General features: G+C 45.1%; 1 protein-coding gene across 1 annotated transcript; it reads right to left on the bottom strand.

Moving 5' to 3' along the window:
• Positions 1-20700: 20700 nt before the first annotated feature.
• Gm40853 (predicted gene, 40853) lies at positions 20701-56106 on the bottom strand. The gene is made up of 5 exons (XM_017315275.1): positions 56066-56106; positions 55803-55863; positions 26679-26880; positions 25179-25284; positions 20701-21534 (listed from the first exon to the last, which is right to left on the bottom strand). The coding sequence occupies exons 1-5, from the start codon at positions 56097-56099 to the stop codon at positions 21437-21439; spliced, it is 501 nt and encodes a 166-aa protein (XP_017170764.1). The 5' UTR covers positions 56100-56106; the 3' UTR covers positions 20701-21436.
• Positions 56107-72089: the final 15983 nt, after the last annotated feature.

Genomic DNA, 72089 nt, shown 5'->3' with positions numbered 1-72089 from the left:
CACCATCCTGACATCTGCATCTGCTGGGGGCTCCAAAAGCTGCACCTTCACATAGCCTCCTGGTCTCTCTTCAGAGACCCTGACACTGACATATGGTGCCAAGCCTCAGACTCCCTCCATGGCTCCTTCAGTCTTTGGGTTCCCACCATAGCTGAGGCTGCACTTTCACAGATGACCTCTGCTGGCCTCTCAGAGTGCCAAGCTTCAGCTGTTCTCCATGACCCCACTGTGTCTTCAAAAACAGTTAGATGTGACACATTACTGAGTTTGGCTACCAGCATGGCCTATGGGCTTGGCTCCCTTTGAACAACAGCTTTAGTGTGCTTACTCTAATGAAACACTCCCAAACCTCACCTCACCGATGATGGTCTCTTCTTAATCACCACTAATTTCTCAGTTCCAGCTACTTTTGATCAGTTCTCTATTTTCCCATTAAAGTAAAGGTTTCAGTTTAGTTTTACTGGTTTCTTATTAATCACACCAGATTTTTCAGCTCAAATTGACAAGACCCACATATTCATAATTCAAATATATCATATACACTGCCCTGATAAAATCTTCAAGGGATTCTCAAATATCCCTCTGAAACCCCACTTGCCAGTCCTCCATTGTCTGCATTGCTCTCAATATTCCCTTCCAAGTTCACAAAAGACAGCTCACTAAGTCCCTACTACTTTATGGCTCTATTAAAAATACATTTTATACATTTATTATTATTGCAAGATGTGTGAAAGAATCCCTGTCTGCTGTGTTTGTTTGTTGTCTTTTGAGACAGAGTCTTATGCATCCCAGGCTGGCCTGATATAAAGATAATCTTGAGCTGGACAGTGATGGTGCAGGACTTTAATCCCAACACTCAGGAGGCAGAGTCAGCCGAATCTCTGATTTGGAGGCCAGCCTGGTCTACAGAGTGAGTTCCAGGATAGCCAGTGCTACACAGAGAAACCCTGTCTGGAAAAACAAACAATAACAAACTGCTTGCAAGTGCTAGTATCACAGGCATGTACTTCAAACCCATTTTATATGGTGCTGGAACCCAGGGCAAAGCAAGAAGGACAGCAGAGTCTGGCTTTTTTTCACAAGTGTGCCTACCACCAAGGCCATTGCAAGAACAAGGTCCCTTGACTCCACATCCAGTGCTCCCACTAATGAGGATCACCACCTACTCACTGGTAGCTCTGTGAGGGTGGATAATGATTGTCAGATTGATGGAATCTAGAATTACCTAGATGATAAACCTGTGGACACATCTGCAGGGGAATTTCTAGGTAGCACCATATAAAAGGAAAGACTCACCCTAAGTGTTGGTAGCACCCTTCTGTAGGTTGGGATCCTGGGCTGAATTAAATGGAGAAAGCAACTGAGCACCAGGATCCATCTCTCTCTGCTACTGACTACAGATGTGTTTAGGTTTGGCAGCCATGGTCAAGATTCAGCCCATGGTCGACCCATCCTTGTCTCTTCTCAGCACACAACCCTTCCCCATATCTGTCCTGCAGGCTGTCAGCACTGGAGACAGACTCCTGCTCTGGCTAGTGTCAGGATCCCAGCACTTTCCCAATTTCAGCTTGAAATTCCTGGTGAAAATTCCAGTTCCTTGGGGTCCATTGTCACAGTCCTCAGAAAACTGAAGGGAGGGCACAAGTGTGTCTTTAGAACAACCTTGGTCTTGCCACTGAAAGAGCCTAATGGGGAAACCCTCACTGACTTCCCCATTCAGCGTGCACCAAAGGAATCATGAGAGACCGTCTTGATGCAAACACATGAGGTAGTTTAATGTGGGTGCTCTGGGCAAACAGGTATCTCACACAGGTGACAGCAGTTGTTGGCCATGAGACTCGAAAGCTAGGGGTTTTTAAAGAAAAGGGTCTGGGGCTGGGGGTAGGAATTTGAGCAGTTTTACACGATTGGTTCATTTAAACTTCAGCAGAATGATTACACTACAGAAAAAGAGTATGTGCAGGTCAGGGCGTCAGGAATTCTGAGAGCCGGGTGCTTATCGAAGTCAGCAGAGCATCTGGTTAACATTTAACCCAGGTCAGAAGGGAGGGAGATAGGGAGGCGCCAGGCCAGTCAGGACATTCTTTTATGTCTTCCCTATCTTTATGGCTATTTGGTTCCTGGGATGACTTTACAGCCTTTGTTCTTTGCTCTAAGCCCAAAAAGCCCTCCTAACTAGCAAGCCGCATGAGTCATGGACCTTGAATTTTAATTTTCTTTCACCATGACAGTCACAGTTTATTCCTGCTTTCCAATCTGATAACTCCAACAGAGTTTGCATCTCCAAGCTGACCTATCTACACAATGAACTTTGTGCTTTTCTAGTGGGGTGCAATCTAGAGTGATTGCTGTGGGCTCCCTCTTCTCAGAACAATGCTCCTGTCTTCTAGTATCCCATGGTCTACACTCCCATTCTCATAAACCAATGGCTCTTGAATAAGCCACTTGGCTCCCAGCTTCAGTTTTCTCATTGAAAAATGAAGGTTTTTATGTTGGGAGAATTCAGTCTCTTTCCATTAGGAGAGCCCTGCCTTCTCAAGGGCTGCTCCAGGCTTGCATTGAAGGCTAAGACCAGGACTCTCAACCTTCACCTCCCAAAGGAATTGCCTCAGGAGAGGTGTAGGAATCGAGGTGCCACACTCCAGTACTGTGATGCTGTGGCCTGGGGCCAGGCCCAAGGAGCTGCATTCCAGGAGACCCAACCTCAGGCACATTGCTGCCTCTCTGGCTAATGAAGACTGACAAGCCTACAGGCCAGGAGATGGCTTGAAGAACACCCAGAACCCTCCCTAGATCTGAGCAAGCTCTTCAGACTGACTGGTCCCATGAAGAACAAGTTTTTTGTTTTGCTTTGTTTTTTCTTTTTTGCTCCTTCCTCTGACTTCACAGCCAATGAGCTCTTTTTTCCAAGGAAGCAGCATCCTAATTTGGCTAATGGAAGTAGTAAGGGAGTTTATTTGTGAGATCTGGGTGACTCCCAGATCTCCAGAGGGGCCCAGACTAGGTCAGGCACTATGCAGCCAGAACCACGTGTCAACTGTGTACAGTGGTGTTTGTCCTGTCAGGATCCTGCTGCCAGCTGTGGCTTCTGAACATTCTCTGATGATAGAGGGGGGTAGTTAGATCTTTCTGCTGATGTCTTCCACCCCAGGGAGGATTCTTGCCTCCTTTTCACAATAAAATCCCAGTTCAGGACCAGGGTCAGGACCTAGGCACTGTACAACGTGGCTGGGACAGTAGTTCTGGGATTTCAGTTTCTAAAAACAGAAGGGTTTTTGCTTAAAGGAAGAGTCCGTGTCAGACAGATACAGGTACAGAAACTTCTGCTCTATAGGGCAGAAGAAAGCTTGTCACTAGCCCTACTGCCTCCCTTGACAGCAGAATCTACGTTTCAGAGTTCAGGCCCCCATGCTCAGGGGGAAGACATGAGCACACCATCCAAGAACAGACTTAGGGTCTCTAGCAAACCAGGGAGGAGTGTTGTTCAGTGCCTGTGGCTGATCCCAGCTTTCACAGCATCCCTCAGTACTTATGGTTTCTCCCAGCTCTCCCAGCATCCTTCAGTATCTATAGCTCCTCCTAGCACTTCTCACCTCATCCCCTACCCTAAACTTCTCTTTCCCGGGAGCTAGACTTTAGAATCCCTTCCCCAAGCCTGATCCCTGTATAACTCAGCCATTTGGGTTATGCTGTTCTCTTGGCCCTGGCCACCTCTCTTAGTCAGTGATTCTCTCTCTCTCTCTCTCTCTCTCTCTCTCTCTCTCTCTTCCTCTCCCTCTCCCTCTCCCTCTCTCCCTCCCTCCCTCTCTTCTCTCATGGTTTAGTCTGCCGGCAAGTTCAGTCTGGCCTCTTTCCTCTGTCTGCCTTCTTCCTTATAGCTACAATAAAAACCTTCCCCGTGTTTTAGGAGTAGTTATGCCTGCCCCCTCTACTATTTAATTTTTCGTTCAATATGTGAAGTTGATTTTCATCCTTGAAGCCATACTAGAATCACCCAGATGATTTAAACATATCCAGCAGACGTGGATTGGACCATAATCTGCCCATGGTTATCTCTCTCTCTCTCTCAAACATTTTGTTTATGTATTTGTATACATGGGTGGTGTGCATGGTCAGAGGACAACTTGCTAGAGTCCATTCTCTCCTTCCACCACATTTTTCCACAGGATCAATTAAGCTTGGTAATAAGCTCCTTTGCCCACTAAAGCCATCTTGCCAGGCCTCATGAATATTCTTCAACATTCTACTCAACTGATCTTAACTTGCATCAGGGCTGGTAGTCATGAGTCTTATTGTGAAAATCTATGTTGACTGTGTTCACTCAGGAAGGAGGATTAGAAAAGTAAGGGACTGGGGAGCAGTGCTCCTGAGTTAGAGGGAAGGAAACAGCCAGGTAGGGCACCTGAGAAGGGACATGGGGGTGGGCCTCTCTTTGCATTCCTGTGCCTGAGCCCCAGGTCCAAACAGGAGTCAGGGAGAGCTATTTAGTTTCCCACTAGGTTGATCTGACTCGGCTTACAGAGTTTATTACATCCTCAGGCACAGGGAACAGTCAACAGTTTTTCCTTGTTTGACAGAGACAGATTCAGTCTAGATACTCAAATCAGTGATCAGAGAGAGTCCTTGTAGCCTGGAAGAAACTTGTGATAATGGACCTTAGAAAGGGTGGCCAGATAGACCAGATAGACAACTGGACAGATAGAAGATGTTACCTGTACCACAGACACACATTCTGGGATTCTGACATGCTACATCCACTCAAGTAGTGACAAGCATCCCCAAAAACCTGGGTACTGTCCTGAGGCAAAAAGTTCACGGAAACTTGGTCTGCTGGAACTGTGGCATCCTATATAAAGAATGCTCCAATGTCCTTGCTTTAGTTGGTAAACTGATCTCTGTGCTCTCCCTTAATATTGCTTTATTACAAGTACTCCTTAGGATTGATATTTTGACATATAGCTAAGTTAGATTCTAGGCAGTCCTTGATCCAACCTTGCTAAGTCACTGCCCTTCTCAGAAATTTACCATTATCTAGGAAGAACGAAGTTTGTGACCTAAAGAGGAACCAGAGTAGATACTTAGAACTATAGGTAACTGAGTTACACCCATACACAAACAAGTATTTACAATGGCCTAGGGGGAAGGTGGACTACACGATAGACTAGAGTAGGAACTATGGCAAGGGCAGGAAGCCCTTGCCCCTGACTTCTAAGATTAAGTGGACCTTAGGTGGAGCTCTTTTTGATCCCAGTTGTTAACATTGAGTTTTACCCCAGTTGGTTCCTGCCAGTTCTTCCGTGTTTGTGTTCCTCTGTTTTGTGTAAGAATCCAGTAACCTCTTTGTACCTTGCTGGTGTGTCACCCAACTCCCCTATTTTCTTCTGTATAAAAAGTTTGATGCTTGATTTGACAAATTACATTCAGATCCACACTCCCTTGTGTTGAGTCTGTCTGTCAATTCCCGCCGACTCCTTGCCCACCTGTATCAGAGACTCATTCTACACAGATAAGGGACCAAGAGGGTCTGAGGCACTGACATCCATCGATATTTAGTCTGTGGTGAGTTGCTGGGTGAGTTGCAACATCCTGTAGGAGTTCCAGCTTGCTTACCTGTAAAACAAGATGGATTCTATTAGGTGTTTGATAGGGGGTGTGCTAGTTAGTGGTTTTGTCAGCTTAACAGGAATTAGAGTCATCTAAGAAGTGAAATCTTGAATTGAGAAAATGCCTCTATCAGATTGCCTGTAGGCAAGTCTTTGAGACATTGTATTGATTAATGATTGATGTGTGGGAAGGCCCAGCCACTGTGATTAGTGGGACTGGTGTGTATAAAAAATGCTATCTGAGAAGATGGAGAGATGGCTCAGTGGTTAACACTGGCTGCTCTTCTAGAGGACCTGGTTTCAACTTCCAAAATCCACATGGTGGCACATGACCATTTGTTGTTCCAGTTTCAGGGGTTCTGGAGCTCTCGTGGCTGCTTTGGACATAGCATGTACATCTTATGCAGAAAAGCAATAAGTAAATAAATATATACATAGATACATACGCTAAAAATAAATAAGTCTCTTTAAAAAATAAAAAGCAAGCCGAGCACATTGTGAGGAGCAAGACCATAAGCAGCCCTCCTCCATGGTCTCTGCTTCAGTTCCTGCTTCTTGGTACCTGCCTTGTTTGAGTTTCTGCCTTCTTTTCCTTCATAATGGACTCTGAATTGCCAAGTGAAATGAAATCATTCCTCCCCAAGTTGCTCCTGATCATAGCGTTTAACGCAGCAATAGGAAGCAAAGTAGTTCAGTGAGTTAGGTGTTGCTTTTATTGGCATTTGGGGACCATGAAGAGCTGTGTTCAGTTAATACTGGAGGGAGGTTATCCTCCGTGGATCCACACATGACTGTGTGGGTGTCAGGCAGATCAGCAATGACTCGAGGAGGTGGGGAGCAGATGAACAGAGATGGTTTAGTTTTATCATGAATCAACTGAAAGATGTCTTGCATTGGCAGATCTAAAGACTCCTGGCACCTCAGGGGACTGGGCCCTAAAGACAGAAAGTTAAGTCTAACCTGAAAACGAAAGAACCTAAAGAAAACTAAATAAACTAAGAAAACTAAAGAATATACCTGAGCATGCAGATAAAAGACAAGCTTTTACAGCCATGCTGTGGTGATGGTGGTGGCTGCCCTCTCACCTTTATTCCCAGTACTTGGAGTGTGGGGAAGAGGCCGACAGATCTCTGAGTTCAAGACCAGCCTGGTCTACAGAACAAGTTTCAAGACAGCCAGGGCTACACAGAAAAACCCTGTCCTGAAAAACCAAAATCCAACCAACTAACCAAACACACAACCAAAAAACAAACACAAAAACTACAACAAAAAATCCAGACAAACATACAAAAACCAACAAGTTCTCCAGGACAAGAGAGATGGATCAATAAAAGACCTTGTTTTTCTTTCAGAGGACCCAGGTTTGATTCTCAGCACCTGCTCACAACCATGACTCCAATTCCAGATGAGCGGGGTGGGGTTTATGCTCTCTTCTGACCTCCTCAGGCAGCAGACACACATGCACTGTACACCTCTAGCATGAATGCATAAAAACTGTTTCCCTGGACATTTTACATCAGTGAATGTTTTATTTAAAATTTCCTCAATATTTAATTATGTAGAGATTTGTGTGTGTGTGTGTGTGTGTGTGTGTGTGTGTGTGTGTGTGTGTGTGAATAGACACATGCATGCATTTGAGTGCAGTGCCCATGGAAGTTAAAGAGTTGGTTGGTTTCCTGAAGCTGGCCTCACACTTGGTTGGGAGCTGCCTGATGGAGGTGTTGGGAACTGAACTCTCATCCTCTGGAAGAGCATCAAATGCTGTAACTACTGAGTCATCTTTCTATCCCCTTCTCTTTGTTTTTAGTCAAATAAACCCCATAGTGAACTATCATTGCTTATCTGTCAAAATGGTTAAAATAAAAAGGGTGACACACCAAACACTGACAAAAGTTCACAGTGACTGAATTTCTCATAAATTGTGGGTGGGGATATACAATGTCCCAGCCACCTGTACTGGCAACTTTTGGTTGTCAACTTGACTGCATCTGGACTGAAGTAAAACCCAAGCTGCTGGGAACACCTGTGAGAACTTTTTTTCTTTTGAAGTGGGAAGTCCCACTTTTAATCCAGGTTTTCTGAGGTTGGAAGACCAACCTATAATCTAGATCCTTTGAGGTGGGAAGGTCCACCTTTAATCTGGCTACACCTTCCCGTGGCAGCCTATAGAAAGAACACAGAAAAGGGAAGCTTTTGCTCTTTGCCTGCTTGCCCTTGCTCTCACTGGCAAGCTCATTCCTTCACTGGATTTCTATGTTTTTGGGATTCCAGTGTCTATTGAAGACCAGCCGAGATGCTCATCTTCATGAACTGAAAAACTACTAGATTCCTGGACCAAAAAACAGCCATTGTTGGACTAACTAGACCACAGCCTGGAAGACACTCTAATAAATCCCCCTTTTATGTCTCTGTATAGGTTTGCTATCTGTTCAGGTCTCCTAATTCACCTTCCTAGGAAACAGTTCAGCTGTTTTGTAAGAAACAAAACATAGCACACTGTGGGTACTGAAAGAACCTAGTGGGGAAACCCCCACTCAATACCTGATTCGTCGTGCACCCAAGAATCACGAACAGAACAGAATGCCTTGATGTAAAAACACGAGGTAGTTTAATGGCAGAGCTTCGTGTTGAAACGTATCTCACGCAGTAGACAGTGGATTGGACCACGAGGCTTGGAAGCTAGGGGTTTTTTTTTTATAGAAAAGGGGCTGGAACTGGGGCTGGGGGAGGAATTGGAGCAGTTTCACATGATTGGTTCATTTAAACATTAGCAGACTATACATGCAGATAGCATTTAACTTAGGTCAGAAGGGCGGGAGATAGGGAGGCGCTGGGCCAGTCTGGCATGTCATTCTCTTTATCTTTATGGCTAAGCAGCCTCAGGAATGTCTTTTTTTTTTTTTTTTTGAGACAGGGTTTCTCTGTGTAGCCCTGGCTGTTCTGGAACTCACTTTGTAGACCAGGCTGGACTCGAACTCAGAAATCTGCCTGCCTCTGCCTCCCGAGTGCTAGGATTAAAGGCATGCGCCACCACGCCCAGCCACAGGGATGTCTTAAAAACGGGCCTGCCCGGGAATGTCCTGGCCTGTTCTGCTATGTTCTCTGTCCCAGGTTTCAAAGCTCATAAACAACTCTTTGGGCTGTTTGACATAAATTACATGAATCACATGTCTCAAGTTTCATTTTCTTTCAGGTACTAAAGAGGGGCAAGGGCAGGAGGGAGAATGGAGGATAGCCCACGTCTGGCCAGAGTTCCTCCTATGCTCTGGGCAGGCAGACCTAGGAGGGCTGCCAGACGCTTTCCACTCGGACCCGGGTGGGAATCATGTCCAGGAGACATGAGAGAACTTCCGTCTCATGTAGGTGAATTATCACCACTGGGTCCCAGGGTTACACCTCAGCTTGACTGGAGACCAGACTGTCTGTGTATAGCCCATTGACCAACAGCACACAGGCTGGTAAGATGGCTAAGTGGGTAATGGTGCTTGATAACCCGAGGCTAAAACTCAGGATCAATGTAGCAAAATTGACTCCTTCAATTTGTCTTCTGACCTCCACATTCACACACTCCACATATGAAAGAAGTAAATGAATAAAATTTTAAAGCAAACAATTGAGCTGAGCATACAGTTGCTGTGAGGTCCAACCATTGTGCTCCCGGGCAGTTATCCCAGAGACATGGAAACTCGTGTTCACAGATACACCTTTTTGTAAGTTTTCACAATGATTGTGTGTAATGGCCATAAGCGCTGTCCAGATGTCCTTCAATAGTGACTTGGTAATTCAGCTGCCATGCACTGGTGCTGTGGAATGCAGCTTAGACATAAAGAGTCTCTAGGGAATTCTATGGAGTGAAAAAATATCCCAAAAAGGAAGAGAGGAAGACACACACACACACACACACACACACACACACACACACACACAGAGAGAGAGAGAGAGAGAGAGAGAGAGAGAGAGAGAAAGTATATGATTATTAAAAGGCAATGGGAGGGCTGGAACCATCTGGAGAATTTTTTGGCGTGGGGGGAGGGTGGAGTTGAGACAGGGTTTCTCTGTATAGCCCTGGCTATCCTGGAACTCACTCTGAAGACCAGGCTGGCCTCCAACTCAGAAATCCACCTGCCTATGCCTCCCAAGTGCTGAGATTAAAGGTGTGCACCACTGCTGCCTAGCTTATTTGAAGTTTTACAAGTGTCATTTATTTGTTTGTTTGTTTGTTTCCAGTATAGGATGTATATAGCCCAAAGTGGACCCAAACTTCATGCTTGCTGTTCAGATGATGACGATGACCTTAAATTTATGATCCTCCTGCCTCCACCTCTGAGTTCTGGGACTATAGATGTCTGCAACCATGCCTAGTTTTATGTAGCACTGAGTACCCCACCCAGGGTGTAATGAAAGTTAGGCAAGCCCTCAACCACCAACTTTGCTACATGCCAGCCTGAATATGATTTATTTTGTAACTACAAGGGAGATTTTGCTTTAAAAATAAACCTCTTCATATTAGTAGCAGTTGCTTAAACCTTGCTAAGCTGGAGCCTGAAGTACTTTCTTGGGCTGCTGTGGGATGGTGAGAAGGCAGACACTTCTACTGAAAATGAGGACTTCTAAATTTCTACCCAACAACTTCCATCTCCACCTGGGTTGGTGACACAGGTTTCTGAGAGTCACCTGCAACCTCAAAAGCCACAAGGATGCCTGTAGCTCACGAACCATAGGCACGGGTTCTTGTTCTTTGCCCTCGCCTCTCTCTGAAATCCCTAGCTGCTGGAAGATGATGTATCAGTTGCTGGAAGATGTATCTGCTGCTGGTGTACCTGTTCATACCCATCTACAGGTCTCTTCTCTGTCCCTCTCCTACTCCAAACATCCTCTTTGGCTCTATCAGGGCCAGTTCTCTCCTTGCTGCATAAGCATGCCATGTTTGTTCTTCAGAGGTTACCTTACCTGAATATTGTAACCAGCTCCCTCAGGAAGGATAGGACCCATCTCACTGCTAACAGTTTTCCCTTCTGAATTCCCATGAGCATGTTTGCTCTGCCCATGACTGAGCTGTATCTGTGAGTAAGGAAGAGAGTTAGTTAATACTTAGTTGTACTCGGGCTCTTGGGTGAGGCACTGTGGGGCTTGTGTCTTCTGGAGCAAAGTCAAGAAGCAGCCCCACATGTCAGTGTCCACACATGCTGCAATGAGTGTGCTGAGAAAGCCTATTCATCAGTCTAGTCTAGACTGACAGCACCTCCTCTCCTGCCTCCTCATTTGGAAAATGTCACTGAGCTTGCTTTGTGGAGAAAGCGGGAGCTGGGAATTTCCTAGGTCTGTGCCACTTTGTGCGTTGGAAGGGGGCCTGGCTCTTTTCTGATGATGGAAATAAGGGCATGTTGCTGTCTTGGATTACCCACTTCTGGGTCCTGTTACTATGGAAGAAAGGTTCTTTCTCAGCTGCAAGTCAGTAGCTCAAAAGAGAAAATCGTGTCCAACAGAAACCCCCAAAGGAGGAAGGACAGGGCAGTTAGGACTTAATAGAGAGGCACAAATTGTGCTGTGGAAGGCAGGTGATGAAATTGCTTCACATCAATTCTGGTTTCTGTTTTAAAACATTTGGTTTGTTTCTATGAAAACAAATATATGGAAAGAATGCAGGTCGGTGACACGAAAGGCATTTCTTCTTCCTAATTTTAGATGCTGTTTCCCTCTACCCTTTGACAAGTCGCTGCCCAGTAGAGGAGACAGATGTGGGAGGGGAGCCAATGCTCTTTCTGGAGATGTGGCCTCATCCCAAGCTCACAAGGTGTGTATGGGTGGTTCGGGTGCAATTTTAAACTAATTGATGAACTGCTGTGGGGAGTCTATTCATTAAAACACACTCTTGGTACTGATGAAACCCTAAGCTACAGGGGCCAGGAGGAGGCATGGAGATCCTAGCCAAGGGGACAGTCTTCATGGTTCTCTGTGACTCACCAGGCTGTCTTCTGGAGACAGGGAACAGCACAGTCTTGGTGGCAGGGAGAGTCTCACTGTGACTGGCCGTCTATTTAAAGCTCATGAGGAAACATAAAGAGGAAACAATTGTCCCATACCATAGTCTTCTGTAATGTCACTGCTACAGACCCTTCTACATGGGACTCATTAAAGGTCTGGCTCTGAGGACCAAAATGGGGCAAGGGGGTCTGGGATGGAGTAGAAGTGCAGGAACAGTGTGGCCCCTCTAAGTCCCTCCCTTGGTAAAGAGAAGGTTTAACTTACATTGATATATTAGGTTTATATTTTGCTGTGAGAAAAGATATCCCATACAAATCAGAGACATTTGAAAGCTGGTGAACTGTGGGTTAGACTCTCCTAGGTTCCAAACTGGCCTCAGATCACACAGCAGAGGGACAACTGCAGTCCCAGGTGAGCTCCCTAAGGGGCCTCTCCCTCACCTGAGGGAGGTGACTTTCTCATAGTCCCTGCCAGGATGGGAGCCCATTCCACCCTGGTACTCCTAGCAATGCCATCCTTTCTGAGACCAAATGTTTCTCTTTTCTCATACAAACCCATAGACAGTGTGCTTCCTCTACTGATTCCAGCTCTCAGATGGGCAGGCCCACCTCACTAACAACTCTGGAGTAGGCGAGTGGGCAGAGGAGGCAGTGAGATGGACTCGAGTGTTTGTGTGTGTGTGTGTGTGTGAGAGAGAGAGAGACAGAGAGAGAGAGAAACAGAGAGAGAGAGACAGAGACAGAGAGAGAGACAGAGACAGACAGACAGACACAGACAGACAGACAGACAGAAGGTGAGAGCACTGAGCACCTATCTCAGTGTGTCTTGAGAAACTCTTGGGACTGATTCTCCCTCCGTTACTTGCTGGCCAGTCTGTGTTGGAGACGAGCAGTTGGCATGGTGGGAAATAGGATGGGATGAGTGGGCCATTTCTTTACTTTAGCCCAATGTTCTCTCTCTCTCTCTCTCTCTCTCTCTCTCTCTCTCTCTCTCTCTCTCTCTCTCTCTCTCTCTCTCTCTCTCTCTCTCTCCCTCTCTCTTAATGCAGACCAGGACTGTCTATAATGTAACTTTGGCTCTCTTAGAACTCGCTATGTAGATACAGGCTGTAGATCAGGCTGTATCTTTGTGTGCTGGGATTAAAGGTATATGCCTACTTGCCTGGCTTCTGCTTTTTTTTTTTAAGGGGTTGTTTAATTTTATGTGTATAAGCATTGGTCCCCATGTTTGTAGCTGTGCCACATGAGTGCAGTACCTTTGAAAGACAGAAGAGGGAGTCACTGAAGAAACTGACAGTTGTAAGATGCTGTGTGAGTGCTGGGAACCAAATGGGTTGTCTGCAAGAGCAGCCAGTGCTCTGAATCACTGAGCCATCTCTCCAGCCGGTTTTATTTTGGTTTTAAATGTTGTCTGTGACTGTTGAAGAGCTTTTAGTGACTGTCAGCAGCCCAGGACTTCTAAGGAAGCAGTCATATTCTCGACAGGTCCCCACGGGTGTGCCTTCAGACAGTGGACTTCCTCCCAAGGTTACCCTTAAAGTCATGTTGCTCTTCCAGCATTACTATCCCTCAGGAATGCAGTAGCTCAGCTGGCCCAGAATCTGGGCTGTGGCCAGGGCAGCTTTCTCTCTGTGTGTTTTCAGGTAGCAACTGGCAGGCCCTGGTTCCTGTGTGCTGTTGCTACCTGGGCCTCTCTATAGGGCTACTAACACTGGCAGGTAGCCTCCCTCCTCATAATGAGTGGACAATAAGTTGATAGAGACCAACGCAGGGGCCTGTTTTATCACCAGATCTTAGAAGTCACCAGTTGCTTGAGGTTGGAACCCTTGGGGGTCCCTAAGAAGGTTGCCTCTCATCCCTCTCCTTTATGTTATTTATTTATTTATTTATTTATTTATTTATTTATTTATTTATTTATTTATTTATTTGAGATAGGGTTTCTCTGGGTAGCCTTGGCTGTTTGGGAACTCAGTCTGTAGCCAGGCTGGCCTCGAACTCAGAGATTCACCTATTGCTGCCTCCTGTTAGGATCAAAGCCATGCTCCACCACTGCCTGGTGCCTTATTCTTATATACAGAAGCATGCCAAGCTTTTTCATGTGGCTGTTTAGATATATCTTAGTCTTGTGAATATGTGTACCTATGTCTGTGTATCACACATCCTGCATACTGCATTCCATATCCCAAAATTGCTTGACTGCATCTCTCGGGATTGATGTTCAGTTCTTATGACAAAGAATGCTCTAGTGAGAGTTTGCCAGTCCTGTCTGTGTGGATGAGGAAGAAAGCTCTGATGTCTGTCTAGTCTCCTTCCGTCCTCGCTCTGACCTCTAACTGACCTGAACCCTGGCTCATCTCATAGCTTCTTAACAAGTACCAGCAAGGCCCAGGCAGTTGTCTCTCCTTCCCTCTCCTCTCATCCCCTCCTCTCTCCTCCCTTCCCTTCTCCCTCCCCCTCCCTCCCCTCCCCTCCCCTCCCTTCCCACTGATCATCTTGCCTCTATCTTATGCTTCTTGTTCTTCCCCAGATGGCCCTGTTTGCAGCCTAAGCTCCATAACTCCCCTTACCAGCTTCAGGCAACCTGTATGAACATTCCAGGTCAGACTGGGCATCTCTCTTCCAGGTCCCACAGTGACCTGAGCAGGGTTCCATTCAGAACTTGGAGGCTAACTCAGGACTATCTTCCATGTCTGTCTTTCTGGGCCTGGGAGATCTCCACTAGCAGGTATCAGCTGAAACTCCAAATGGAAGCCTTGTACAGTCCTGGCCTTAGCTGCCATGCTCTGACAGCTAGTGCAGGAATAATGGATTAACCACACCTTGAACATGAACACCATTGTTAAGAGAGTTGCCGTTCAAGGCTGGAGACAAACATAGGGAACAGTCAGTTCTAAGTACTTGTGCAGTGTAATTGCATCTCTGGACTGTGGCTCTCTGACCTCCATTCCTTTTCCATGCAGCCCTGAGCACGATAGAATTTTCTTCTTCCTTTGGTCTTCTCACATTGATTTCTGCTCAGCCCCAAGACCTGAAAGGGCCATCATCTCCTCGATGAGTTACAGTGCCTAATGTTGGTCTTCCTCACTCCAAGGCCCCTGACAAGCCATGCTCACAGTGATTGCTGGAGGTCAGGAAAGGCATTTATCTCCCTGTTGTTAGTCTGTGCCTACTGGGGAGACACATTGGTGGCAATTTTTCTTCTACCCAAATTATAAGAATCAGCTCAGTGAGACTCAGTGGGCCAGGTATGGATGGAGATCCATTGGAAGAGATTTGTGATTGACCCTCTGTGGTTGCTTAATATTAGTTGTTAATTTGACAGGATCTAGAGTAGCGATTCTCAGCCTTCCTAACGATGCAACACTTGTGTTAGGAAGTTCTTGGTTCCTTGTGCTTTGCTGACCCCGAACCACAAAGTTATTTGTTGCTACTTCAAAACTTTATGTTTCTACTGTTACAAATCGGATTGAAAATATCTGATATGTGACCCCCTACCCCCAAAGGGGTTGAGACCCAAAGGTCGAGACCCACTGATCTAGAATCACCATAGAGATGTGACACAGGGTATGTCTTCGGGGGATTGTCTGTTAGGTTAATTGAAATGGGAAGAGCCACCCACCTTAAATATGGGCAGCAGTATTTCCGTAGCTAGCGTTCCAGAGAGCATAAACAGGACAAAGCCAGCTGAGCCCCAGTACTCATCTCTCTGTGCTTGCTGCTGCCATGATAGACTGCATCCTTTTAAACCATCTGCCATAGAAACCCTTTCTCCCATGAGTTGCTTTTTGAAGATATTTGGTCATAGACACCAAAGAAACCAACACACCCTGCCAGCTCTGCCTGCGTTGCTCAGCCACTCTGAGCTGAGGAACTGTCTCTAAGAGATCTGCCCTAGGGGACGTCAGAAGTGGCTCAGTGAAGGACTGAGTGTGGAGTCTCCATTAAAGTGAGGGGCCCTCTCCCAAGCATCATTCCTCAAGTCGTCACTCTACCACTTCAGAGACCACATTCCTGCAGGCTATAGTTTCATATTACAGCCGACCCCCAATGTCCATTTCCACAGTGGAGCCTGAACTCCTGACAAGAGCCACCATTGTGGCACGGCTCTGGCCCTTGAGCACAGTGTCTGTTGAATGGACTGACTGTCTTCACTGCTGACCTCCTATCCAATCTCCCTGCCACAGTTAATCCTCACTTTGCACCTCTTCCATGCCACTACTGTTCCAGGCTTAACAAAATCCATCTTAGTTAGTAACCAACTGGCCCCAGTGAAGAAAGTGCTGCCCAGCCTCTCTTTACCCCCATAACCACTGATCTTGACCAGTTATCTTGACTACATCTGGCAGCAACTAAAATCCAAACTTGTTGGCTATGTCTGTACACCAGTAGATTATACAACTGCAAACACAGATGAGAGAGTTAGGGTGTGGTTGGTCCCTGCTTGCTCTTTATCTCCTGCATCCCAGCCTGCACATCTGTGGGTTTGAGGAAGACTGCCCCACCCTGGCTTAAATAAACACCCTCCAAATAGCCAGGACATCTGGGAAGACTAGGGGTGGGGCTCAGTCATCCATATGGCTATGGAGAAGAACTGGTCCCTGCAGGATAAAGGCTTTCATATGAGCAGCCTTTTGGTGAGGAGCACCCACACTACTGCAAACACCTCCCCCTTATGTTCTCTATGGAAGCTCAATAAACTCATTGGCTTTACAGAATGAACTTTGGCAAATCTTGTTTCTGTATGACATTGAGACCTTAGAGGGAACTGTACCATTTTGTCTCCTCAGAGGAGGGATTTTAGTACTGCATGTGTTTAGTTAGTCTCACTTCACAAAGGAAGGAGCACAGGTTTGGGATGTTGTGTGACTTGTGGGCTCACACATATGTCACATGGGTCCTAGTTGTGGGTGAGAAGAGCAGCTGAGGTACAAAATGTCCTTAAACTCCAAACTCCCCTATCACATAGCCACCTGCTCCCTTGGAAGTTGCTCCAGGCCTCTTATCTGATGCCTAAAGCCTGAGAGGTGCTGAGTGGACTTTTGGAGCCAGCCCTGGCTCTGGAACCAGAGGATCGGATTTGGCTAGTTGGTTCTGACCAGACAGAACCTGGTCTCTCTAGAGACTGCTTGTCTGTCATTCTGAAGCTCTCCTTAAATCTTCATGTCTTCAGACACTGAGTTTATCTAAAATTTCCACAAAAGAGGAGGACATTACCTACGAAGACAAACCCTGTATCCACCATAGGGCTACCCTGTAAGGCAGGTGCCCAGCACACAGGGGGCAATGCCAGGTGATTTTTCTGCCAGGAAAGGCTCCTGGCCAGGATGATGGGTCTGGATTTGGGTCTATTCTCAGTGTCAATTACTCAAGATGACAATTGTCAAGAGCCTGAACTCTTGACAGGTCTAAAGATGGAGAAACAAGCCCCAACCGGAGCAAGGCAGATTTATCAGTTCTCAACCTGAGGGTTATGACCTTTTTGGCACACCTCTATCTCCAAAAATATTTATATTAGAATTCATAATAGCAGCAAAATTACAGTTATGAAGTAGCAAGTTAAATATTTTTTGGTTGTAGGTTACCACAACATGAGGAACTGTATTAAAGGGTGGCAGCATTAGGAAGGTTGAGAATCATTGTTTTAAGTGGACATAGAGGGAGATGCTAAGGAGGACCCCAGTTTCTAGCATGGAGTGGCCCTGAAATTCAGGACCACGGCAGTGATGGGTTTCCTTCAGGACAAGCTAGTTTGAGAAATCTGGGGGATATGTAGAGAGGAAAGGGCCGGATTTACAAACTCAGCTGAGGTCAGAAGAATGGACTGGTCACACACACCCGGGCCTACAGATTTCTTTACATTTCTGATTTTAATGTTTTTGCATGTGTATGCATATGCCCTGTGCATGTGTGTTTCCATATGTATGGGCACATGTGCATGTGTGGACAGCTCAAGGTAGACATTGGGTGTCTCCCTACCCCACTCTCCACTGTATTTATTGAGGCCAGGTCTCCTGAACTGTAGCTTGCTGATTCCAGCTAAGCTAGCCAGGCAGCTGGCCCTGAGGATGTCCTGTCTGTCTCTCAGATGCTGGGATTACAGGTAACTGCCATATCTGCCCAGCTATTACATGGTTCTAGAGATCTGATTTCTGGTCTTCATGCTTACATCGAACATTTTTTTATGCACTAAGCCATTGTCTCCCCACAGCCCTGTTTTAAAAAATTAAATAAAATTTAATTTGGTGTTTAAATAATGACAGACCCAAGGGAAGCTGCAGCTGGGTCCATGCATCTGTCCTTCAGGTTCAGCCCTGGTCCTGTCCTGCACAGCTACAGTGATATTGAAGTCAGGGATAGGGACACTGCTACCATCCACACATCTTTGTCATATCATGATTGTGTTCTTGCACAGACACATGCATGCTGTGTGCATGGTATCTGATGCAGTTTCAGAGCTTGTGTAGATCTGCGTTGTTACTGTCACTGATGGCTCTTCCTATGGTTAGAAAATTGCAGAGAAGATTCTGTGGGGAGGCGACCGTAGGGTCTCTTAATAATGAACCTTCCTGCCCCATCCTCGGCTCTGTACCCTTCTTTCCTGCCCCATCCTCGGCTCTGCACCCTTCCTTCCTACCCCATCCTCGGCTCTGCACCCTTCCTTCCTGCCCCATCCTCCTCTCTGTACCCTTTGTGCAGGCGGCTTTCTGCTCAGGCTCACTTCTGAGTACCCTTCCCCTGTGGTCCATCCTGTGGTAAATAACCAGCTTAGAAATCACAATGGACTAGTTTCTTTTACCAGAAAAGGCTACATGTCTAGAAGGCTTTGCAGGGCCATGTGCTAATTTTAGCTTGGATCAAAGAAAATGCACTTTCATGATTTGTCGATTATATTTAACAGCTGCAGCTGATGCTGGAGTGACTCTGAAGTCCGTGTCATGAGCTTACAGCATAGCTCTGAGCACAAGTGACACCATTGGTGGTGCTTCTGGTTTTTTGGCTAAATTCTACACTTTGAGGGGTCTTTCCTTACTGAGACAGTCTCTGAGAAACCTAGTAAGTGAACTCCCACGAAAGCAAGGGGGAGGGAAACACACTATCTTCTTGATATCAATTTTCTGATCCACAAATTTTCAGTCACTCACTAGCATATTGATTCTTCCATCCATGAATTCTGATGTTGGAGGTCTGTAAACAGAAGCCCCAGACTCAACCAGTGGAAAAACAGTCCTGCAGGCTGCAGAAGCAGCAATTGAGTAGTGCACCAGTGCCATCTAAGGCTCACATTTAGTGTTGCACCATAGGGTGGCTCTTGAATATCTTTGAATCGAGACTTGTTAGACTGTTCCTTGGCCTTTCAATGAGAACAATTTAGTCAACGTCAATGGCTCCCAGAAAAAGGAAGTCCCATGGACAAGGCTAGCTCAAGGTTTGGCCACAAAACAGCTTCTTCCTTGAATAAGTTCTTCCTTTTCTTTTTAAAGGTTTATCTAAATTTATTTCAAATGCATTTTTGCTTGTATGTATGTCTGTGTGAGGGTGCCACATCACCTGGAACAGGTGTTAAAGACAGTTGTGAGCTGATATATGGGTGCTAGGGAATTGAACTCAGGGCCTCTGGAAGTGCCACCAGTGCTCTTAACCACCAAGTCCTAATTAGTACTTTCTATGACAGTTGTCACGTTTTGTTTTTGAGGCGTGGTCTCACTATGGAACCCTGACTGGCCTCAAACTCAGTATATAGCTAGGAATGGCCTTGGACTCCTGATGCAATTGTCAGGTCCCCAGACTGCTGGGGTTGTAAGCCCAGGTGGAAGCCAAAGGACAACTTATGGGAGTCGGTTCTTCCCTTTCACCATGCGGGTCTGGGAGATCAGACTTGGTCTCTGATCTTGTATTTTTGAGCTTAGGTCTCCCTATGGAGTCCAGGTTGTCCTAGAACTCATGACTTTCCTGCCTCAGCCTACCCTTTCTGTGCTCTTATTTCTGCCCCTCACTGTACTCTCACCTCTTGTGTGTCTTTAAGTTCTCCATTTGAGAAGACTCCCAAGGCTGGAGAGATGGCTCAGTTATTAAGAGCACTGACTGGTCTACCTAAGGTCCTGAGTTCCAATCCCAGCAATCAGATGGTGGCAGAAAGAGAGAGAGAGAGAGAGAGAGAGAGAGAGAGAGAGAGAAGTCTTCATAACTGGGCAGACACATCCATCCATCCTCTTATTCCCCATTATTTGAATAAGTGATCCTGAACTTGCTGTGTAACCTTCCCTCAGCCTGAAGCTGGCTGAGCCAGACCTTGACCTTGCTGCCACTAAGGAGATAACCTAGGGTGGAGCCTTCCTCCCTAGATCACTCAATTGTTCAGAAACTGTCTCTGTTCCTCTTCAAGAAACTGCTACCTGCTGAGAGGCCGCAGAGCTATTCCGGAGAGTATGCCCTATCCTGCACATCATCATCTGCAGCTGGTTCCAAGCTCCAAGGATGAATTGGTGGGAATGGGCCTCCCCGCCTTCCTGCCCTTTATAAGTGCATTTGTCATTAAACATTTGAACCCTGATCAGAACATTGTCTTGGCTCCATTTCTCTCTCGTCCTCCTAGTTTCCCTTTCTTTAAGTGCCAGCCAGCCACTCAGGTGTACCCCGTCCATGTGAGCCGCTGGACGGCTTGCAAGATTGGTGGGTGACATTAGGCAAGGCATATATTTGGCCCTGAGGGACTGCTTCTGTCCAATATCTAAAACACCTTCTAGCCAACAGCACCTTTCTCCTTGAGGTGAGGTGGGAGCAAGGACAATGTCTGACCAATCTCAGAGTCTCCAGTGCTCACCCAGGACAGGTGCTCAGTGGGTGCTTCCTGAACATCTTCAGACGGTCTGGGGCTCAGTCTACGGGTTCTGTGGCTTTAAGCAGGAGGGCCAATGGCCTTGCTGTGTGTGGAGCCCACTGAGTGGGGAAAGGCTGACATGGACTCCTCTCTGACTAAATTCTCGGCTGTTCTAGACATCCAAGAACTTTCCCCGTATCTACCACTTATCTCCTTCATCCCCACACTCACTGGAGAGTGAACCATGAACAGGGTGCTTGCGGCAACACAGGAAACTCACAGACCTTGGTTTATTTGATCATTTTAATATGCCAGATCAATGGAAAGGAAGGATGGAGCACACAGGAACACCTGTGTTTGCAGGACGGAGGGCAGATGTCCACAGCCTTGGGCATGCATGTATCTCCTGTGTAATTAGGCAAATGAATACTTAAATACCACAGCACAGCCAGACTTGGGGGTGGGGAGAATCACAGGCCATAGGGGACCATGCTTTAAAGGCAGTCAGAGGCTTTAAATACAGGGGCTGAACCTTCTCACTTTATACAAAACTTATATATTAAAAGAAAGGATACTGCAGTATATACATGCAAGCAGCTTTGGTCGGAGAAAATGAAGAAGGGAGGTGAAGCCATGCACAGGAAGTGCTTGCCTATTTACTGTCCATCTTCTTCATCCTCACAAAGTCAGCTGGGATCATAGAATAAATCAGCTGGTCTCGGTAAGATACTGAAAAGTCCTGTCTGGTGTCCTTAAGGGCCTCCAGGCCCTCTGTGGGCAGGGAAGGAGCCCTACAGCGGAGAACACTTGAAACCTTGGAAGGAACCAGCCTGGACTGGATGGGGAGGGACATCTATTGGATCAGACAGAGGAGGGAGCTGCATCCAGCCAGACCAGGAGAGTGTGATGTGCTGTCTGGACCCAGGTCCCTAGAGAGCAGGAGAAATCACAGAGAAAACCACTTTTGCAAGCAAAGCTGAAGATGGCAGGTCAAGCCTGTGTTTTCACAAGTGTGTAAAAGCCCATTCCCCTCAGAACTGGCTAGCACTGCTGGGGTCACACTGCAGCAACCGGACAATGGATGGGTCGCTCTTGGCACCTTTGTTGAATTTATCCAGGGACATTTTGCCTGAGGAATGGAAGAGGGAGACTTAGGATTAGCCAGTTCTCTGGTTAAAGTCTGGAACCCTCTGGAAAATGGACAATGTCCAGTCTCCTCTCTCTCTCTCTCTCTCTCTCTCTCTCTCTTTCTCTCTTTCTCTCTCTCTCTCTCTCTCTCTCTCTCTCTCTCTCTCTCTCTCTCTCTCTCTCTCTCTCTCTCTCACACACACACACACACACATACACACACATATGTGGACCTATGCCATTTTGAGTCACACAAGTGGTCAGAGGAAAACTTATAAGAGCTGGTTCTCCTTTCAAGGTGTACGTCCTGAGGATTGAGCACTAGTCATGAGGTTAGGTTTGGTAATGAACTCTATGGCCTGAAGTAAGCTGATAGCCCCACCTAGAGGCCTGGAGAGCCACCACGATCTGGGGCAACTGGGGAGAAAGGACAAATTATGACTGCAGGTCAAATTGCATTTCTGTTACTGTGATAAAAATCCCCTGACTAAAAGCAACTTGAGGGAGGAAGTTTTCTTTGGTTTACTTCTAGGTTACAATTCATCACTTCAGGAAGTCAAGGCTTTAAAACCTCACAGGGCAGGGAGAATAGAGGTATGAGCACCTGGCTCATAATGAGACTCTGCACTTTTTTCTGATACTCTTCTTTTCCCTTTATTACACTGTTCAGGCCCCCTGTCTAGACAGTAGTAATGGGGTTTCCCACATCAATTAACCACCAGCACAACCCCCAACAGGCATGCTCATAGGCTGCCATGATCTAGATGGATGGTTCTCAGCCTTCCTAATGCTGTGACCCTTTAATGCAGTTCCTTGTGTTGTAGTGACCCTCAACCATAAGATTATTTTCACTGCTACTTCATAACGGTAATTACACTATTGTTATGAATCTGAATATGAATATCTGTGTATTCTGTTGGTCTTATGCCACCTCTGTGAAAAGTTCATTTGATCCCCCAAAGGGGTTGGAACCCATAGGTTGAGAACCACTGAGTTTGATAATTCTTCATTAAGATTCTTCTGAGCTGAGCAGTGGTGGCACACATCTTTAATCCCAGTACTCAGGAGGCAGACTGGTGGATCTCTGAGTTTGAAGCCAACATGCTCTAAACAGCAAGTTCTAGGACAGCCAGGGCTACACGGAGAATCCTTGTCTCTAAAAAACAAACCAACAAGCAAAAAAAAGACTCTCCTTTATGGCTGGTGAGATGGCTCAGCAGTTAAGAGCAGTTGCTGCTTTTTCAGAGGGTCCTGGATAAAGTTCCCAGCATCCATAGGGCGGTTCCCAATCATTTGTAACTCCAGTTCCAGGGCGACCCAGTGCACTTTTCTGGCCTCTAACATATTACACAAACATACATTCAGTTAAACACTCATGTAGAAAATAAATACTAAATCTAAATTAAAATAAAAATTAAAATAATTTAAAAAAAGAATTCTGAGGTGATCCTAAACTGAGTCAAGTTGACAGTTAAAACTATCACAGTGCCCCCTAGTGTAGACTCTTGCCAGCTTCGGGTGTTGAGAGCTATCCACCTTTGCTGTCCTATTCTGGTCCTATTCTGTACCAGTTTCTCTGACAGCCCAGACTTCTCATCTCTTGAGTGCTAGCAAGTGGCCCCTGGCTTACAGGGCAGAGTATGCGCTCAATGGCCTCCATAGTGAGACACAAACAATTGGACAAGTGCACAGTGGGAGCACGGTCTACACTCTGAAACTGCTAAAGCTCCTGGCTTTGACAATCAGAAACAATGGCCCTCCATGTTAAGTGTGCCACCAACATAGTGCTACTTTAGCCTCACAACCACGCCACTGGGCTTATCCCCATTTCACAGAGAAGAAAGCCAAGCCTGGGAAGTGGGCAAGCCTCAGTATGGTCTGTTGGAACACAAGCCTCCGTGTCAGAGTACACAAGAGAGTAAAGAACACTTTAGAAAATGGCTGAAAGGCAGCACCAGGCAAGAGGCTGCATTGCTTTGAGTGCATTGAAAAGCATTACCTTGGTGTCTGGAAAGCTTTTGCTGTCTACAGTTCCATGGAGCCTTGAGTCCCGCTGAGCACGGTCCTCAGCTCATCTGCACAGAGCACTGGAGGCTGTTCAGTGCTCTTTCCTGTGCAATAGCTTACATTCAATCTAAGTGCGACCTGGGGAGCCTTTCACGCCTTAATGCTGCATTTCCTGTTGGAACAAAACCCAACCAGTCTTGGCTCTACAAAGCCACAGAATGGCAGAATCAACTCACCATGCAGCTACCTCACCCTTGCTGAGGTCCTGTGAGAAACTCAGCCAAGGCACAGCAGGACCTCTCACCACCTCACCTCCTCCTGAGACCTGCCTTTTTGCATCTGTGGTAGAACCTCTGACTCCTAGTACGATGAGGCTCAGTGGCTTCTATGTTTGATGAGCCCCATGAGAATCCGCAGTGCCTCACATCACAGGATGATGGCCTGGTTCAGATTCTCAAGACTCAAAGCCCCTTGATTCAGTGTGTCACCTCTCAGCCACCAGTATGACCTTCCTCCCCTCTGCATATATAACTGTGGAAGTAGTAAGACCACTGTTTCTCTCAAAATGTGTGCTAGCTAATTTTATGTCAGCTTGATACAAGTTTTAGTTATCAGGAAAGAGGGAGCCTCAGTTGCGAAAATGTCTGTATAAAATGTCTGCCGGAAAACTTGTAGGGCGTTTTCTCTCTCTCTCTCTCTCTCTCTCTCTCTCTCTCTCTCTCTCTCTCTCTCTCTCTCTCTCTCTCTCCCTCTCCCTCTCCATCTCCCTCTCTCTCTCTCTCTCTCTCTCTCTCTCTCTCTCTCTCTCTCTCTCTGTGTGTGTATGTGTGTGTGTGTGTACCTCCCTCCCTCTCTCCCTCCTTTCCCCTCTTTTGTTTTGTTTTTTTTATTGAAACAGGGTTTCTCTATGTAACAGCCCTGACTGTCCTAGAACTCACCTTTTAGACCAGGTTAGCCTTGAGCTCACAGACAGCCTCCTGTCTCCTATGAGCTCCGATTAAAGACATGTGCCACCATGCCTGACCAGAGGGTATTTTCTTAATTAGTAATTGATGGAGGAGGGCCAACCCTGTAGGTGGTACAACCCTGGGCTAGTGATCCTGAGTTCTATAAGAAAGCAGGCTGAGCAAGCCACGGGGAGAAAGCCAGTAAGTAGCAACCCTTTCATGGTCTCTGTATCAGCTCCTGCCTTCAGGTTCCTGCCCTGTTTGAGTCCTGCCCTCACTGCTTTTGATGATGAACAGTTATATGGAAACTGTGAGTGAATAAACCCTTTCCTCCCCAAGTTACTTGTGGCCATGGTGTCTCATCAAGCAATGGAAACCCTAACTCAGACAACTTGGATGAAGCCTACAGCTCAGAGGGTCTACTGACAATGCCCATGGTTATAGAGCCCTAGGAAGGGTGCAGGATGCAGGCTAGGTGTACCTGACCCTGAATTCTAGTCTCCCTCCCTCAATCAGAGCTGAATCCATTGGGCTGGAAAAGGGCAAGCCTGCATACGGCAGAGACTGTATACCAAACACCTCTGTGCCATCAACAGTTTCACAGACTCACCTACTCCCCTCTCCCCACCCCCACCCCCTCTCCCAATCCCCTCTTCCCACCCCACGTGCTCACTCCTACCATGTTTCCTACCTTCATTGTTTGTGTCCATCTGCCTGAAGATCTTGTCTGTTCGATTCTCAGGCATGGACTTGTCCTCGGGCATCTTCATCATGGAGGACACCATCTTGTAGATGGCCTGCAAAGGGGCATCTGTGAGTGTGCTCTGGAGTACGGAGGGTGGGTTATGGTCCTCGCTCTGCTAACCAAGGAGCATGGACAGGGCAGAGTCAGGACCCTTCTCTCATCACAACAAGTCTCACAGACAAGGTGCTGGGCAAAGGGAGCCAGGAAAGTTTAAGTGATGTTCAAGAGCACAGGATACAGCTGGGGCGTGGAAGAATGGAGGGCTCCTTGGTTCAGAGTAGAGGGGAGGTTGTGTGACAAAGCATCTGTCTGAAAGGAAAATCTTTGGTGGGGAGCTGGGAAATCCTGGAGGGAAGGTCAAAGGGGAAATACATTGATCCCTGCCCAACCATGGGTCCTGAATCTGCAGATTCAACAAACTACAGGTGGGAAATTGTCTAGAAAATGAAACTGGAGGCACACAGTTTCTTGTTATTTCCCAAATGATACAAATTATTATTAACATCTATAGATATTGTATTAGGCACTGTATATAAGTACTTTACTTATTTTATGGATGTATGTAATTATTTATTTGGGGGAGATGATCTCACGTGGAATTCAGAGGACAACTTGTGGAAGCTGGTCCTCTTTTCCTACCATGTGGGACTTAGGGATTGAACCCAGGCTGCCAGGCTTGGTAGCAAGTACCTTTACCCACAGAGTCAGCCCACTGGACCAAATACAGAGATGGTTTAGAGCATGGAGCAGGAAGGATGCAGGGTGCACATAAGCATTGCTCCTGTGAAGAACTGACTGCTGACACATCCTTTACTGTGTCATTCTGATTTCTATAGGAAGCCCTATAGACAGCTAATGTGTGTGTATGCTATACATGTGTGTGCAGATGAACACCCACTCATGCAGAGGCCAAACAGGAATCCCGGTGTTCACAAGGTTCCCTTTTCTCTATCACTGAACCCGGCCGGGGCTTACCATTGTAGCTAGGCTGCCTGCTCAGCAAGCTTCTGGGACTCACTTGTCCCCTAGTTCTAGGGTTTCGGGCATGCTCAGCCACTTCTGACTTTTCCATGGGTGTTGGGATCAGAACTCAGGTCCTCATGATGGGTATCAAGTGTTCTTCAACACTGAGCCATTTTCCCAGTTCTTGCTTTGACAATTCTTAATCACCTATCTGAGCCTCAGATCTCATTAGAGGTTAAAAAAAAAAAGACCCGTTTTATAGAATTGTGTGAATAAACCTGATGGATGAGCTCAGCTGGGGCCTGATGTCCAGCAAGCAATTGATAGATGCTTGGCTTCTATTGTTATTCTGTGCAAAGACATGCAGTCCTTTAGTACACCAAGTAGCAAGTGGGCAGAGGAAATACCTGGTGCATGGGACCGGGGATGGGGGTCCTGGATGCCTGCACTCCCCATGTGCCAGGCCCTGTCAAGTGCAGGTACCTGCACTAACTCCAGCATTTCACTGAAGCTGATGTAGCCATTGCTGTCTAGGTCAGACATGCTGAAGGCCCACTTCAGCTTCTGTTCCAGCTTGCCCCGAGAGGTCAGGCTCAGAGCAATGATGAACACTCGGAAGTTGATAGTGCCGTCACTGTTGGTGTCACACGTGTGGAAGACATGTTCAGTGAACTTGGAGGTGTCTCTGTAGGGGAAGAAGTTGGCCTAGATCTTAAAATTGTCCACAGTCAGGTGGCCAGTGGGACAGTCATTGAGGGAGTCCTTCTACCACTCCTGAAGCTCATGGTCAGTGAACTCCCTGTGTTTCCGCAGGTCCTGCAGCACCTCAGGACCCAGCTTGCTGTTCTGCTTGCCTATGGCAGCTGGCAGTGGAGACTAAACCTTCAAGGCCAAGACACAAGGTAAGCTGTGTATACCTGAAACCCCATGTCTGGCTTCCTATCACACCCTACCACCACACTGGCTAAGCAATATCCTCTGTATGTCCAGTGCCATCCATTACAGCAGTGGTTCTCAGCCATCCTAAAGCTGCAACCCCTTAATACAGTTCCTCATGTTGTGGTGAACCCCCAGCTATAAAGTGATTTTCATTGCTACTTCATAACTGTAATTTAGCTATGGTTAAGAATCATAATGTAACTATCTGATATGCAGGAGCATCTTAGGTGACTTCCTGTGAAAGGGTCATTCCATCGTCAAAGGGGTTATGATAACACAGGTTGAGATCTTCTGGGCCAGAAGAATTCAAGACTATGATAGTGCAAGCTCTGGCTTTTAGTATTTCCAGGATGACTCTCCTCAGGAGGTACAAAATGGTTCTATATAACATGGCAAAACCCAGAACACTCTAGGAAAGACAGAAAGAATATCTTTTTATGTCTAAATACAGTCTACTTGAAGCAATCATGCACAATCGTGGTATAAGGGGACAGGGAGAAGCAAGCCTAAATCGGTGGAATGAAACTTTGTTACATGTCCTGTAAGGGTTACACAAGAGGCAGGATCGAGACAAACCCGCTCAGCTCATCAGCTTGGGGCACAGGGGTCTCATGGACCCAATCCTGACTCTTCACTTTGAACAGCTAGTTCTTTTTCTCGTGGGGGACCCGGTGTGTTTGTTTCTTTCCTTGTCACAGATACATTTGCTGATGCTGCATAGTAAATAAATCTTGCCTGTGTAGGTGGATGCTAGTGGTTCACATTCTAGCTAACACAGCTAGGGTAGATTTAGAACTAGGTTGACACCCATCCTGAGTGGACTCAGGGATGAAACTGGAGAACAGAAACATGGCTTTGTCCCTTCAAAGTTCAACTTTTTTCGTCAGCAACCCTAATTTTATAAATGATGTTTAAAAACCCCATTCTTACGCAGATTTCTGGATTAATCTGGGTAAGTAGGGTTTCATGTGGACCCAGGTATAAAAGCTTTGAAGCATGTTGACAGGGGGTATAGAGACCCCCCCAATACCTCCTTGTCCCCCTCCATACAATACTGGGAGAAGTTACCAGCACATGCCATGATGTTTTTAACCCTAGAAGAGACACCTGGGAAACTTATGGGAGGCCCCACTCTTTATTATGCCTATAAGATATTGTTCTGCCAGAGAGATCTAGAATTGGCATCAATCGCTTGGTGAATGTTGATGTGAATGTTAACAGTTGAAACAGCCCCCATGGAAATTCAGGACTGTGCTTCCTTGGCCAGCACACTGCACTGCAGTCTCCCACAAGGCCCAAGTGTGAGATCCTGCAGTGATTGGCCATTGGCCATTAATACTCATTCACTTCCCTACCTCAATTTTGATTTCTTTCTTTCACAATAATACACCTGCATAGCTCAGTTATTTTTGAAATGTGTAGAAGAACTAGTGTGGGTGAGTCTCCTCTACCCAAGTCCCAAAGGAATCCACTCTGAACTGCTCAGAGGCTTATGAATTCTAAGCACTAGGTGCTAGGTCCTGTTAAGGAAGATGAGACATGCACTCAGTATTACCTGCTACCGCCCGTCTTCTTCACCTCTTTCCCAAGATGTTAGCGTTCTATGTACATATTTTAATTACTTATCTACAGGACTGGGAGATATTTAAAGTTCCTTGTCCAACACAGACATATGGCAGCTTGATATTGCCTTTCAAAGCACACATTTACTTATCTAAACATGCCCTCCCCTGTACAAACAACCAACTCAAATGTCCACAGTATCTTGATCAGAAATAATCATCAATTCAGGTAGCCAGGTGCCACATATCTGTAATTCCATAACCGGAGGGTAGAGGCAGGATTATCAGGAGTTCAAGGTCATCTATGACTATATAGAAAGTTCATGGCCAGCCTGAGCTACATGAGACCCTGTCTAAAAAAGTTATATTAAAAGAAAGAGAACAGGAAGTCCAATAGTGGTATATGCCTTTAACCCCAGCATTCAGTGACAGTGAAGACAGATAAGAGTTCAAGGAAGGCTACCCTGGGCTACAGAGCAAGTTCTAGGATAGCCAGGACTACACAGAGAAACACTGTCTGTCTCTCAAAGACATATACACAAACACACACACAAACATACACACGGGCAGGTGGGGAGAGAGAGAGAGAGAGACTGAGAAACAGAGACAGAGAGACACAGAGAGATCTACAAATGGAAGATTATGCACAAGGGCATGTGGTGATTGATGCCATCTGTGAGAAGAAGTCCGATGGGTTTGTGAGTGGAGGCCTCCTGTGGAAGAACTTACTGGAAAGGTAAAGTTGACTGAAGTGGGGAATTGGCTAAATGGACAGGTACCTTGTAGGCCCTTTTGTCGTGTTTTCCTTTGTAATTTTATTTGTTTATTTGTTTTCTCAGATAGGGTATCATGTAGCTAGAAAGGAGCGAAGACACTACGGTCTTCTCAAAGCAGTTTATTCAGAAACCTTTCAACATGCATGCATGAATCTCTCTCCAGGAATAGTATCTTGTGTATCTCTCTGCCCCCAATCGCAATCCCTTATATAACCCCTCAACCATGCCCCATCAGCCCAGTCCATGTAACAGCAGTCCATTGGCCAGAATCATAACTCGTCATATGGTCCGATCTTGCATCATGGTGCACCTGCGCAGTTCTCACGATGGTCGTGGCTTATTTTCAGGTGTATGAGGAAGTCGGGTGCAAGTCATAAGACTTGGTGCAGTCCCGGGCGCCATCTTGGGACTGCTGCCACACCCACTCCCCACATCTCCCCCTTCTGTACCTATTGGCAGACAGAATGTCTGTCTTAGGTTGCACCCTGCGGCAATGCCCCTTACCCATCATCGGGAGACAAACAGCATTGGTTTGATACCTGTCTTAGGTTGGTGACACGCCCAGGGTGTCTTACCCATCATTGACTACTTCTCTAGTATGCCAAGCCACACATGAGGAGATTGTCCTGTTTTCGCTGCCGCAAAAGCCTGTATCATCAAGGTTAGGGCTCCGCACTGACGACTCTGCATGCAAGTGCACCAGAAGGCCAGGATGCTGATTAATATCAGACACAGGGCAAGTCCATCAATTCCGGCTCACTCTTTCAAGCAGGAGACAGCGGTCAGCAATTTAAAGCTTCTGCAACATCAACGGTTAAATTATTCACAGCCGCGGCAGTTTGTAAGGGATATGGCCGCACCAGTGGCTGTGGTGGCAGAGATTGCTACAGCAGTGACAATAGCTGCAGCAATACCAAAAATCCCTCTTAGGTCCAAACAAAGTCATAGCAGAAGGAGCCTGAAAGGGCCAAGGTACAAAGCGAGGCATCCTAGTCACAACAGCTAAATGATATTCAGATGCATTCCAGCACATACTATCATAACAAATATCACTACTACAATTAACAACATTATTCTCATAACTACCATTATAAACAATAAACACAAAAAGAGGCCACATAAAAACAGGCGTAGCCTGAAAAGAAACATTCCTCCCTCCAGCAAATTGGAATACAGAAGTTTTAAACATATTTGAACCATTCCAATAAAAACTTGCATTGCCCCAGGCCCCTCCCACCACCATGCTTAAGGGAGAAAGATCAGTGCAACTACCTTGCTTCTACAACAGTTTAGTGTCCTCTTTTCTTATCACATACAGCCTGGGCTTCAACCACAAGTCAGCCAACCGCTCCCTTGCTCACTGGACATTGAGCTTGACAGGGTGGCCAGTTCTGGCTGGAAGTACCCCCCAGAAGCTAGCTACATCCAGCTCTGAACAGGAGCACACAATACCAACTTCTCCAGCCACAGAGAGTCTGCCCTAAGAGGACAAATGTGACTGCTGGTGGCTGAGGGGGTCACCACAGTCCTAGGATAAGCATACAGATGAGCTGTTCTCCATGGAGCCCACTACCCAGGGCTCTAATTCACACCCCAACATAGAGTAAGACCATATCATGGCTCTTTGGGAAAGGATAGAAATGCCCTGGTTTTATTGTAGGTAATTCATTTTGGAAACTCAATTAACAAAACACAAGTAAAGTTGAAGCCACCCTGGGAACACGGAGGTGTAGGTAAGAATAGGGCAGCCAACAGTGGGAGGGTGGTATACCTGGTGATGTTTGGTCCAAAGAATCCCTTAGTGGAGCAGGACAAGAGGTGCAAAAAGAGATGTCTGGGGACAATCCAGGAATACTGATGGAGAAGGAAGGGAGGAAGGAGGGGAGGAGAAAGGAAGGAAAGAAGGAGGGAAGGAAGGAAGAAATGAGGGAGAGGGAAAAGGAGGGCATGGGAGGGAGAAGGGAACTGGAGTACCTAGAGGAAGGGACAATGAGCTGAGCCAGGAGGTGACTACTAGGATGTTGCTGTCAGAGGCAGGCCCTCAGGAGGCCCTCAGGCAGGAGACAAAACTGTGAAACAGTGTGAACAGGAGACCCCAGAAAAGAGGGCAGAGTTTGGGGTAGTAGCAGGTAAAAGGTAGAGAAGCCAGGTTGGACCAAGATGGGAGGTGTGGGGTCCCCTGCTCAAATACTACTTTGGAGAGAAAAGACCTAGACCTGGTGAAGCCATGTAGCTCCAAGGCCCTCACCACTGAACCATTCACACAGGGAAACTTACAATGTGTCTCTGACCTGGAGTTCACTTAGAAATGTCACCCATCAGATACATCTTGCTAACCAGAGAACTGACCATCAGAGAGCTGCAGAACCTCTCCTAAGTGAGCTAGGACCTGACTCCAGGATACCCGGCTATGGGATTGTGCGGTTATGACAGTCCAAGAGAATGCAATGTGGAAACAGCTGCATTGCCACCAAAGCCAGCCCCGTGCTTGTGGCTCCTCTTCATGATCAACAGCCCTGCACCCCACAGCCTAGCCAAAGACCCTTGGTTTCCAGCTCATGCACGCAGCATCCACTCACCTCATTGAACACACATCACTGCTGTGTCTGTGATTTATCATCTGACAGATGCTACTGAAATGCCAAACTCCTTGTACCTGCTCTGCAGATATCTGCTGGGAGGAGGCTGCAGTGCAGACAGCCTTGGAGGTGTTGGACGAAAGGCTTCGTTTCCCTTATTTCTCATTCCCTTCCCAATGGCTTGAAGATCTGCTCCTTACCAAATATTTCAGTGGTAGGAGCTCCAGAACACAGGGCTGTGCCTCTGCCCAGCCTTTGCCTCCTCCCTGGTAACAGGCTGCTAATTAGAATTCATGCTTTGCATTGGTTTTGGACTTTCTTGCTGTAGTGGTTATAGTACACACACACACACACGCGCACACACACACACACACACACACACACACACACACAGATGGCCTTGTTCCCAGGATGTACTAATACTAATTTGGAGGCAGGAAGAACTTTGACATAGTTAGCCTCCAAGCAGATCCCAAGTGACCCTCTGTGGATGCAAAAAGACAAGGCGTAAGCATCAGGAGGATGGAGACCACCCGGGAACCTTCAATCCATGTTTCAGGGCTATCCCTGAGGCGTTGAGGGTTCATGGGATGTAGAAAAGGGAAAAGGAAGGGTCTGAGCCTCAGGACCTGGTTCTGAGGAGCAATGGCTTGAAGATCTGCTCCTGCATGCAATGTCATTCAAAGAAAGAGTGGTGACAATGGGAATGTGTCTGGCCATCTTAAGCACCTGGGACCAATGGCACAAGCAGTATGAGATAAGGAGGAAGAGAGGGTAGGATTGACCCTTTTCTAAAACTCCAGTAAAGAAGGGCTCTATGTAAAGAAGCCTTAGTCCTGGAGGGACTCCATGGAGCATAGTACTACTGCCCTGCCATGTTCCACTACACCCAGATGGGAAAACACACCTTTACAATGCTAAGTGCTGCTGAGACTCTTCAATATCCAATAGCTATCCCTGAGCCACAGGAACTCTCAGCCACTGCAGTCAGTGACAGTGACCCCTATTCCCCTCCAAAGGGGACAAGGATTCAGTACAGACACTTGGGACAGAGGACCAACAGTCATATAGCAAGCAAGCCAAATAATCCTCCAAGAAGGACAAGAAAGCAGACTTCCAGCAGCAGAAAGCCCCCCACCCCGACCTTAGCCTCTTTCTTGACAGATACACCCCATCACCTGGGAGAGTGAATCACCAGAGAAGCCCATACTTGAGCAGGCAGTCAGGACCTGCTCCAGTGTTTTCCAGTCTCTTGGGTTCTTGAAGTATAGATGCTTGAGTCATGCTGGATTGTGGTCCCTACTCTCGAGCGCGCGGCACTACAAATGCACATTCCTAGGCAGGACAACTAGGTGCTCTGGCCAAGAAGATGGAATTTAGAGTCAAAACTGAAGGCCCAGAGGGGATTTTGGAAGATGACAGAGCCTCCAGTGAGTGGTAAGCCATCTCACATGGCTCAGCTAGTGAAGGAAAATGAGATTTTGTAACTTGTGATTCATGTAAAAGAGTTCTCTAGGAGCCCAGATGCCAGGGCAGGGCTCTTGACTGTAGAGATGAAAAAGAATGCAAGGATGCAGACAAGGCTATCTTGTCTGAGTTGACACCATCTGGCCAGAACCTCCCCTCTGTCTACTGCCCCTTGGCACCGGGATAAAGTCATACATCAACTGGTTGCTATGTGAACAAAGATAAGCCCCCAGCCAAGAGGAACAAGGTCCTGATGCCCTTTGGCTGACATGTAATCTTACTGTTAATGTTTGAATGAGCCAATCCCATACCTTTGTTGAAATTCCTCCCACCCCTATCCCTTTTTCTTTCATAAAACCCCTAGCTCTGGAGACTCGGAGTCGACTCCCCTGCCTCCTGTGTGAGGTACGTGTCAGCCCAGAGCTCTGCCAATAAAGCCTCGTGTGTATTGCAACAAGATTCTTGTGTGTTCGTGGGTGCACCCTATCCCTGGATTAGAGTGGGGGTCCCCATATCGGGGGTCCTACCCTAGGAGTTAGCAGAAAGAGTTCAATTGAGAAATAAAAGACCTAGGTTAGAGCTTGGCTCTGTCCTTTGGGTTTTGATCTATCCTGGGCCCCTTCCCTGCTAACATCCTGAGAGGCAATGAGTTTCCAAGGTGCGTTTAGCTGGTACCCAAAGAAGATCCTGGCCAATAAAATGGCTGTCAAGGCCATGATCTCTTAATGCTCACATTCATGAACCTGCTAAGTGGAGCCCACAAATGCTGGCGGCCTCACAGATGCTTCCTGGGACTCGCCCGTAGATGCCTAACAGAGACCTGGATAAAACATTTAATATGAGAGAACTCATTTTAACTCTCCTGGAGGCACTGAGACAGCAGCAAAGATGTGTTACAGGTTCAGTAGTACACACCCCTTTACTCCTCTGTCATTCATTAAGCAACCGAGCCAGCCTTAGTGATGTTTAGCTGTCTGGGAAAACACCTGGCAAAAAAAGAATGCTTATGCAGGGACAGAAAAAACTGTGCCTGCTCAACTGAAGAAAAATACCTACCTAGCTCCAGCCGTCAGACTAATCCAGGCTTCATTGATCAGACAACCCTACTTTCATCTTTTTAGAAAGGAGGAATGAGGGTCTCTTGGTTTCACACGGCCACCTCTCACTTCAAATTCTAGCAGGGCTTAAATCTGATAGACAACAGCCTTGGAGCATCAAGGACATGTGACTTCACAGTAATGGGAATTGGGGGAGGGAGCTAACAGCCCCTACCCATTCTCCCAGGGTCTGTTATGCTCTTATTGTCCTTAACACACTGAATTGTAAATTTAAAAAAAGACCAAACAAGTAGTTGGTGAGCTCTGTGAAAATATTTAATCAAGCTTGGTACTGCGAGTAAAAAGCTTTGCTAACAGCACAGATGTGCTGTTGCAGGGAAAGGCCCTTGGGAGCTCCAGTGTCCCATTAACCACAGCTCAGTGCTGGCTAGGAACATGCATGGTACAGTTCATCCCACCACACAGCAATCTCATCAGTCAGACTGCCAAACCTCAAGGACTGCTAGACATAGACCCTGGAAAGAAGGTGGTGGGAGACGCGGGTACCAAATCCCTATGAAGCCCTGGACTCAGGAGAGACTGGATGCATTCTCTGAATTTGAACTTCAACAGGCCATCTGGACTTGGCTGATGGAGAGCCTGTTCCATGTCAGGTGGAACAGAAGGTGGCAGGGGGAAATCAGCCTCAACTGTGCTCTTCCTTACAGTGACCGGCAGAATATTGTTCCTCGGCCTCCTCATCCTCGTCTTCCTTGTCCTCGTCCTCGTCCTCCCCCTTGTCCTCCTCCATCCTGCTGTAGTTGAAACTCAAACAGCCTTAGCCTCCACTTCAGTGCAGCCACTTCAGAATGGCCATCAGCTACAGGAGATGCACCTGGCGCCACACAAGCTGCACTGAGTCTGCACGGACACTAGAGGGCGCAGGCTGGCAGATTCCCTAGCTTTCTCCAGACACCCCTTTCAATTTCTAAACTAGGCAAGAAAGCATAGTAGGTCTAAACCAGAGCTTCTCAATGGGTGGGTCCCAATTCCTTGGGGATTGCAGGACGCTTCATAGGGGTTGCCTAAAACTATCAGAAAGCACATATCTATATTATGATTTGTAACGATAACAAAAATTACAGTTATGAAGTAGCAATAAAAACAATTTTTTGGTTGGGGTGACCATGACATGAGGAACTGTATTAAAGGGTCACAGCATTAGAAGTTTGAGAACCACTAGTCCAAACTAAGTAAGTCCTTAAGGTAAAATACACAGTTATTGGGCCCGCTTGGTAATAAAAAGTTAAATCCAACAGGCTGTGGACATTGTTCACCCCGTTTTTCTTTCCTCTTTCGATGTGGTTGTAGAAAACTCTCATATTATATATGAATGTCATCCTATTTCTTGTACAGTGCTGTGCAGTACCAAGGACTCTGGAGCTGATGCCACCACACTGGGATCCTATTCACAGCGATTAGCATCCTATGGCATCCAGGGATCGATCACTTTACTCACGGATACCATGAGTGAGAGATAATGTGTTCCCATCCCACAGTCCTCCTCAGGTCCACAGACATAGGCTGCAGGGCTACTCTGGACCTCTCTGGAGAAGCCAGCCTGACCCCAGCCAGGAAGGCCGAAGGCTACAGTGAGAGATGTGCCCTCCTCTTCTGAGTGGGACAACACACAGCCACCCAGTGAGATCTATGGGAGTGAGGATAGGGTATTACTGGGTACCAGCATGCAACCTCAGCCTGCCATCTGAGCCACAGTCCATGTCAAGGCACTGTCACTGCAAATTCTTCCTGACTCCCAAGCCATACGACAAGAGCTCAACACCCAACTCCCCAGAGCATCAATGACTTTTGTTTTGTTTTGTTTTTTGGGTTTTTTTTTCTGTTTTTGTTTTTTTTGTTGTTTCTAAATAATAATAAAAAAAGGCATCAGAGCCATTGAAATAACTCCCTGGGAAAAGGCACCAGGCACCAAGCCTGATGACTTGAGTTTAAGCCTGAGAACTCATGTGGTAGGAGGAGAGAACTGAATCCCAGAGGTTGTGTCCCCTGACCCACATTCACTGGATCACTTGCCCATCACACACAAACCAATCCATATGCATAAACCTTAAGCAACAAGGTAAAAGTGCGATGTAAAAGGAGAAAGAGGGGCAGCTGGCAAAGCTGCTTGGAAAGCCCCATCCTGCACTGCCAGACCTCTCTCCCTCTGCTCTTTCCCAAGCCCGAGAGGCCCCACAAGAGATGGGGAACCAGAGAAGGTGGAGAGAAGAACAGGAAATCCCCAAGAACTTTTTTCTTAATAAAAACTGCTACTATAACAGGATGGGAGACATGTGGGTGACTCTCCTCACTAAGCTAGGCTCATCTGGGTCACACCCACTCCAGTCACCCAGGAAGCTCCTACTCACACCCTGCAGCCTGTTCAGACACAAACATCCCACCACTCCTTGGAGGCAGATTTCTAAGACTTCATGGTCACTCTCCCCAACATCCTGAAAGGCATTTCTGACCTTCTGTTAAGACTTACACTTTTGGGACATCATTACTGTGCTTTTCCCCTCTTTGGACCCTGGTAAGTCTGTTTCAGCCCCAGGGTCTCTGCATCTGCAGATCCTCCACCTCTCTGCCCTTCTTGCTGTCTGTTTCAGAGAGGGTCAGTCCTTGGGTATATATGCTTTCTCTTGGAAGAGGCCTCTAGGATTAGCATCAATTCTCATCTACCTTCAGACTCTGGTCCTGCTTTGTTCAGAGCACTTCCTCAGATCAGACACTGAACTCTTCTCTTCTCTTCTCTTCTCTTCTCTTCTCTTCTCTTCTCTTCTCTTCTCTTCTCTTCTCTTCTCTTCTCTTCTCTTCTCTTCTCTTCTCTTCTCTTCTCTTCTCTTCTCTTTTCATGTGTGTGTGTCTGTGTGTGTGCCTGTGTGTGTGTCTGTGTGCAGGTATGTGTGTGTGTATGTTGCACACTATATTAGTTAGAGTTTTACAGCTATGAACAGACACCATGAACATGGCAACTCTTACAAAGGACAGCATTTCATTGGGGCTGGCTTACAGGTTCAGAGGTTTAGTCCATTATCATCAAGGAGGGAACAGGGCATCATCCAGGCAGGCATGGCACAGGAGGAACTGAGAGTTCTATGTCTTCATCTGAAAGCTGCTAGCAGAATACTGACTTCCAGGCAGCTAGGATAAGGGTCGTAAAGCCCACACCCACAGTGACATGCCTACTCCCACAAAGTCACACTTATTCCAAAAGTGGCACACCTTCTAATATTGCCAATCCCTGGGCCGAGCATATACAAACCATCACACACACCCTCATGCACCCTCATGCACAGACACACGTACACTCATGCACACACACACACACCCTCATGCACAGACACACGCACACTCATGCACACACACACGCACCCTCATGCACACACACATGCACCCTCATGCACACACACATGCACCCTCATGCACACACACATGCACCCTCATGCACACACACACACCCTCATGCACACACACATGCACCCTTATACACATACACACACACATGCTTTCCCATGCAGGATATAGAGGTCAACATGAGAATGTTTTTTCCTTCTTTTTGCTTTTCTTTATTCTGCACTTCTCCCAAGACAGGGTCTCTCTGTGTAGCCCTGGCTATCCTGGAACTCACTCTGTAGACCAGGCTGGCCTCAAACTCACAGAGACCCACCTCCCTCTGCTTCACGAATGCTGTGATTGAAGTTTTGTGCTGTCACTGCCCAGCTAGCTTTTTCGTTTTAAAAAAGACTTTCAAAATTCTATGCACATGTATGTCTGTGTGTGTGTATGCTTAGAGAGGCGGGAAAAAGTCAGGGCTCTAGAACTGAAGTTACTGGTGGCTCACAGAGCCAGATGTGGGTGCTGTGAACTGAATTCAGGTCCTCTGAAACAGTAGTAGTTGTTTGTAAGCACAGAGCCAGGTCTACAGGCCTCAGAGTCCTGCCACTGTTTTTGAGTCAGGCCTCTCTCTGGACCCAGAGAGTACTATTCACCATTTTGTCTAGACTAGCCGGACAGAATGACCCTAGAATTGGTTCCCTTTGTCTCTATCCCACAGTGGCAAGGTCACAGCAAACAAGGATATATGTGGGGATTTACAAGGGTGCTGGGGATCTAAACCAAGGTCCTTATGCTTACACACAGGGAGCACTCCACCTCTCAGACTGCAGGGTCCTACATTTCTGTACTTAATAGATTGCCACTGTGAACCCCCACAGTGCCCCAAAACAGGGGAGGATACACACACTGTTTATAACTGTGAGTCAGGGCTGCATGACAATTCAGAAGCTCTCCATGAGGCCCGAGAGACTCTTCCCATCCTGAAAGCTCAAACACTTTGTGACCTCCAGGGTTAGGGACTCAGGAAGGAATGTGAGGGATGTGGGTGTCTTCTAGAAATCTCCATTCTGGCACAATAGTGACAGTAGAATACACACTCAGGAATGTGTCACACTAGGGGCTGTCCACTTGCCAGATGCTGATGTCCCTCCTTTTGGACAGCAATCTAGCTATGGGGTCCCAACTAAGGCTTCTTGTTCCCTCCCATGAGGTCATTATCATCAAAGATGCTCATCACCAGACCAGACCTTTTACAGGCCTCTGCTTCTCTATGGGACCAGTAGGATGTCTGGGCAGCTAGTTCCCAGCGGTGGAGGAGGGGAAAGCAAAAAGCAATGTGTGGGTGTGTGCCAGGGCCAGAGCTAAGGAGAACTCACTGCCCTGCAGCACACAACAGCTGCCCAATGAGGAAGTGATAGTATCCCCACGGGGACAGAGGTCGGCCAGCTAACATGGAGCACAACCAAGATGACCAACCCAAGCAGACTAGGAACTGGCAATGGGGATAGCTGGAAAGACATGAAAGGCAGGGCAGATCCAGGCCCTCATGTTCCTCACCTAATGTCCAGCTATATAGAAACCTTAGGGAATTAGCAAGTTCAAATATCAGGATACAATCAATGCTCAACTGCACAGTAGAAGCTCAAGGCCGAGCCAGAGGGACAGACACCTGTGTTATACAATCAGTCTTCTTCCTGTGGGCTGAGTCCACACCCTGTGGTTTTGAGACAGGGTCTCAAGTATCCCAGGCTGGACACTGAACTCATTATGTAAAGGATGATGACCTTGAACTCCTGATCCTCCTGCCTCGATTTCCCAAGGGCTGGGGTTAGAGCCATGCACCACCACATGCATTTTGTGGTGCACTTAGGGATAGACTTTAGACTTCGGTGAATCTTAGGCAGCATTCTACCAACAGTCGTAGCCAACTCCAGCCTATCCTCCCTCCTCTCCCTCCCCCTCCCATTTTCTTGTGACACAGTCTTTTCTCTGTGTAGCCCTGGCTGTCCTGAAACTCCCTCTGTAGACCAGGCTGGCTTGGAACTAACACAGATCCATCTACCTCTGCCTCATGAGTACTGGGATTAAAGGAGACCTCACCACCATCTGGCTAAGATAGTCTTTCTATACAGCCCAGGACAGCCTTAAACTCAAGACAATCCTCAGTCTGCTGAAATTACTGGAGCACAGCACACCTTAAGTGCTCTTTTGAAGGATATGAAAGACATTGCTGCAAGCAGGAGAGGGCAGAGGCCTCCAATTCGTTCCCCCAGTCCCTCTACAGATGGACGTCCTGTGCAGTCAGTCCTGGTGGGATGGAGTCAGAATAGGCTTCTCTGCCTTGCTGCTCAGCACTCAGGCTCAGGTTGGCATATTGTCCCAGGCTTGATGCAGCAGGTTCTTTGGGGTCCCTGAGCCAGCTATGGAATGACTCACACATGGGCTCCTGATTGGCTGGGATGACAGGTCATATCAACTCTGTTCTGATGCTGCAGGCCAAGAAGTCAGCAATGGCCTTTCCCCAGTAGCCAGGGGAATGGCACGGGGCCTCTAAGACTTGTTCTGCATGGTCAATGACAGGGGTTGCCCTGGCCAGGGGCCAGCACTCTACAGGCCTGGGAGGGTCCAGCAGTAACCCAAGGGTCCTGAGGCAGGCCTAGCATAGAACAGGGTAGAATATCTCTCATTGCCCCTGACTGAGCCTATGTGTGTCCCTCTCTAAAAGAAACTGCAGTTCACTGTGTCAGAATGTAATGGGACAAGCAGATTTGGTAGCCCCTGGGTCAATCCCTGCCTACAGCCTTCCCTTCTAGCCATATGTTCTTGCTACCTTGATTTCTCTGTGTCCTGTATCCTTAGCTGTAAACCAAGAGTGAAGGTCCCTGTGTGTGGAGTTTACAGCCTATTTCTATGAAAGGAAGGGAAACAGAAGCTATGAGGAGACAGAGAAACTGAACCACCAGGCAAATGCTCGGTGGGGACATTGGAGGACTTTCACTGTGAAAGACCACAGGCTTCCTCAATGAGCTCCATCTGAGTACAGCACCCTGTGAGGAGGGAAGCCATCGACCTGAAAAGCTTCCCTTGCAGGTCACACCTAGTGTTGTGCATGTTAAAAAACATGTTCTGTGCTGGTAAAGAGCCTGGGGTCACTGTGATCAGGAAGCATCCCTGGGTAGGTCCAGTGACATCCTAACTCCTGTACTTCAAAGAGGAAATGAGGGGAGGGAAGGAAGGATGTAGCCAGGCAAACATCAGGGCAGGGACCGCAGAGGCTCCTGTTGCTGAGGGGCAGGTCTAGTACAGGGGCCCAAGCACCAAGAGCTTGCTAGACACAGGGGTGAGGTTTCAGGAGGAGGAAGGCCCCTTCTGTCATGGCAGCAGGTATCCTGGGAAGTCCATGCCTACTGCTTGGGAATTAGAGTGTGAGGGTTAGGAACCCTCAGGCAGTGGCTCACACTTCATATCATACGCATTGTAAAGTTTACAGACACACACACACACAGCCAAACATCCCTTCACCAACACAGAGATGTGTTATCTCACTGACTACAGAGGCTCCCACCCCTCCTGGCTCCAGTGATAGCCCAGGAGAAAGAGCTGTTAGGAAGAGGACTCCTCAGAGCACACATAGGACTCCGGAAGATATCCCCCCTGGGAGCTCGCTATTCTTACACACAGGAAAACAAGTGCTTTGCTCATTCATTCATCCAGCCACCTTTACCAAGTATGCATGGACTTGGCCTGAAGATGTGCTGAGGGAATGACCTTAAACTTGAGCAGATGGAGAAGATGCTGACTGGTGGACAGGAAAGAATGATGCTCAGAGGAAGCCTCACTCTGCTCAGAGGTGAGTCACAATGACACAAAGAGAGCATGAACATGTGGGGAAATTAGGGAGGGAGGGAACAGGTCATTATCTACTACTGCAGAGCTGTCACTCAGTACACATTGAGCTCTGAGCTGCAGAGATTCACTACACCCCCATCAGCCTGAATCATCTTCCCATCCTCTCTGGCCACGAATATCTCTACTGCTTCTGTATCCATCCTGATGGCTGCCACTGGGCCTTTGCTCCCACACCTTCTTCAGGATCTCTCCGAGCTCACATCTCTTAGCCTTCCTGGAATACTTGGTTGAAAAGGGAAGCCTCTACACACAACCTTCTAAGCCTAACCTCTTTCCAGCTTTACTTTTTCCAATATTATAATGAGTTCAAGGCCCAGGCTTTACTTTGCTTTTCTTTGCCATTAGAAGCCAGAGCCCTCAAGATCACTGGGGACAGAGCATATTCTTAATACATGCTGAGCACAGCCATACTGCCTGCCAAGGTGGAGAGCTAGCAGCAAGGCTGTGCCCCAGACTTGTACACACTTTCATCCACAGGTAGGTGGGTGGGAATGGAGGAGGTGCCCATCTTCAGAGGGATCTTTCTACTGAGAATCCTCTGACCTCTGACACCATGGCAAAGTGCTGACCTCAGATAAGGAAGAACTGTCTGACCCAGACTCTCCTCATTCAGTGGTAAGGTGTGTTTGGCTACAGAGGAGTCACTGGGTGTACAGCAAAGCATCCAAGGGCCTCAGGATGAGAAGAGACACTATAGACTACAACTTGTACTCCTCTGACCCCTTTGTCTGCTCCAGCTTCCAGACATCAGTTTCCAGGCTTGACTGGACCCTACCATAAACTTGTGCATTGATGGCATCTGGAGTCGAGGACCCTGGGGCCTGGAGGCATGTGTGCAGGTGACATTCAGTCATATAGACTCAAGAACTGCTCTCTTTAGCCCCAGCAGTGCACACCATATTCCATTGTGTTTATTTTCGATTGAGGGGACCCATAGACCCTCTTTCCGAAGACAAGGGCCTCTTTCTGGGTATCTCCTTCAGACTCACTGACAACCTGGACAGTGTCTATGGAATTTGGGGGAGTGAAGAAAAAGGCAACAGGAGATATCCTCTCCCTCCAGAAGGTGAAGGCCAGAAAGGAACTCCACCCACAGGAAGTCCTGAGGACACCCTGTGCCGAGAAATTCCCTCTATGAATGCTATAGGAGCTTGGGTGTCTGGGGCTGGGGATAGGGGTGAGGGAGACCCATCCACTCCCAGGTCTGCTGGGAACTGCTGGTCTAAGTCTCTAGGGAACTAGCTGCCTTTACTAGAGCCAGGGACAGACGTACCACTTGACATTTGCCTCTGCATCTTGCAGACCTCTTGAGGTAGCAGCCATTGGGATTAGAAAGAACCATGACACATGCACAAACTCTGAACAATGGTGGTGATGCTGGCCTCATGGTTAAGTAGGCCTGGCTCATCCTGGTACTTACAGGGTTCTTCTTACCTCTCAGCCTCCGTTTCATGACCTGTCCTCTGAGATCCCTGAAGAGACTGTCCCCACAGTCTCTGCAAATGGTACCCTTTTCATCCACAGCCCTAACGCTCTGCAGGCCTATTGGCCTTGGGGTGACTTATCTAGGACCAAGTGGAGGACAAGGCAAAGCAGTGATCAGAACCAATGGGGGATGATGCACAGGCTGGACAAGCTGCTAGACCATGCCCGTGGAAAAGAAGACCACAGATCACATAGGGCACTGGCACCTGGATGAGCTCACAACATCCCTTCACTTACCCCAAGTACCCAAATAAAGCTGATTGTGTGCGTGTTTACATGAGTATGCACGTGTGTACTATGTGTGCATTTGTGTATGCATGTTCTGTGTGTGTGTGTGTGTAATTCCTATGATCCCCCATTGACAGAAGCCTGGTGAGATACTGGCGACCCTCAGCTGGAATAACACTGTCACAAAGCCAATGTGGGTGATGGTCATGGCCATTGCTCTATGGATTCAGGTGACTGGGCTATCCAGATGCAGCTGTATGTGGCTCCTAGACCTTTTTCTTTTCTGGTCATTAGGATGCTTGATGGAATATCCTGGCTTGGCTTGGGAAGGCTCAAAGGAGCACCCAAGGTTCTGCTCTGGACCTTATTGGGAGTGACCCGAGCCAGGCCTTTTCCTCAAAGCCCATATTGCCCAGACGTGCTTCGCTGGCTCAGAAAATGGTACAAAGAAGATGTTCACATGGAGTAAAAATATATCCCAACTCAGACAGCACACTACCATCACCAATCTGGTCAAAGATACACACATTCAGCATCATGAATATAACTTAGCCACCCTTGTAGAGCCAGCTCAGAAGGCCATCTCTTTCCTCCCTGTCTGTACCCAACATGGGGACTGGAGGCCTCTTCCCAGTGAACAGTATTATGGGACTGTTCCTAAATAGTCTTGTACCTCACTCAAAGCTGTCATTGTCCCCTGAGATCCTCAGGACAGAACAAGGAGGGAGGCCCAGTGTTACCTCCATTTCCTTGAGAGGGAAGATGGGGCTCACAGGGAGGCTAGTAATTGACTCAAGAGCTAAGTGGCAGTCAGAATGGGAAAGGAAAGTCCTGTCACCCGAGCACAACTTCTCTTCCTAGGCTACAGCACTGTCTCTGTTTCCCCTTATGGTGCAGTCTCTCCATTCACAGCAATGATCATACTTGCAATGTTCTTCCTGAACCAAGCACTGGTTTGTCCCAGAGTGTGTTCTAAAGAGCAGGAGGACCTAGGACTTCCCTTGCTCTGCAGACTGGGGGTAGGGGTGAGGACTGTGTGTCTGCCCTTCTCCCACCCAGCCAGGTTGACTGGACACCATGAAGTCAAGAGGGCATCACTTCATTCATTACCTTGCATTAGTGCCTAACCAGGAGCTATAAACAAAGCAGGCACTCAATACTCAGTGCTTTGCAAAGGACTACCCCTGAATTTAGACTCAGACCAAAAATCCAAGATCTGGACTAGAAAAGCCATGCACTTCCCTAACAGATATGTGCACATTAGGGTGGGAATATGCATGTTAGTGCAGGTGCCCATGGAGGCCAGAAGAGGGCACCCGATCACCAAGAGCTGGAGTTACCAGTGATTGTGAGCCTCTCAACACGGGAGGAAATGAACTAGATTCTGCTCAAAGAACAGTAAGAACTCTTAAGCATGGAGCCACCCCACCAGTCCACATATGTATATTGTTATTAGATATTTTCATTATTTTACATTTCAAATATCCCCTTTCCTGTTTCCCCTTTGAAAATCACCTATAACTTGCCCCCCTTCCTATGCTCCCCAACCCACAAACTCTTGCTTCCTGGCCCAGGTATTCCCCTATACTTGGGCATAGCACCATCACAGGACCAAGGGCCTTTCTTCCCATTGATGACTGACTAGGCCATCCTCTGCTACATATGCAGCTGGAGCCATGGGATTCTTTTTGGTTGGTGGTTTAGTCTCAGGGAGCTCTGGGGGTACTGGTTGGTTCATATTGTTTCTCCTATGGGGCTGCAAACCCCTTTAGCTCCTTGGGTCCCATATGTATTTTTAACTGACTTTATTTTAGGGCAGTTTTAGATTCATAGAAACATTGAGAGAGAGGCACAGAGACATTCCCTGGGCTCATCTGGTCAACACCCTCCACCAGAATGGGGCATCTGTAGCATGGACAATCATTGCCCTCACTCAGTCTACAGCCTACACAGCATTCATGCTTTGAGCTGCATGTTGTGGGTTCACAGATCCATGTCCTCTACAATGTATACAGACCAGCTTCAGTGACCTCAGATACCCTGTGCTCCACCTTGTCCATATTTTCTCAAAGTGTTTCAAAGCCCCCAGATTCAATAGCTTTCAGGAGTTCTGTTTTCACACTCATGGGGTCAAAGTGCAGGCAAATGGTGGAACCTCTGGAAGGTCATCAGACACACAACCTGGTGGTTGCAGCAGAAATCACCAGGCAAGTAGGTATACAAACAATGTCAGCTACTGATTTCCTCATCCTGCCTTCCCCACAACCTTGGCCAAGAGCCATGCTCCAAGGGGCTCACTGAGGGAGAAGAGACTCTGGGACATGCCTTGTCACTCTTGGCTATGTGGAACACCCACAATGCAAATTCCTCAACCCAGGCCCTACTTATGCATTAACCCTTGTTAACCAAATTGATCACAGAGTACAAATGACATGATTTCATGCAGTCAGGAAGAAAAGTGAAATCATGATACTTGCACAGAAACAGAAGGAACTAGAAATCATTGTTAAGCAAAATGAACCAGAATCAAAAAGGGAGGTGTGTGTGGTGTGTTTGTATGTATGCGTATGAATGTATGTATATGTTATGTGTGTGCATGTGCTGTGGTTGTATGTGTGTGTGCATGTGTGTGAATGTAAGTATGTATGGTGTATGTGTATATATGTGAATGAATGTATGTGGTATGTATGTGACTGTTTGTGTGGGGGTATGTGTGGTGTGTGTATGTGTGTGGCTGTACGTTGTGTGTGTGTGCATGTTTATGTGTGGTATATGTGTGTGAATATAAGTATGTGGTGTGTGTGCATGTCTATGTGTGAATGTATGTAAGTGGCATATATGTGTGTGGGTGTTTTTGTGGGGGCATATTTATGTGTGTGTTTGGTGTATGTGTGGTGCATGTATGTTTAGGTGTGGTGTGTGTGTGTGTGTGTATGTGTGAATGTATGTATGTAGTATGTGTGCATGTTTGTGTGGAGGTATGTGTGTGTGCGTGTGTGTGTGTGTGACCTTATTAGCAGAGATCCCAGAGAACTTTCTTCCTCTGAAGAAAATAACTGTTTCTTATCGCAAGAAAATAAGTGTTGGCCATGTTTCTGTTTTGTCTGTTGGGTTCTGAGGTTACAAGTGTACAAAACCACATCTTCCTTTCAATTGCATTTTAGTCATTGGGCACAAGCTGTTTTTACAGCCAACTTGATGTGGTAAATATTACTTGTGGATTTCTTACCACCACATAAATTATAGAGTTATGAAATAATAATAATAATCGAGAAGGGAATAATAAACTAATAATAAGAAATAGTAATAAATAATATGAAATAATAAAATAAGAAATAATATTAATATGATGTAATAATATATTAAACAATAATAATGTGAAATAATATCAAATAATAAAATAAGAAATGATAATTATGATTAATAATAATAATGATTATAAGCAGTAAAGCACCATCATGGGGCACATACCTTTCCTCTATGCTAATTTCTCTACTTCTTTACTAAGAACTGTGAGATATCACTCGCCATATTCTTTTTTTTTTTTTTTTTTTTTTTTTTGAGACAGGGTTTCTCTGTATAGCCCTGGCTGTCCTGGAACTCACATTGTAGACAAAGCTGGTCAAGAACTCAGAAATCCGCCTGACTCTACTTCTCAAGTGTTCGGATTAAAGGTGAGTGCCACCACCCCCGGCTCACTTGCCATTTTCTGCCCAGGCTGCTCATACTCTCAGGCTTGCCCTCCTGGCCATGCTCTCCCAATCCATCCACCCATTGGACCTTTTTCCTGCTTCTTCTTCCCTCTCCTTCATGGTCTCTTCCAAAGACACCAAGGCCAGGAACTGAAATGCCATCAACCTTTCTTTTGCCAGCTGCAGGCATTATATGTGTTTACTGATTGATCACAGGAGGTAGGAATGACGTAATCATAATCCCCAAAATTATCGTAAAATATGGGTCCAGAGTCGAGGATCTGGTATTAGATCAAATGTTACTCGTACTGTTTCCTCTCAGGATGAATGTCTGAAACCTAGAACATAACAGTCCTTTTAGACAAGGCTACATCAAGCGAAACATATACACAGACTTATAGATAGATAGATAGATAGATAGATAGATAGATAGATGTATAGACTTTTATATATAGATTTATATCTATATGAATATATAGATGATATATGTATAGATTTAGTGATATATGTATAGATATATAGATGTATAGTGTTATAGTGTATAGATATTGTATAGATAGGTGTATAGATATAGATATATACATATAGATGTATAGATATGTAGATATATAGATTTATAGATCTATATGTCTATATAGGTGATATATAGACATATAGATGTATAGATTGAAGATCTATAGATGATATATAGATATAGAGATGAATAGATATAGAAATATATAGATCGATACATATATCTATATATTGATATATTGTTGTAGGGGGAAATGTCACATAAGGACAGGTCAGTGTACTGACTTCAGGGGGTGAAGAGGATGGCAACCAGATAGGAAGAACAAAACTGTGAGCTAACCTGGACACTTCAGACCTCCTAGCCAAAAACCAAGGAGCATCCAGGGGTGGCTCATTACTCCAGGCACATGTGTAACAGAGGACTGCCTTGTCTCTCTGTCCACAATGGGACAGGACCACGATGTACTTAATAAATAAAAAAATTAATTAAAAAAGGAAAAATGGAAACATAATTGAATATATATATATATATATATATATATACACACACACACACACACATATATATATATATATGTGTGTGTGTGTGTTATCTGGCAGAAAAAAAATGGCATTAATTCAATACTCTTTGACCTGGCTCCTGTGTGTAATATCAGTTACTGTGATCTGTCACATGACACACAACTACAGCCAATAGCCTGTGTCATAATCATCTGAGCTGACTAAACCCTGAAGGTACACTGGACATATCTCCAAAATCAGGAATTCAATATTGCTTGGATCAAGCTAAAGTCCCGAATTTACATATCTATCAATCTGGTCTGTCTTCATTCACCTGACATGAATAAATACACGCTGGAAAATTACAAAGTTGCTCACACTGTCACCATCAGGTCTTTTTTTTTTAAATGGTGACTCAAAGGATAGTGATAAAAATAGGTGTCTCACAAAAAGTAACTCTTTCAAAAAGTGCCTCACTTGGTTACCTGTCCAGTATAAGGAGAAAGAAAAACCTCGGAATTAATCACACATCTGATTAAATCTAAGCTGAATACTTAGCTTAGACAGCGCCATTCCATTCCATGACATTGGTACTCGATAATGTAATAAGGACCAGCATTTATCACTCTCTGGCTAATGACTCTGAGCTCATTTATATTGTCATAGAAGGTCTTAAATATTCCAACAAAGCTAAATTACAAGAAAAACACTCTAACCCCAAATGTATGGAGATGACAGAGTTCCTTAAAGAGGAAATGACCAAATCACTTAGAGAAATCCAGGAAAACAGAAAAAAATTGTAGAAAATCAATGAATGCCAAAAAGAAGGCCAGGAAAACACAAACCAAAAAGGAGAGGAAGCCAAAATTCCTATAAATAAAGCCAAGAAAGAACACACCAACGGGTGAAGTAAACAAAACTATTCAATACATAAAAGTGGAAATAGAAACAAAAAAGAAAACTAAATCTTAGGAAATAGTGGAAATAAAAATTTAGGACTGCAAAAAGGAACTACAGAGGCAAGGTTCACCCACACAACACAGACATGGAAGAAAAATCTCAATCATTGAATAAGCAATAGAAGGAATGGGTAAATCAGACAATGAAAACAATAAGTCTAAATCTTCCTGATATAAAATATCATGGAAATCCAGGACACTGTAACAGGACTAAACATAAGAATACTTAGGAAGAGAGGAAGGAGAATCCTTGCTCAAAGTCTCAGAAAGTACTGACAACCAAATGCTAGAAGAAAAACTTCCTAACAAAAAGAAAACACAAGAATCATCAAAACACCAAACAGAAGGGACCAAAAAATAAAGTCTCTTCCTTGTGTAATAATCAAAACACACAGTTCAAGGAAAGAATACTGTCTTAGTCAGGGTTTCTATTCCTGCACAAACATCATGACCAAAGAAGCGAGTTGGGGAGGAAAGGGTTTATTCGGCTTACACTTCCATACTGCTGTTCATCACCAAGGAAGTCAGGACTGGAACTCAAGCAGGTCAGAAAGCAGGAGCTGATGCAGAGGCCATGGAGGGATGTTCTTTACTGGCTTGCCTCCCCTGGCTTGCTCAGCCTGCTCTCTTATAAAACCCAAGACTACCAGCCCAGAGATGGTACCACCCACAAGGGGCCTTTCCCCCTTGATCACTAATTGAGAAAATGCCTTACAGTTGGATCTCATGGAGGCATTTCCTCAACTGAAGCTCCTTTCTCTGTGATAACTCCAGCTGTGTCAAGTTGACACAAAATTAGCCAGTACAAATACTAAAAGCTGCAAAGGTAAAAAGCCAGGAAAAACATAAAGGAAGATCTGTTAAGATCACAGATGTCTTCTCCTTGGAGTCTGTAGACGCCAGAAGGGTTTGCACACATGTGCCGCAGAAACAACAGATGCCTGGATTTTAATATGTAAAAAAAGACTACACTGTAAATGGAAAAAATTAAGATAGTCCACGATAAACTCAAATTTAAACAACCTCTCTCTAAACACACTGACCAACACAAAGAGATAGAGGTAGAATCTAACCGAGGAAGTTAAGGATACACATGAAAACACAGGTAGTAAATAATCTCTTACTGTCTACAAAAGAAGGGAAAGCACACACAGCCCAACACCAACACCACCCGCAGCTGCAACAACAACAACAAAATACAAGGAGTTAGCAATCACCATTTATTGACTCATTCAATAAAAATAGGTTTTGATTTTGGAGAAAATGTAGTTGTAAGTTGGCCCAGGACTTTGAGGTTTTTGTGTTTGAAAGCTATACAACTTTCTGTCTCAGGTTTGGTGTGGGTGGTGGGGTTTTGAAGATAAACTTCTGAGTATACTTTTGTGTCTCTCACTGATCAGTAGTGACTTAATTCCAATAAATTCATTTTTTTTTCCTTTTTTATTTTCCCAAACAGGGTTTCACTGTGTATCCCTGGCTGTCCTGGAACACACTCTAGACTAGTCGGGCTTCGAATTCAGCAATCTGCCTGCATCTGCCTCCCGAGTGCTAGGATTAAAGAGGTGCACCACCACCACCCTGCCCAATAAATTCTTATCCTTTGCATTGCCCTGGAGATTGCTTTTATCATGTTTAGGTATGAGCCTTGAATTCCTGATCTTTCCAAGACTTTTATCATGAATGGGTGTTGGATCTTGTCAAATGCTTTTTCTGCATCTAACGAGATGATCATGTGGTTTTTGTCTTTGAGTTTGTTTATATAATGGATTACGTTGATGGATTTCCGTATATTAAACCATCCCTGCATCCCTGGAATAAAACCTACTTGGTCAGGATGGATGATTGCTTTAATGTGTTCTTGAATTCGGTTAGCGAGAATTTTATTGAGGATTTTTGCATCCCTTATGAATATAGATGCAAAAATCCTCAATAAATTTTTTTCCTTTTTTTGTTTTCCCAAACAGGGTTTCACTGTGTAGCCCTGGCTGTCCTGGAACGCACTCTAGACTAGTCGGGCTTCGAACTCAGAAATCTGCCTGCATCTGCCTCCCGAGTGCTAGGATTAAAGGAGTGGACCACCACCACCCAGCCCAATAAATTCTTATCCTTTGCATTGTCGTGGAGTGTGAGTTGTGTTGAACCTGACTGGGCCCAACAATGTAAAGGCTTTACCACACTGCTGACATTCATAGCATCTGTCACCAGTACGAATAGTCTCATATAAAGAAGAATATATATAAAAAGAAGCTCAATGAAAAAGCTTCACCATACTAAATAGATTCACAATGATTCTACCCAGTTAAAATTCTTCCATGATGAAGATAACTACAAAATTGTGCAAAGGCTTTACTAAATATACTCAGAAGGTTTCTCCCTCAGCCTTTCAATGGCTAGGAACAGATCTCATGACCAAACCAACTCTCAGAAAAGCAAACATTTAAATTAGTGTTTTTCCACCTAGCAGTTTGTCTTGTGTATGCCTAAAGAACTATGACATGCAAAGGCTTTACTACATTCATAACACTGACATGGGTTCTCACTTGTATGTGATCTTTTATGTCATCGTAGATGACCGTGACATCAAATGCTTTACAACACCGATTACCTTCCTAAAAGGTTTCTGTCTTCTATGTGTTCTTTAAAAATAATGGAGACTATAAAGTTGTAAAAAGTCTTTATCACGTTGATTATAGAGACAATAACTGTGAGAAAAGGCTTTATCACATTGATTACATTTCTAAGGTTTCTCTCCATTATGGGTTCTTTTATGATACTGGAGACAACTGTGACCTGCAAAGGCTTTACCACAATGATTACATTCATAGAGTTTCTCTCCAGTACGTTTTTTTTTTTTTTACGTTTCAATCTTTTATTAGATATTTTCTTCATTTACATTTAAAAAGCTATCTTGAAAGTCCCCCTATACACTCCTCCAACACTGCTCCCCTACCCACCCACTCCCACTTCTGGGCCCTGGCATTCCCCTGTACTGGGGCTTAAAAAGTTTGCAAGACCAAGGGGCCTCTCTTCTCAATGATGGCAGACTAGGCCATCTTATGCTATATATGCAGCTAGAGACATGAGCTCTGGGGGTACTGGTTAGTTTCTATTGTTGTTCTGCCTACAGGGATGTAGACTCCTTCAGCTCCTTGGGGACTTTCTCTAGCTCCTCCAATGATGGCCCTGTGTTCCATCAAATAGATGACTGTGAGCATCCACTTCTTTGTTTGCCAGGTATTGGAATAGCCTCACAAGAGACAGCTATATCAGGAAAGTATGTGTTCTTTTATGATATTGGAGACCACTGTGACTTGTAAAAGCTTTACCACATTGAATACATTCATAGGGTTTCTTTCCAGTATGTGTTCTTTTATGACGTTGGAGACTACTGAGTTGTGCAAAGGCTTTACCACATTGATTACATTCATAGGGTTTCTCTCCAGTATGTGTTCTTTTATGACATTCGAGATGAACGTATTGTGAAAAGGCTTTATCACAATGATTACATTCATAGGGTTTCTCTCCAGTATGTGTTCTTTTATGACGTTGGAAACTACTGTGTAGTGCAAAGGCTTTACCACATTGAATACATTCATAGGGTTTCTCTCCAGTATGTATTCTTTTATGATATTGGAGACCACTGTGACTTGTAAAAGCTTTACCACATTGAATACATTCATAGGGTTTCTCTCCAGTATGTGTTCTTTTATGATATTGGAGACCACTGTGACTTGTAAAAGCTTTACCACATTGAATACATTCATAGGGTTTCTCTCCAGTATGTGTTCTTTTATGACATTGGAGATGACTGCATTTTTTAAAGGCTTGACCACATTGATGACATTCATAAGGTTTCTCTCCAGTATGTGTTCTTTTATGAGATTGGAGAACATTGTGACCTGTAAAGGCTTTACTACATTGATTACATTTATAGGGTTTCTCTCCAGTATGTGTTCTTTTATGATATTGGAGATAGCTGTATTGTGCAAAGGCTTTACCACATTGATTACATTCATAGGGTTTCTCTCCAGTATGTGTTCTTTTATGACATTGGAGACTACTGTGTTGTGCAAAGGCTTTACCACATTGATTACATTCATAGGGTTTCTCTCCAGTATGTGTTCTTTTATGACATTGGAGACTACTGTGTTGTGCAAAGGCTTTACCACATTGATTACATTCATAGGGTTTCTCTCCAGTATGTGTTCTTTTATGACATTGGAGACTACTGTGTTGTGCAAAGGCTTTACCACATTGATTACATTCATAGGGTTTCTCTCCAGTATGTGTTCTTTTATGACGTTGGAGACTACTGTGTAGTGCAAAGGCTTTACCACATTGAATACATTCATAGGGTTTCTCTCCAGTATGTGTTCTTTTATGATATTGGAGACCACTGTGATTTGTAAAAGCTTTACCACATTGAATACATTCATAGGGTTTCTCTCCAGTATGTGTTCTTTTATGATATTGGAGACCACTGTGACTTGTAAAAGCTTTACCACATTGAATACATTCATAGGGTTTCTCTCCAGCATGTGTTATTTTATGATATTGGAGACCAAGGTGACTTGAAAAAGCTTTACTACGTTGATTACATTCATATGGTTTCTCTCCAGTATGTGTTCCTTTATGACATTGGAGATGACTGCATTTTTTAAAGGCTTGACCACATTGATGACATTCATAAGGTTTCTCTCCAGTATGTGTTCTTTTATGAGATTGGAGAACATTGTGACCTGTAAAGGCTTTACTACATTGATTACATTTATAGGGTTTCTCTCCAGTATGTGTTCTTTTATGAAGATATAAACTACTGAGTTGTGCAAAGGCTTTACCACATTGATGACATTCATAGGGTTTCTCTCCAGTATGTGTTCTTTTATGACGATTTAAACTTTTGAGTTGTGCAAAGTCTTTACCACATTGATTACATTCATAAGATTTCTCTCCAGTACGTGTTCTTTTATGACCTTGGAGATGACTGCATTTTTTAAAGGCTTGACCACATTGATGACATTCATAAGGTTTCTCTCCAGTATAGGTTCTATTATGATATTGAAGATGACTTGGTGTTGGAAAGGCTTTACCACATTGGTTATGTTCATGTGTTTTCTCTCTAATTTGTCTTCTTTTATGACTTTGGAGATGACTAGGACATGAAAAAGCTTTAGAACGTTCATTACATTCATAGAGTTTCTCTCCACTATGATTACTTACATACCTGCAATGAAAATTGGCACATGTGATATGTTTACTACATTAATTTCCTTGTTCAGTCATTTCATCAAGATGAATAAAGTTTACAAATTAGTCTACTGATAAAGGTGGACCAGATCATCTGGTTTTATCACTTTATATGTTCATGGTGTTCTCCCTCATTATGGGTTGTTTTGCATCTTTCGAGATATCTGTGATAGTTATTACATGGCTGACATTTATAACATCCTTTTAGATGGGATATTTATATGATGTATTTCATCTATATGAGGAAAATGGAACAACCCAGAGCTTTATAACACTAATTGCTTTCATAAATTTTCCTGTAGCGTGAATTGTACCACATTTGAATGTAAACCAGGACAAACAAAAGAATTTTCAAATTCCTAGTACCCATAAAGATTTTCTACAGTGTGAGCTTGGGGAAGTTCCCAGTAAAATTAGAAAAGCCAATTCATTGCAAACTTTTATCATACTCAGAATATCTACCAAAGATAGAATCTGACAATTTTCTCACAGTTCTGGGATAGAAAGCGGTACATTGCTTCTTTCAATATCCCTATGCTCACATGGCTTTCATCAATTGTGACACATGATATATATATATTAATAGAAGAGTAACAGATGAAAGGTTTCCACACTGCATTCACACTGTTTGACTTTTTGTTCCTCATAGACCTGTAATATATGAACTAAGGTTTCTCCTATGACAACGCTCTTGACTCTCATAAACTGTACCCTAAACAAATGATCAATTTCACTATAAAGATATGAGTATCACCAACTTTCCCATGGATTATTTGCTTATCGGAAGGTTTTGCATATATATTTATTACTATTCGATGTGCAATATCTAAGTCTTGTAAGTCTATACACATTGTCAGATCAGTATAGCTCTAGTAGAGGTACAAATTGAATAAAGGTATCCCTTAAGGCAATGTTTCCTCGTCTTTTTTTTTTTTAAAAAGAATGCTTTGATAGATAAATAAGATAACTATATCAAGGCAGTACATTTTTTTAAGAATAGTATAATTAGGGCTGCCGTGATGGCTCAGTGGTAAAGAGCACAGACTGCTCTTCCGAAGGTCCTGAGATCAAATTCCGGCAACCACATGGTGGCTCATAACCATCTGTAACAAAATTTGATGCCCTTTTCTGGAGTATCTGAGGACAGCTACAGTGTACGTATATACAATAAATTAATAAATATTTTGAAAATATCGTAACTATAGTTACACTTCAAGTATTGACATTTTACACTCCTGCTTTGATTTAGAGCGTCCATATCATAGTAAAATTTCCTTAGAGGCATAATTGCATAAGCTTTCACGTGAAAATTACCTTTCATTTCTTCTTGAACTTTGACAATGTCTTTCAATATGATGGTTTTCCCAAGTGTAGCCTAAAAGACAATACCAGAATAATGAATGATACAGTATTGGAAATAAGGCAAAATTCAAGGTACTGTGAATTTTCACATCACTGGACACTATTTATTCAGCTCAGTCTTCCTTGTTCTCAATTGAAATAACAAAGCCCCATCAGTAACCAAGAGACATGTCTCCCCACTATTTTGAAAAGCAAAAGAAAATTCACAGTCATACCTATAACAGTGAGGTTCCAGTAGGTCTCCAGCATCACATCTTTGTAGAGACTCTTCTGGGAAGGATCCAGCAAATTCCACTCTTCCCCAGTGAAGTTCACATGCACATCATCATAAGTCACTGCATCCTAAAATATCCCATACATGTATACATCACAAAGCATGGTACTGACATCACTGTAAAGTAAACGTACGCTTCCTTGACCATATATTCATGTAATTCTGGTGCTTCCTCCACTGACTTCCTGACACAGAAGTTATAATGTAAGTACCATAACATTTTAAAGGAAATTGAGTTGAAGGTTCACCTGTAATGCTTATGAACATTTTAAATAAATAGGGTAAAGACTTTCGAGAGGAATTCCAATTGAGAGGGAGATGTAGGGTGAAATAGATCAACAGTACTAAGGACACATCCCAGAAATTGTAAGAAGAATCACTAACGAGAAAAATCATGGACAAGCAGGGTGTATTTGTTCATGTCTTTAATCCCAGAGTCACGGGCAGGTATACGTCATTGAGCTGGATCCCTGTCTGTTCTATGTAACACATTCCAGGACAGCAGAGGTTACATACTAAGACCCTTACTCCACTGCAAATATCAACCACAGATACAAAAATGATAGAAAGAACTCAGTTGTTTACCACAGTTCCTCCAAAGAAGTATACATTCCCTGCACTTCTGTACTCATCTAGCAGAAACAGGAAGTGTTACGCTTTAAACTGCAACATTACTAAAACTTTACTAGCAATCAAGGCACATTTAATGGACCAATGGACAGATGAAAATATTAGTAATATAAGTGTAGAACATAAAAAGCAGCATAAGGCAGGAGAGAGCGATAGATAACTCAGCCATGGAAATCTCTTGCTGGTCTTCCAGATAACAGTTGTCAATTACTAGCATTCACGGGACACATGGCTTTATGAACAGGAGTTCTGAATCCACCTTCCAACAACACTAAGGATGTGGCACACATGATATTCATATTCACACACACAGGCAAAACACTCCTATTTATTTAAAAATTTCAAAACAAACACAAGAGTTTGGGGAAACATCAACACCCAGAATACAATGACTCTGAACCCTCAGGCAGTATTGATGTCATGAGCATATGCCATCCTAAAAAATAGACTATAATCTATGTGCCCATGGAGCACATAGGGGGCCCCAACCCCACTCAAAGGAGAAACAGAGGAGATTGGGAGGAGAAAATCTGTGAGGGCAGGGACCTAGAGTAGGGACGGTGATCAGGGTGATAATAAATATCTAAATTATAGGATAAACAAAAAAAAAAAGGAAAGAAAGAAAAAGGAAAATTTTGAGTGTATATACACTTTCATCTTCCCCAAGATGAATCTAGAAAGGCTCCTGAACTGTTCAAATGTCTAAAGTCTCTGCTGACACTCAAGACAATATCTTGAAAGCCACATCAGAAAGCAAAGTTGCAAAATCAAACAGCAAGTTATATTTTTTCAACATAAAATGGCACTGAATACCACTTCCCATTCCAATCGATAGGAATGTGCACACAGGGAGAGAAGATTGGACAAAGGCAAGAAAAACAGCAGGGCAAACACCAAATCCTATAGCTTTGTCTCAAACACATTGGACTTCAATTGCTAAAGGCATAGATGGTGCTCTTCCTGTAACTTCTCATACATCTCTCAGTTTGGGTACTTCATCTCCCTGTAAGCATCTCTCCATGGCAGATTTCTCAATGCGTTAGTTTTCTCCACAACCTGTGGTCACAAAATGCAACTCAAGCATCAACTTCACCACTTAAATGCAAGGAACTCAAACAGAGTCTTCCCTGGAATCCTGACTCTGTCAAAAGATGGCTGGAGTGGTGCTAAACTGAAACCATAGAGAAAGAATCTATGACCATGCTATTTTCATCTTTCAGTTTCCAGAAGTGGCACAATGTGGATGATCCTGTGACGTTTGGTTTCTAAATTAACGGACCCTGCCTTGCTTGGACCACATTTGCAGCAGGTTTTGTTTAAGGTTCCATCCTGGGATGAGGAAACATGTTGAATACTCCTCCCATTAATTTAAATCTTACAAGCAGGAGGAAGTGCTACACTTAGGGTACCTTCATAGGCATATACACACAAGGGCATTTGCTCCACTAAGTTCATAGCCACTTTATTTATAAAAGTTAGAAACAGGAAAGAAGGCAGCTGTTCCTCAACTGAAATGTGGACACAAAAAATCATGTTTCATTTACAAAATGGGATGCTATTCAAATATAAAAAACAAGGACATCATGAATTTTTTAGAGAAATGGGTACAATTAGAAACTAATATCTGGAATGAGGTAACTGAATAATAACCATAAGTACAGGATACCCACACTGCACTTCATAGACCTAAAGACAGTAAACAAGACAAGGCACAAATGAGCATGGTTGAATCTCACTCAGAAGGGGGTATGAAAAAGACAGAAGAGGCAGGTAGAAGGGAGAAAACTGGATGGAACTGTAGTCAAGAAAGAAGGGGAGTGTTAGGAACAGGTGTGGTAAGAGACAAGAGAATGCCAGAAAGCCAGGAAAATGAAAAGAAATCAGCAGATGCTGGGAGGGTTAGGGTGGAGGCATCTGTCGAATGTGCCTGAGACTATGAATAGGAGGGCACAAATGCGGCTAGGGAGGTGATCTTAGCTTAGATATATAGCATTGAGTTATGGACCAAGAACAGGTGACATCTTGCAGTCAGGCAGAACCAGCAGTGAAGTGTTCAGTACACCAAGAAAACCAAAAACCTTTCCTCCCAAAATTTGTTCTGCTGCAAGTAAGGCAGGCACAAAGTTGAAACAGAGACTGAGGGAATGGCCAAACTATACCCTGCCCAACTGGTAACCCATCCCATGGGCAAGCACCAAGGCTGGCATTGCTGAGGATAATTTGTTATACTTGCAGATAGTAGCTTAGCATCATTGTCCTTTGAGAATCTCCATCCAGCATCTGAGTGAAACATGCAGAGACCCACAACCTAACATTGGACAGGGCGCAGGGAGTATTTTAAAAGAGTTGGGGAAAGAATTGAGGGCCTCTGAAAGAATAGGAAGGCCATGAGGAGACCCTCAGAGTCAACTAACCTGGAACCTAGGAGACTCTCAGAGATGGAGCCACCAACCAAAGAGCACACGCAGGCTTGGACGGAGGCCCCCACCATCCAGAGCGGGACATATCCCTTAAGCTGTTCCAGTCTGTGCAAACTGTTTCCCTTACTGGACTGCCTTGTCTGACCTCAGTGGGAAAGGATGTGTCTAACCCTGCAGAGACTTAACCCTACAGAGACTTGACATGCCATAGTTGGGGGATACTCAAGTGGTTCCCACCCTCTCTGGGAGGATAAAAGGGAGTCAGTGATGAGGGACTGTGGAAGGTGGAATGGGATGGGTGTACCGATATGAATGTAACTTGAATAAAGAAATAGGAAGATTGAACAAATACTTATCAATAGAATAAAAATATACAAATCAGGCAATAATTTTTACTCAATACTCAATATCTCAGGGCATAAGCAAAGTACAAAAGATTTTTTTTTTTGGCCAAAATATCACACAAATGACCTCTTCCTAAAGTTTTCAGTCCATTTTCCACTGAAATAGTATGACCTCAAATTCGTGTGGCTGCATTACTGTCAACACTCCAATCTTCCAGACCCTATGGGAACAACTGATTAAGCTCCATGTACAGCTTTCTATGACCTTTGCCATCTCAATTTCTGATATTTTCCATATTCCTTCAAAAGAGACCATAGATTCTGTCCAGCAACAAAATCAGCTTTTGAAACAATTGCTGTTGTTGTTGTTATTGTTGTTGCTGTACCTTGCAACTCTGCTGATGTGATTGTTTTCCTCTGAGCAGAAGCATCTCAGGTAATAAATGTTTGTTTTACATGGTTCTGTCAGATCACAGCCCACCATACTGGGAGCTCAGACTAGAAACTGAAGCTAGAAAATGAAGGCAAAAACATTTGACAAACACTACTTCCTGCTTTGCTTTCTTGCTTGGTCACTCTCTCATGCTCTGTAGCCTCCCTCAGCCTTGGAGCAGGCTGATCCAGACTTTGACCTTGCTGCCACTAAGAAGGAGATTACCTAGTGTCTTAGTCAGGGTTGCTATTCCTAAACAAACACCATGACCAAGAAGCAAGTTGGGGAGGAAAGGGTTCATTCGACTTACACTTCCATACTGCTGCTCATCACCAAGGAAGTCAGGACTGGAACTCAAGCAGGTCAGAAAGCAGGAGCAGATGGAGAGGCCATGGAGGGATGTTACTTACTGGCTTGCATCCCCTGGCTTGCTCAAACTGCTCTCTTATAGAACCAAGACTACCAGCCCAGAGATGGTCCCACCCACAAGGGGCCTTTCCCCCTTGATCACTAATGGAGAAAATGCCTTACAGTTGGATCTCATGGAGGCATTTCCTCAACTGAAGCTTCTTTCTCTATGATAACTACAGGTGTGTCAAGTTAACACATAAAACCAGCCAGTACACCTAGGGTAGAGCCTTCAGAGGCTTTGAGCAGAAAGGTTTGTCTTGGCCTCATTCTTTTGTTGCCCTCTGATCTCTTTCAGCCCCGGGCTGCCTTTCTGGGGAACCCAGTTCACATGGCCACAGGCAGCTACAATGCTCACCTAGCTCTCTCATCCAACCCAAGACCACTTGCTTCCCAATATTGCCACCCTTCATGGATGACAGAGTCTTCCTATATCAATTATCAACACTATCTCTCAGAGACATAGGAACCAGCCATTCTGATGAGGGCACACCTCCAGATGACTGTAGTCTGAAATGTTGAGTTAAAACAACTATGACACAGAGACAATAATAAATGAGAAAGTTGTAAAATTCCAAAACCAAAGATCTAACCATATCAATTACAGGACCCCTGCCACCACATCAGGGAGATGGAGTAGTGTCTGAGCCAGGATAAAATGGGAAGGGCTCCTTGATCAGAGCATGGGAAGATACAGGGGAATGGGGTGAAGAGAGGCTGCACTGCCCTGTGGTTAGGTGTTCTTAACCCTGGATTCCCAGGTCAGTGAGACCAAAGAGGTGGCCAAACAGCTGGAAGGTGAATACAGGAGCAGATTGCCCCACAGACCTGGAAATAAGACTGCTGGTCTAAGGAAGATATGTTAACTTTGCTGGAAGGGATGAAAAACAACTTCCCATATACTGACAGCTCCAAGTTCAAAACTACAGAGTCACATATAGACTGAGAACAGGGTTGTTTAGAAGGGGGGAAAAATGAGGTCTTTGTCCTTTCCACCCTGTTTTGCAGAGTCTGATTTTGCCCTGAATGAGGTCATAAAGAGCTCTCTGTCAGGGGCAATTTAATGGGTACAGGTCCTTTTGATAAGAAGGACTTAACCCAAGTTGGAAGGTGAGTAACTATATCAATTGGGATGGAAACAGTCTCACTTCCTCTCTCAGTAAGGGAATACTAAAGTGGCACACACATAATAGAGGGCCACGAGGGGGCAGTGAAGGCTACTCAGCAGATTCCACCACCTATACAGAGGAGAAAATGAAGACAGGATTGCAGCTGTGAGCCATGGAGCAGGGTTCCAAGACTGCTGTAACTTCCCAGAAATTAAGACCAGGGGCACACGACCCTTGTTCCAGGCCCTGGAACATCTTCCTAGCCCTTTCTTGCCATGACTCTCCAGCATTTCCACTTCACTGGAGTTCCACATTCGCTTTGTTCGTCTCCTTCCATGAGTACTCAAGAAAAATCAAAAAAACCAAGGTACACAGACACATTTCTGACAGACAGGTCACTGATACAAAGAACAGCAATGACACATCCTAACAGCGGTCTTTCAACCCTTCAGATGGGAGTCCTGAGGGTCTTGGAGTTCCAGTCAAAGCATCAAGGTTTTATGCCCAACTCATAGAAACTGCAATGATCAGCACAGAGCCTATTGCAATGCAAACACACAGAGGTCGTATTTATGAGCTCAGTAACAAGGACTCTCAGCAGTCAAACTCCCATTAGGTACAAACTGAGAGATCAAGTCTAGAGGTTTTGAGTATTTATTGTAGTTACAACAAGCGTGGGGAGTTTGCATACAAATCAGCATTGTTAACATTTTAAAAAGTGTATGTCTGGCATAATGTGCAGGAATGAAGCAAGGGGGGAAAAATCTGACAACCATGATGGGTAAGCTGTTTTTGTTTTTGTTTTCTATAGGAGGTCTTAGTTATCTCTATGTAGCTGACCCTGCTGATGTACCTTAACTGGCTGTTGATAAGGGGATTTTGTCATGGGATTTTTGCTGGAATGTACAAATGTACATTCTCAAAAAGCAAACTGTTTGGGACTTACAAACTCATATTTGTTCCTAACCCCCTGATTATAGACAGAAACTCCTGGTTAACCACAACCATGCCTGTCTGTAGACTAGACTTTGTCCAAAGACCTACCTCACTATCTGTTACTGCAGACACTAATATCAGCTGCCCATACCACTGGAACAGAATACCACTGGAAATTTCCTCTCCTCCTGTGCAAGCCTCCTATAACACCATAGACAATCCCCACCTGCCCATCCATTCCTGCTTCATCCCTGTGTCTCAGCCCCCACTTGGGCAGATACTCCCTGTTCAACCACATTCCATGCCTGAAAGGACACAAGGTAAGCTTCCATAGAACAACTTCATGATTGATTGATTTACCCCAGATTCAACTTTCCCAGTTGTTCCAACATTGTATTAAACACCATGGGCTGCATGACCTCTCCCTTGCCTATGTCTCCTTGTGGATTACTAAGATCTTCTGTTCCTGCCTGTCTCTTCTCCCAGCTTTTAATATCTCAAAGCATCCACTGTTGACCATACCCACCAAACAGGTCAGTAAAATAGGAAACTGTCAATGAACACTCTCTTCAAATCCATGCATCAAAGAGTAACCCAGGAACAAAACTCCCACCCAAAAAGACAAACCCAGAGGCCAGTACCTAGGTCAATAATCACCCAAACAGAGATGGCTACACACCAGCATAGCAACATAGAGAGTAACAGCCAGGAACAATTGCAACCAAGAAATCCAAGCTATGCCATCACAGCAGGTCTGAGAAATTAAAGCATGCAACAGATAAAGTGCAAAAGAGGTTGTTTGGGGGAAGGGAGAGGAGTGAGAACCTGGGGAAGGGATAGAAGTACACAAGAGGACCTGCAGACAGGCACACAGACAGGGATGAGAAAGTGAGCCATGAGGGGAGAGATGACAGAGAGTGCGCATGTGCAGAGAACAGAGACAGGGAACAAAAATAGAGAGCTGCTATAGCTGGTGGCTGACGTATATAAAGCACGCCTGATAACAGACATAGGGAATGGAAGCAGGAAATGACATAAGCTGTTGCTAAGTCCCTAAGAGCAGGACATGAGATTACCTGTACACTGACAACTACAGAGGCAAGGTTCACCCGCAGAACAGGAAAGGAAGACAGAAACTCGGAGATTCAAGATGAAGAGAAAAAATTGTTATCTCAGTCAAAAAATGTGGATTCTAAAAGGTTCATGGCAATAAACAACTGGGACTTCAGCAAAATATGTGCAGGCGAAAATTACAAACAATTAGAATAGAAGAATATCCTCTCAGAGGTCTATCATTTTTCAATAAAACCATAAAAAATTTCTGAAATTCTTAAAGTCCCTTTGCCAAATAATAACCAAATCATAAACATATGAAGTAAAAAATATGAAAAAACGGCAACAGAAAAAAATTAACAAAACCTAAACAAAACAAAACCAAGTATAATGTATGAAATCAGACCTATTAGATTTTTACCTGTCTTTTTAATGTATACTAAAAGACAAAGGGGTTTGGACATGTATGCTACAGACTCAAAGAAACCACCCTTGTTTTAACAAGCCAGCCTAACTAAGGTCCAAACGATTTGGGCAATGATGGTGAAAGGAAATAAAACTTGAGACCTGTGGTTCATGTAATTTATGTCAAATAGCCCAAAGAATTGTTTGTGAGCTTTGAAACCTGGAGCTGAGAACATAGCAGAACAGGCCAGGACATGCCTGGGCAGGCCTGTTGTTAAATGTCCTGACTGGCCTGGTGCCTCCCTATCTCCCACCCTTCTGACAGTCTGTTGATGTTTAAATGGACCAATCATGTAAAACCCGCGCCAATTCCTCGCCCAGCCCCACCCCTTTGCTATAAAAGTCCCTAGCTTCCAAGCCTCAGGGTCGAAACCACTGTCTCCTGCATGAGATACGTTTCAAACCAGAGCTCCGCCATTATGGCTCCACCATGTGGTCAACATCTCTGTCTCCTGCAGGAGATATGTGTGGGCCCGGAGCTCTGTCATTAAACTACCTCATGCTTTTACATCAAGAAGGTCGTCTGTTCGTGATTCTTGGGTGCGCTCCGAACGGAAATTGAGTGGGGGTTTCCCCACTAGGTTCTTTCAATGGGGAAGTTATTAGAGGTCACCCCCGATGGAGCAAGTGAGGAGCAACACAAGAGACCTCACAGGTGCTCACATATGGCTTATACTTCCCATCCAGCCCCAGAGAGGACTCACCACTCCAGCTTCCACTGCTCAGCACCTTGCCCCTACCCTCTGTGGGCAGTAACCCTGTGCTCACCATGCCTCGAATTCAGAGCTTCCCTGAGGTCCTCTCACAGCACCCAACAGCAGAGCTCAGAGCAGGACACAGAGAATCATTCAAGCCTGCACAGCCACAGTGAACTTGGGGAAAGGCACCCGGAAGATCCCACCTTCTTGTCTGACTGGCAGGTCTGCCTGTGGAGACCTTGATTGGCCAGTGGGTCTCACCCTTCCTCAAGGTTAAAGTGTGCTTCAAGTCAAGGGCCACACCTTTTCCAGATCTCAGGTGTGGTTTGTACTAATTAGCATTTGAACTTGTCCACCAAGAGGACACTCACTACTCCCAGCCCTGGGGGAGAACTCACGGTTTCTGTGGGGCATTGGGCTAAGCATGGACAGGGTAGTCTCCAGTTGAGCTGAGGTCTGAACCCCAGAATGGTGATAATTCACCTATGTGACAAGGAAGGCATTCATTCCCTCATGCTCCTGGAACTCTGGCCCCTGCCTAATTTAACGCCCCACCCCACCCCCACCCCACAGCCACCGCAAGAGAAGCATGGCTAAAAGTCAGGTAGGCAATGTCCCAAGCTTCTGACCTTCAGGCTAAACTCCTCCCCAGTTACCTAGCAACAGTAAAGACCATAAAAAGGGCTGTTCAGCCCCACCTATCTCTCTTGCTCCTTGGATATCTTACCTCTCACTTCTCTCACTCCTCTCTCCTCCTTTCCTTTCTATTTGTCTTCTCTCTCCTCTCTCCCTCTTACTCTCTTTCTATCTAGCCTTCTGGGGGGGGCTCTCTCTCTCTCTTCTACCTTCTCTCTTTCTCCCTGCCTTTCTATAATAAAGCTCTAAAACCATAGAATGTCTCTGTTCATCAAGGCCCACTGCTCTTGGAGGATGAGATAGGCTTTCTCTTAATGAGCCATTTCTAATCTCCCCATGGAAGGTCTTCCTTCATGTGCTCCAGTCCAGATCCACTGTGCTCACTCTCACCAGTGTGGGAACCTCTCATCCCTCATTCTTCTCTCCCATAACCCCAGGGCTTTAGGAAAGTAGCCCCAGGGCTCCCAGGTTGGGCTGCCCCTTGTTCACACCCAAAGAGTGGGTCAAAGGCTTAGATACACACCCCGGGGCTGAGAGGGGAGTGTACGGCAGCTCTCCCACATCTCTGTCCAGAGCACAGGTGGAACTCTGGCAGGGCGTGAGCCTTCCCCCCCCTTTTCCTTTCTTGCCCAGGGCCCCCTTTTAGTTCCCAACACATTCCAGCTCAGGCTAGTCAGCTGCCTGCTCCTGTTCTCTGTGATCAATGATCCTGCATTAACAGGACCTGACTTCAGACCTTGCCTGAGCTGGCCTCACATCACTTGCCTTCTTCTTCCTGAAATCCAGGGGAAGAACATGCATAGCCCATTACCCAAGGTGCAGTGGGGTTATCAATCTGAGTGGGAGGGAGCCCAGGCAATGAACATTAAAGAGGGATTTTTAGGAAACAAGAGTTTTGTTTGTGGCTCAGTGCTGGGCTCAGGGAGACTGCAGCTCCCTTTCATCATATGATACCAAACAACCCTGGGAGGAAAGCCAGAAACATAAGGGAAACACTGTTGAGCCATCTTGTTAGCCAGCATATCGCCATCAGTGGCAAAGTAGAGAAAAGCCACAGTTGTATTAGGACAGGTTCTCTAGATAAACATATCTCAAATCAGAATGAATTTCTCTGTGGATATAGAAAGGAAATTTAATAGAATGTCTCTCTAATGACTATTATAGAAAGGCTCTCGGCCAAGGGAACTTAGAAAAATCAAGGACGGGTTATCTCATGTTGCAGGATATTGCAGCTGATATTCAGTATGTACCAGAATTCTGAAGAAATAAGTACTTTCCAATGCCAATTTTAAAACTCAAACAAGCAAATCGCCTTTTCTAAAATACAAAAGTAGGACAAGTATAAAAAAATGAAAAAATAACCCTGTTCATTGTCTTTTATGTATGTAGGATGGCAAAAGAATCTATTGCCTAGATTGAAGGTGGATCTGACCATCTCAAAAGATCAAGATTAAGAAATGGTTTCTCACCTCAAATGGTATACTGAAGATATTTCCCCCACAGTAAGCAGGGTTAGACTTAGGGTTAGGCTACTAGAGGGTTAGGGTTAGGATTAGGGTTCTTAGTGTTAGGGTTGTTAGAGGCAAGGCAATGGTCAGGAAGCGGGGGTGAGCTGGACTGGAAGGTTTATTATTTATTTGTCATTAATTTATTCTTTGACAATTTCATATGTGCACACAGTATATCTTGATTGTTTCTATCTCTCATTCCTCCCCCTACCTACATCCTTTCTCACACTTCCACATTCGTGTCTTCATTGTGTCTTCTTTTTCCTCCTAGTTTCCACATTTCTCCTCCCCCTCCATCCCTCCTCCTCCTCTTCCTCCTCCTCCTTCTTCTTCATCACCATCCTTACTAAGGTCACTTAGTGCTGCCTGATGGAATATTACTCAATATCTGTTAGGCTGGATCTTTGCATATAAATGGAATGGCACTGCCCAGGGTGCAATGGTCGCATTATATCCAGAAAGCAAGTGTTTTACCAAATTTGTCCCTTGATGCTCTTTGTACTCCCTCTTCTGCCATGTTCCTGTGGGCATTAGTTTTGGAGACTTTTTTCTTTGATCTGAGAAGAATATATCCTGATGATTAGGACAGCCATAGGTGGAAGGTCTGTCCCTAACAGTTACCTTAATTGGCATGGTTTAGCTTGTGCCCCTCTAAGAAGCAGCAGCCACCACACACAGATCTCCTGGCCTGGAAGACCCAGCCTGAATCTGTTCACTATGAGGCCTTGATGTACACAACCCAGATGGTTTTCTGGAACCCACAGCCCTAAGGGACCAGGTGTATTATTAGACAACTCACTCTGTGGCAGTGAAGGCCTCTCAGTAAACGCCTCTAGAGGCTACGGAGGCAGCTCAATTGGTAGAATGTTTGCCTGGCATTCAAGAGGCCCAGGGTTTGATCCCTGGCACCACATAAAACAAGCATGTGTTACCATGCTGTAATTGTAGCCTTCAAAGGTGGAGGCAGAGGCAGGAGGATCTGAAATCCAAAGTTATATTTGGTACATAGAGTTCAAGGTCACCCTGAGGCCCTGACTCAAAAGTAAAACAAGAAAAGAAAAGCCTCTTAAAAAAGGGCCTCTAATGCTACCTGTCTCCCCAGGGGTTAGCACTTGATATCTCTGGAGTTGTCAGTCTTGGCTCCTCTAAGTTGACAACAATGGAAGCTGGCCTGCAGAGATTCAATGGACACCAGCTTGAACTAAGGAACCCCACCTCTGTACAGTGAAAGGACAATGAAGAACCAACCAGAGTGGTCAAAACTCCTGTTTTGTCAACTGCTGAAACCCAGAGTCACATGACTCCATGGTGCCTATATGACCTCTCTCAGAAAGGAATAATCTTAAATGAGCCCATTTAAAGCTTTCTTACTTTACAATTACTTTTCTTTATTTTTTGAAATTGTAATATAATCTCATTGTTTCTATCCTCCAAACCAACCCACATATCCCTGCTTGCTCTCTTTCAAATTCATAACCTCTCTTTTCCTTTGTTATTTTATACATATATGTATAGTCCCTAAACATGTAAACACAGCCTGCACAATCTGCATAATATTATTTATATGTCTGGCTTCGGTGCTGAACATTTGGTATTAGGCAACCAACTGGCAAAAGCACATTTTCTTAACATAGAATTAAACCTCACAAAAATACTGGTTTTAGCTGGGCATGGTGGTGCACGCCTTTAATCCCAGCACTTGGGAGGCAGAGGCAGATGGATTTCTGAGTTGGAGGCCAGCCTGATCTACAGAGTGAGTTCCTGGTGACATCAAAGTTAGGCAGTGCCCCACTCCCCTAGAGGTCTTCTAAACTCCTCTACTATGTCACCAGGTAACACTGGCTCAGCTTGTGACTGTTCTCAGCTAGACTCCTAGAACCAGTTCATGACACTGACGATAGTTATACGGTCTGGTTTATGGAGTTTGCAAAGAACCAACCATCCAAATTCGAGACATCGTCCCATCAAACCTGGAATCTTTAGTGTGAATTTAGGAGGTCCATATACTACTTGGATGAGGGGGGAAATGGATGTGTGGACACATCATTAGCATCTAACTGAAATCCAGCCTTTCTTCCACTGGGAATGAAAGCAACACATCCCAATTAGTGTTACTGTTACCCGGGCCTCAGATAAAAGGTGCCACAACCCTACATTGTAATTATTAGCCATGTCACACCGTATTATTTACACTCATAGTACTCCACAACTGAAGTACCTATCCAACCCAATAATAAATCCTGGCATCACTTTTAAAAACTCACATATCAGTAGGCATATCTCCTTTTAATGTTTTACAAACTGAATTCAGTATAATTGGTTCCATTTGAAATCTTTATTCTACATGTTAACCTCTTTCTGCAGGATACCTGGAATAATACTCCCAGCACTCAGAGGGAAAGGGAGCACCAAAGGCCAGCCTGGGCTACATGGTAAGCTGACGGAAAGAACAAGAGAAGGACACAGTCCTTCTAAAAAGAGGTATGTTGTCAGAGGTCCAGGCACAGAATAGAAAACGTTAAAACTCATACAGAACCTGAGGGTCAGTCTTCAGCAGGCCTGTCCTCTTTCACAGCCCCGGCACTTGACAGGGATACTACATGACAGGTACCTAAATATATATATGAAGACAAAGAGTCACCCAAATTCCTTTGGAAGAACAAGCACCATCATAAAGACACTGGCTCAGCATTTCAGTTCGTTTCAGAGAGGTGATCCCACAGCAATACAAGTCCTCCAGCCAGCCAATCTTCACAGTAGACCTGGTCTCTGCCACTAAGGCATGCTGGACAGTGCCACTTTTACCTTGGGGATGATAGGAGACCCATGCTTCAAGTATCAGGGAATGACACCCAGTTCAAAGGACACTTCTGCACTGCCACCACCGCAGCACCCAAATGAACCCCTACTCCTTTGCTGGTCTCCCCCCTTTTCTCCTGGGCCTAGGAACAAGCACTGAAATGTCTTTAAACTGTGAAGTGGTGGCTGGAGAAATGATTTATTGTAAGAGAACTTCCACAGCCAAAGTGCAAATTCTCTCCCCAAGGTAAAGCCCAGTGCTATCTGGACCTAAGCCACCCCTCCACACAGGCCCCATTGCTCTCTCTCACCTCTCATCACAGGCCTTCTGTCTGCCCTGATACTCACATCTCAGCCCTTTTCCAGGACTCATATATGCCTAGGTCTTTGCAAGCAGGCAGCCTCTACATTCCAGACTGCTCAAAGGTCACCTCTGCAGAGATGCCTGTCTTGACTTCAGTTTCCTCCCTTCCAAAACCACATCCTATCCCCAAGTTATGCATAACCTTGATTCATCACTACCTGGCACACGACATGACATAATCACCTGTCTATCAGTGATTATGAACTAGGGAGGAGCCTTTTACAAATATAAAAGCTACAGGCCTCACCCAAATCATATGAAATCAGAATTCAGGAGAGCAGAACCAAGTTCTTCCAGTTCACAGACACCCCCTCCCCAACCAGGCAACTCTGAACACAGCCAGGACTCAGGGCAGCCTACAACAGTACTTTCAAACCCTGGTGCACACACTGCTCCTGAGAGTGCTATTAAAATGCAGACTCCATTTCCACAGCTCTGCCATGGAACCTGAGGCTCTGCAATTTGCACACCACACTGACTGGTGCTCTCAGGTGAAGCATTTTGCAGTTGCAAGGGCCTAAAACTGTGCTCATCAACAAGACTTCCTACAAATATGGAGAACAAAGTCCTGAATCTACACATGCAACAGAGTGGCCACCAACCAATGTGGCCACCAAGCATCTGAGACAGAGTAATGTTAGCAAAGAGCTGACTTCATTCTTGGGCTACAACTCTGACCAAAAGCCAGAAGTGCAGTTCCCCACCATGAAAGGCCTCTGTAATTTCTTGGCGTGAGAAGCCTTCTGCAGCCTGGATGGATAGGAAAATTCCACCAAAGGCCTAGTTGATCACCAGCCCAAGAGTGGATAAATATTTCTCTAAGGTAGGGACACAGATATGGAAGACTGGATTAAACCACCTTGGAGCCTCTTACACCAGGCTTCCATTCAAGGCCCTTTCATCCACATCCCGGATCACATGTAACTGGTCCAGTCTTCCTGTTGTCTACATCATCACCATAGATGCTCTGATCACATGTAAGTGGTCCAGTCTTCCTGTTCTCTACATCATCGCCATAGATGCTCTGATCACATGTAAGTGGTCCCAATCTTCCTGTTCTCTACATCATCACCACAGATGCTCTGATCACATGTAAGTGGTCCAGTCTTCCTGTTCTCGATATCATCACCATAGATGCTCTCGCAGACATACCCTCACGTCACTGATCTGCCTGGAGAATCGGTTTCTCCCCACGGAACCACAGATTCTTTCAAAGAGAAGAGATGTCTAATCCCTTCACCTAACACACAGCAGCAGGTCCCAAATGAACCACAGCAAGAGCTGTGATGCACAAGGAGTGGTATCATAGTAACTGCACTACTAATCATAAAAGAGAAATTGAATTCAGCTGGAGGGAAACCAATCCCACCCTAACTGATTCAAGACGTTCCAGAGACACCAATTCAGATTTAAGGGCAGCATAAAATAATGGCCTGTTAACCTACTCCCTTCCAAGGATACACTGAGAAAAAGGGGGCATCTTTCTGACCATAGATTCAAAATCTGTTAGCCTGTGATTCTGAAGGAGCTGATTTACAAACAAGTCACAAAGGACTACAACTCAGAATCAAATGCAAGGCCAGTTCCCACTGGAAATGCTGGGCAGAACCTGGCCCCATGAACAGCATCCCCTGGGAGTCTGTACAGTCTAGATGTTCATTCTCCTTTTGCAGTTAGAACAGCAAAGCGATTTCCAAGGTAACCAAGGACAACAGAATAAGAGACTCATGGCCATGGAAGGAAAAAGTTAAATTTTAATACTTAAGAGTCAATATCAAATTTATTTTAAAACTACATCAATGCCAAATAAGCAGGGTAGGAATGAATGGAGCTATGAAGAAGCCCTAACAAACAGCAGTAGTGTCCCAAGAATGCACACAATATTTCTCTATTTCCAGAGTATTTTGAAGTAACCAGAGGCTTAAATAAACTAAGATACAAAAATCAAAGCTGGGAAGTGGGTGGGGGGTGGCGCCGCTCAGTTTTCAGATTTATGCCACAACTACTTATTTTCTCCCTTATTTCCAAAGCACAAAGCTAACACCAGTTGCACTCTGCACTTTGCAAACTGTGCAAAGTAAGTCACCCAGAGAAATTCAACAGGAAGTCAAAAGTTTCAAACCAGCTACACTCTCACCTGTTACCAAGACAATAAGCTCCTT

The sequence above is a fragment of the Mus musculus genome, chromosome 12 (assembly GCF_000001635.26).
Source record: "Mus musculus strain C57BL/6J chromosome 12, GRCm38.p6 C57BL/6J".
Taxonomy (NCBI): domain Eukaryota; kingdom Metazoa; phylum Chordata; class Mammalia; order Rodentia; family Muridae; genus Mus; species Mus musculus.
Note: the sequence above shows the minus strand (reverse complement) of the source record. Positions and strands in the feature narration are given on the sequence as shown.

Coding starts and splice junctions, on each gene's coding strand:
- Gm40853 (XM_017315275.1), bottom strand. CDS start 56,099: ATGCTGGAGACCTACTGGAACCTCACTGTTATAG. Junction 26,881..55,802: donor AGTTCAAGAAGAAATGAAAG/GTAATTTTCACG, acceptor CTTCCCCTACAG/AGACACCTCCAAGTTCACTG. Junction 25,285..26,678: donor AAATGCTGGAGTTAGTGCAG/GTACCTGCACTT, acceptor GCCCCTTTGCAG/GCCATCTACAAGATGGTGTC.